Source organism: Macrosteles quadrilineatus, unplaced genomic scaffold, assembly GCF_028750875.1.
Source record: "Macrosteles quadrilineatus isolate MER2022 unplaced genomic scaffold, UCM_ALF_1.0 Scaffold_6__1_contigs__length_79288215, whole genome shotgun sequence".
NCBI classification, from domain to species: domain Eukaryota; kingdom Metazoa; phylum Arthropoda; class Insecta; order Hemiptera; family Cicadellidae; genus Macrosteles; species Macrosteles quadrilineatus.
Window position 1 is genome coordinate 251,622 of NW_026542599.1, and position 72,089 is coordinate 323,710.

At 40.0% G+C, this 72,089-nt stretch overlaps 2 protein-coding genes across 2 annotated transcripts; one reads left to right on the forward strand and one right to left on the reverse strand.

Moving 5' to 3' along the window:
- Positions 1-203: 203 nt before the first annotated feature.
- LOC128997331 (tetratricopeptide repeat protein 37-like) lies at positions 204-24,274 on the forward strand. The gene is made up of 21 exons (XM_054422963.1): positions 204-448; positions 2,004-2,236; positions 3,934-4,129; positions 5,174-5,519; positions 6,009-6,220; positions 8,834-9,109; positions 9,526-9,705; positions 10,253-10,404; positions 11,153-11,288; positions 13,091-13,275; positions 13,807-13,974; positions 14,296-14,380; positions 14,649-14,787; positions 15,332-15,519; positions 16,424-16,640; positions 17,087-17,217; positions 18,235-18,361; positions 18,958-19,111; positions 21,922-22,096; positions 23,233-23,433; positions 23,944-24,274. The coding sequence occupies exons 1-21, from the start codon at positions 359-361 to the stop codon at positions 24,202-24,204; spliced, it is 3,852 nt and encodes a 1,283-aa protein (XP_054278938.1). The 5' UTR covers positions 204-358; the 3' UTR covers positions 24,205-24,274.
- Positions 24,275-27,620: 3,346 nt separating this feature from the next.
- LOC128996470 (trimeric intracellular cation channel type 1B.1-like) lies at positions 27,621-46,570 on the reverse strand. The gene is made up of 8 exons (XM_054421826.1): positions 46,343-46,570; positions 35,174-35,330; positions 34,438-34,533; positions 33,995-34,083; positions 32,467-32,554; positions 31,995-32,115; positions 31,448-31,615; positions 27,621-27,995 (listed from the first exon to the last, which is right to left on the reverse strand). Exons 1-7 carry the CDS (start codon positions 46,461-46,463, stop codon positions 31,460-31,462), a joined length of 828 nt encoding a protein of 275 aa, XP_054277801.1. The 5' UTR covers positions 46,464-46,570; the 3' UTR covers positions 27,621-27,995; positions 31,448-31,459.
- Positions 46,571-72,089: the final 25,519 nt, after the last annotated feature.

The window sequence follows — 72,089 nt, forward strand, 5'->3', positions numbered from 1 at the left end:
GTAAACAAACACGTAACACTAGAACAGCTGGCTATGAAGAGAATCAGCTGTGTCTTCTATTATTGAGTGTGTGTCTGCTTTTACTTTCTTCCGCTTCGCTTTCTTCTGAACAAAATAATACCGTAAATTGTTAGGGTATAGTTGAAACATCATGTTTTTGATAAATATTTTTAACAAATAAGTTACGATTAAAATAGTTATAATTGTGTGTGATTAGTTATAATTAATTTGAATCATATAGGCCTAATTCATTGTTATTTACTTTGCGAGATTTGCCAACAATAAAGCTTTGAGGTTAATGAGGTTAGGGTTCTCTGAGCTAACTTCATTGAATTAATAACAATAATTCTCTTTTGAAATGGACTCTAAAGCCATAAAAAGTTCTTTGAAACAAGCTAAGGAAGCTATTAGAAGCAATGAGATAGAAACAGCTTTAAAACTATGCAAGGTAGGCTACTAAATTTAAGGTTATAAGTTGGGCCTACTTAATTCAACTTGTTATCCCAAACAGTATGAGACTTGGGAAGATAGACAATCACTTAAATAATTTAACTGCTCATTTCGTTAAACATCTTATGTGTTTCAGCAAAGGGCAATTTTAGATCAAGTAGGTAGCCTAATTTATTTTATTACTGGTAACTTGGGCCTTACATTCTAATAATGCTTCAAAACAACACATGAGCTGTCCACAAATTAAGGCCTCTAATGAGCTCCAGTCGCAAGCTAGTTAAATCTGAGACCAATGTCGTGCCCTTTGCTTCATCAAGGCCTACCACTAGCCTAATTCTAGCCAGTTCCCAACGTTACATAGACATAACTTAAACACGACTAAACTTAGTCTTGTTGTAGCCGAAAATATGTGAGGGTAAATAGATGCTTCCGCCAAGTATAAATCACGTTATAGGATTAGGTTGGAGCCAACCATTTTCAAAATTCCTTAGCCAGTTGACAGATTAGTATGCCAGAAAGTGTTCAGCCAAAACATAGAAATTTAGCTTGTAGATATACGTAGTTTTTAAAAGGTCGTAAGTTTAACATTTGCTCAACGAGACTGACAGCGCATGTTCATCAGTTTCCATCAAGATAGCGAATAAAGTTGTGCTTATGTTGATCAGTGTTTTTATCTTGATGAGTTTACTGTTGTCTTTAGTAGACTTTGAGACGTCCCCTTCCAAATATAGACAGCATAGCCTATCCAAATTCGTTGCCACCGCGATCCACGTCAAAAATGTCACTAAATTTGATCACTAGGCCTTAAACGTGAATGATGAACTGTCAAAGCCGGCATCACATTGTGCAAACTATAACCTCCGAACATTCATATCTCCATCAATTATTTGTAGTAACTTAGTTGAATGTTAGTTAAGTGAGGATTGCTCAGTACTAAATGTTAAATGCAGGAGGCTAGGTCTATCTCAAGCTCGCCGTATGTTATAATTCTTAGTTTGTAATTACCGGTACTTAGGGCCACTATATTATTCTAAAATTATATGCATTTCAAATTAAGTTGTATTTACTTACTACATATACTTTTATATTGTAAGCACTCTGCAGCTGGCTACAAGTATAATAAATGTTATAGATCTTGACCAATATCTTCTGAAACCTTTCCAAACCATTCCTTGAAATTTGCTCCTACATTACCTTACCTATGATAATTTGTAAATAAACATAACTTTTTGGTTATAACGTGTTTTTACACTGATTAAATATATCTCAGCACCCAAAAGTCACACAAAAGTACCAAGATGTGTCACCTAAAGTTAATTGATTTGATTTAAAGCCTTTCAATAAACTGCTATTATAGCCTACTGTACTTCTGAATCATAAATCTAAAGGTTGACTACTACTGTACATAACATGTATTTGATTGAAAATATATCTCAATTTATTTACTGAACATTTTAATTACCGGTACCTAACAAATAATCCCATTATAATTTACCTTGGATCGGATTAAGTTTTTTTGTACTATAGCTTACTGATCTTAATCTATGTTTTAGGCAGTGCTGAAGGAAGATAGAAATAATTATCTGGGCTTGGTTCTATTTGGTGCGGCACTTCAAGAATCGGAGCAGAAGGACCAGGCGCCTAATGCCTACCGTAAAGCCGTTGAACTCTCCCCAGAGCAGCCTTTGGCTTGGCAAGGATTGGCAAACTTTTACGAGAAAGACGACAGCAATAAAAATGCAGAATATTTAGCGCCCGTATACAAGCAATTGCTACAATTGGAGAGGTAAAACTTGTAAACAGTTGTTAACTTAAATAGGCGCGGGAACATAGGCCTAGTTGTTTTATTTCATGTAAAGTTGTGCTATAGAATAGGTTTTTTTTTAGGAATAGGCTGTTTAAGACTGTTTTATTTTTTTTAAAGAAGATGTTTTTAGCAATAAATTTAAATAATTTGAGTAAGCTAATCTTTCCTTTAAATAGCCTTAACCCATTGGTACTGACTTACGAGCGGTCTGGCCATTGCAGGCCCAAAATACGACTTAAGAGCCCAGCTGGTTTTTTTTATTGTTTAAATTTTTTTACTTTTACGATGTTTATAAGTATCCTGCTTATTGTTTTGCATATTTTTAATAATTTATTTTTGTGAACAACAAAGGTTGTGTTTCTACAGAACCATAGACAAAAAGAATTAAATATAGACCGTCAGCTGTGCTGCGGTTACCATAGCTTCTGGCGATTACCGCTGGGAGCGCCATGTAGTTACGGCCTACGCGCTACATAACTTCACGGCGCTCCTAGCGCCAGAACTTATAGTAACCATGGTAACCACTGCATGGCTGACAGTCTATATTTAATTCTTTTTGTCTATGATAGAACACAGATACCCCCCAAAATCAGCTGTGGTAAGGTAAAACAAACAATAACGTTATTGCTTATAAAAGCAAACAACTGTTTGTTTTTCCTACATAGGGAATCAATTGAACTTTATGATAACTAGCTGTTACCAACGGGCTTCACTCCGTTTGACTTCATAAGTAGCCTATTAATAAAACTATGGAATGGTTAAGTTAAGCTGAAATAAACAAAACAGAATACAGTAATACAAACAAATAATCACATCTGATTTAAAAGGTAACTAATTGAAAGAATAACAAACAAATAATAAGTACAGCTGAGGTATTTTTAACATTAGGTATATGGAAAGTTCCCTTTAGAAAGGAATTACGATCTTAAAGTGCAATTTATGAAATAATGGATTGCGTAAGGTTTCTCGTCATGACCAACATTTTAAGTATAAGGTGTATGGGGGTGTGACTTAGTTTTCTCAAAAGTTCATGGGTACTTTGGGATTTATATATGGATAGTGTCATTTGGTGTCTGGATTAATCTTGGAATATTTGGAATAAATTTCAATTTAAATAACTTTTTTTAATTTTTATTTTTTATAATTTAAATTTTTTATAGCCTAATTTTTATTTTTATTTTTTTTTTTTATTTTACACTTTAATTATCCAATTAAAATTATTTGGTAGACAATTTTATTCTGAACAAAATGGCAAAATAATGATTTAATTATTACCTAAGGTTGTCTTTCTATATCAATTGAGAGTGAAGGTCTACAAATTCGGTAAAATTAATCGCTGACCGAGGGCACTGCAGGAAGCACATTAATTCCTTCCCCCAATGGGTTCATGGATTGTGCTGCCTATGTGTTTCTGAATTATGTTTTCCAACCTGAACAAAATTTTAGTTTTTAAAAATTCTGGATTGTTTTGTTTGTAGTTAGAAAAATAAATATGGGTTATTTAGTTGTTGTTACAGTTCAGTCAGAACGTAGTCCATCACAGCCTTTGTGATCACGTTACCACCTATATTAAAATAGATTCAAAAAATCCACAGAGTTTACATATTTGTTTTGCATTTAGTCCTCAAAACAAATTGTCTATACTAGTTTTGTACTAATTTGTAAATTTATTTCAGCGATTCTGCCAAATGGTTTGACATCGTTAACAAACTGCAAGGTATTGTTAACAAATTTTCTAGTGATGATTTCATGGTAGAAATGGTAGCGGAGTACAAAAAGATTGAAGATAACAACAAGTCTGAAGCTATTCGTAAAGTTATTTTACAATATTTGTCATATGTTTATGACATACCGGAAAAATATAGCAGTTTGGTAAGTTAAACTCAGATAAATTTGGGTTTTAACTAGGCCTAACCTTGACTTGATCTAGCTCCAAAGCATTATAGCAATCAAATTATGATTTTAGTCCTAAGGAGAGTGTTTTACTAATAGTTGTCACATAAAAGTAACTGAAGATTTAAAACAGGGTTTTAACACGATCATTGCCAAGGACGGAGGTATACAATTTAATCTTACACATATACTGGCTGTCACTTGGTCAGCAGTACACGCAGACCACGGGCGAAAATTTGAAACAGTGATCATTTACTTTGTAATACTCTGCAATCTTGTTTGTTAATAATATATTCCATTTTTTAAATATTTTTGATAACCTTTTGTAATGTCGGATATTTGAGACACCCAGTCTATAGCAAAGACAATAGCCTAGTGAAAGTTATTATATTTTTCTTGAAATAGCCCAAGCGTCGCATATATGCGGCAGTTCAGTTTTGTTTATGTTTTTGGTGAAAGTAAGTAAAAAAAACAGATTTTTTAAGAACAGTTTATAATTGAACAAATATAAAAGCTACATGGGATAATTTAGCATACATACCGTAGCCGTCGCATATATGTGTCGCCAGTCTATGGCTGGAAACCAGCGGTTGCATATGTGCGTCGCTGGTCCATATGAATGACAAATTTTGTACTATTGTGATAGCGAACTTGTTAACTATGGTGCAGGTAGTTTTTGCCATATGCAATGCTAGTGGCGGTTCCAAGGGGGGGGGGAAGCTAAAGCGGGGGAGATTAATGTTAGGGGTTGGGGTAATGGACACTGGAAAAATAAATGTAAACATACATTTTGTTCTGAAACGTAACTGAGGTTTTTTGATACAGTTTTAGACTAAAAATGGCTTTGTAAAGTCACCAAACGGCTTTAAAAATACTGAATCTTTCAGGGAAGGACCCCTCTGTACCAACCTCTCTTTCTTGGGAAGTGTGTGACACCCCATGTTAGCCAGAACGGATCTACCATGATAGCTAAGTTTTCATTCGGATTTACCTCAAGTTTAACTCAATCAAATGATTTTTCAGTACGAAGAATTCTTCACCCAGTCACCATCAGAATTAGACAGCAATCAACGTCAATTGTATATTAAACTGTTGTACAACCAAAACAAATACCAAGAGCTTTTAGCATTCGCTGAGAATATATCCAATACTTGTGACGATGCGAGAGTCATAGAATTGATTTGTAGAGTTTGCTCAGAACAATTTGTTGAAAACCGAAGCGATGTTGTTGAGTGGTGCAAAACATTGCTTCAGTATGTTACCAAGCTCGTAGAACTTGAGAAGGACAATGTCTATGCGCTTATGGCTCAAGGAACCTACCATATGGCCCAGAATGCTTTTCTAGAAGCGAGGGATTGTCTTCAACAATGTAAGAAATATTTCACCATTTATATTTGTCTAAAACCAAATGTTAAACCTAAATGTTTTTTACTGATTGCTGCATAAATCATGATGAGTAGTAATAAAGTGTTGACAAGTCTGTTTGTTAGATGTAGGGCCTATTAGAAATCACAGATACCCTTATTAGGTTTTACTCTTAATTTGAACAAAGTGTTAAAAGTAAAGTCTGGGTAGCCGAGTGGTTGTTGTGCTCACCTTCAAATCTGAAGGTTGCTGGGTTCGATTCCAAGCGAGATCGTTTTGAGACCCACATGCCATTTGTCATTGGTGTATGGATCACAATTATAATTGTTGATAATTCCTCACTGTTTGGTCGTTAGTTTTTTTTCATTTCATTAAATTAAAAATATTAATTTAGTCATTCGTAAACAAAGGAAAATAATTTAATAATTTACTTCATTTTACACAGCTGATCAATGTTCCTAACGTGTGAAATGATTTAGTACCTTTTTCTCAGATGTGTCTGCTAACCCAAGCGCGTACCACGCAGTAGTCCTACTTGCAGAGGCCTACACACAGCTGTTGTGTAGAGACAAAGCAATGCAATATGTGAAAATGTCCGTAGAACTACGGCCTGAACACCCTGCGGCTCTGGGGGTCCTGGCCAAGGTCCTGTCTACGTCCGAGAGAGAGAAAGACTGGCCTAGAGCTGTCACTCTTGCATCACAGGTAATCGTTTTTGGTCGATGCTGTTTTTGTTGTGTTGGTCATTGTTGTTGTCGTTATGATCTTTGTTTGCTCACAGAGTCAATCAATCAATCAATCAATCAATCTTTATTTGCCATAAGGATACATTTACATATCATTGACAAAGTCTATTTGCAGTTTTCAAACCAAGTCTTAACATAAACAACAAAATACTCTTACAGGCCAAATATTACAAGACTACAAGAGTGTCAAGACTATACGGAGATTGTTTCTTGGTGTGAAACATTACCAAACATATCCTTGGAACCACTAAGGAGTATAGCCCATTTGACTGTGGATAAAAGTATACATCTTTAATACTTTAAAAACTTTACTTTAAAAAGGCGACCAGACCATAGGAATGTAGGTATTTTAAGCCAAGTATGAATGGAAATGAGTGTAGGATGAGAATCGCGATCTTGTAGTCTTGTTAGTGACTAAGTCTCCCCCCTTAGTGTAAGGGAAGTATTTGGTCTGAGTGACGAGTCCAAGTGAGTCCAGTGTCTGTCTTGACTTTAAACATAACATTTCCTGTTCTTAAAATTATTTTCCCTTCCTTCCACTTTACTTTTGAGGAATAATTTCTTACCAGTACTCTCTGTCCCACCTGAAAATTTCTTTTCAGCTTGTGTTCCGACATAGTCTTTTTATTCCATTCAACTTTATCTGCCATCACGTTAAGTTTCGTTCTTATGTCTCTGCCAAACATTAACACATAAGCGGAGAGTCCTGTAGAGTTTGGAGCTTTGCGTAACTGAGTTACGAGAAGATCTATTTTATGCTGCAAGTCTCCCTTGTCTTCACTCATGGCAGCCAATGATTTCTTAACAGTTTGGACAAATCGTTCAGCTTGGCCATTGCTTGATGGGTGAAAAGGTGCACAAGTCCTATGGCAAATTCCATTATTGCTTAGAAACCTTTGAAAAAGTGCACTCGTAAATTGGGAGCCGTTGTCTGTTACTATCATAACTGGCAGTCCAAAAGTTGAAAATAAGTGACTTAAATTTCGAATGCACCAGTCTGAAGAAGTGTTTTTTGTATGTATAACCTCCAACCATTTTGTATGGGCGTCAATAATTATGAAGAAATAATTTCCATTTACGGGTCCACAAAAATCCAAATGTAAGCGATGCCAGGGAGCTGTAGGTTCTTCCCAAGGGTGATGGTTTAATTTAGATGGTTCATTTCTTTTCTGTTTGCATTTGTCACAGTTATTAACCAAGTTTTCAATATCATTATCCAAGTTTTTCCAATATACATAACTTCGCGCCATGGCCTTCATTTTCGACATGCCTAAATGCCCAATGTGTAGTTCCTTGAGAACTTCTTTCTGCAATGTGTTAGGTATTACAACTCGACTACCTCTAAAGATGCAACCTTTATGTAAACTTAAATCATTATTTCGGAAACCAACCTTTTCCAGATTTTCTCCATTTTCTAGTGCTGTAACTATTGTAGCTAGTACAGGGTCTTTCTTTGTATGCTCTGCAAGTGTACATTGTGTGAGAGGAAGAATTGCTATTTGATTCATTTGGAACTTGGAATACAAGTCTTCATCATCTTGAGTTTGTTCAACTGGAAAACGAGACAAGAAATCTGCGTTACAGTGGTCTGAAGTTCTTCTATACTCAATTGTATAATCAAACCCAGCAAGGAAAAGTGAGTAGTTCAATAAACGAGTAGCTGACATTGCCGGTAAGCATTTTGATGGATGGAATATGGAAACAAGAGGTTTGTGGTCCGTCTGAAGAACAAACTTTCGTCCATAGCAATAAGCAAAGAATTTCTTTACCCCCCAGTAAATTGCTGTAGCTTCTTTGTCTATTTGACTGTACTGTTTTTCACTTTTTGATAAAGATCGGGAAGCAAAAGCTATGGGTTGTTCCGACCCATCAGGAAACTTATGGGAAATTACTGCTCCCAATCCATAAGGAGATGCGTCAGTTGAGAGTATTAGAGGAAGTTTTGGATTGTAGTGTGCTAGAGTGTTGTCATTGGCTATGTGCTTTTTAACATGGATAAAGCTGTTTTCACATTCTTGTGACCATTCAAATCGCTGTCCTTTCTGTAGTAACTTATTCAATGGATATAGCTTTTCGGCCAGTCTTGGTATGAATTTGTTGTAGTAATTGGCCATGCCAATGAAAGATTGTATTAAAACTATACATCACTAAGGCTGACATATTCCTTGATTAATAGCCCATACAGCCAATGGTAACTAAGGCACCTACAGTTTATAGTGGAATCCGAACCACATTTTTGCCTTGTAATTAACAATATGGTCTATTTTTTTCAGTTGTTCTGTGGACAGTGGCCACTCTGAACATTAAACTGACAAAGTAATAGAGGCAATAGACAAAAAAAGAATGTATTAATGTTTAAAAATAGAAAGTAGAGTCATAACCTTTTGTACATCTATGTAGTTTGACAAACTCGTGCTTAAAGATTTGCTGTCATTTGCTAATCCTACCAAACAGTGAATTCTGCAAAAGAATACTTCACAAAACATTAAGCCACTCCCAGCTATTTTTAACGAGCATGTATGATCTTTATCTAACTGTACACAAAATTATGAAAAGTTTCACTTGTCTCAAGGTGCTGAAGAACCACCAATCACCTCTAGCAGCTGAAGCACTGTGTGAGGCTCATCTGAGACTGAAGCAGTGGTCTGATCTGTCGTCTGCTGTGACACACCTGTCACACACACCTGGGTTGGCAGCACTGTACCAGCTGGAGACCCAGGTGGAGGGGGGTGATCTGCTACCCTTACTGTTAGACAACACTCCAGACTGTCCCGAGGCTTGGTACCGCCTGGGCTGTCTACACCAGAACAAGGGAGACTTGCAACTGGCTTGCACCGCGTTTCTCAAGGTGAATTGAAAACCAAGACTGATATTTGTTTAAGCCATGAATTGTTTGAATTTAAAAAGAAAAGTGGAACCTCAATGAAAAGGGGGGACATTTTAATCACCACCTCAAAAAATGTTTTACACTATTCTTACTGATGATTTTTGGCACACTAAATGCTTAAAATAAAATACCATATTATACTCCGTTCACAAAATTATTATTAACATAGGCCTATAGATATTGACAAATAAAGAAAAAAATCAAGTCAGCTTGAAAAAAATCAGTTGTTGACAAATCAAGGACTAAATTAAATAATAACAGGTTACGCACCTTGAAGACATAAACATGAATAAACTAAATTAAAAGTAACTTTGTTCCAATATTCGAAAAATCCATTACTACCTGGTATTACCAATAACAGCTGTTGGATGTTTCAGTGTGCCAAGCTCGCACCCCATTGGTACACCGCATATCTGCAGCTGGGCCATATATATGCTCAAGACACTACGATGATGGACAAGGCGAGGCGATGCTATCAACGTGCGCTTGTGCTCAACCCTGCTCATGTAGCGACTCAACGAGCCCTCAGTGATGCCTACAGGGCACTTGGGGATGCGGTGAGTTACACCACTTTGGATTATCCTTACACAAACTTTATACTTTATTATTTAGTGAAGCTAAAAAGACAAACAGACGACACAACAAACAAAATTAAATAATCTAAGGACAGTAAGAGTGATTTTTTTTTTTTAGAGGTTGGCGGCCTCTTTTATCCTTGCATTTGCCCGTCCACATAGACTAACTGCCCTGCGTGGAACGTATCCAGCAAAGCAAGGGGTGAGCCGGTACAGTACAAAGGTGAACTGGACTGATAAAATGTTTTTGGCAGTGACCAGGATCCGAACCCACGACATCGCTGACTTGGGCCTGAAGTCTGTGATACTACCGACTGAGCCACCGACTCACCCATTCAAAGAAATAAAACTATGGTCAGACTGGAAGAAAACATACTGGGGGCAATAACAGAATACAAGATTACAAATAGTGCCCATTAAAATAACAACTTGAGTGGTCCAATGTTGGCCATGAAATGAAAATAGTAAAGTAATATTATTCATAAAAAATTGTATTATTTCTGTGTTCAGTAGAGTGTGTTGGTTACAGAAGAGCAACCTAGAGCTGCTACAGAGTGTGTGTCAGACAGGAGACGGTCGCTGGGCTTGGCCTAGACTAGGACTGCAACATTCAGACCTTGGAGACACAACCGCTGCCATTAGCTGTCTGAGGACTGCTCTCAAGTCAGACCCTGACGACAGGTGAGTTACACTGTTGTTTCACAGGGTAATTGTGGTCTGCATGTGCCACACTTTTTTACTTTGGGTTAGGTCGAAAACGGCCAACTTGAGGTTTACTCACAAGTTACAGTTAAACCTCTATTAACCGTCACCCGCAGGACCGGGAGCGTAAAGGTTAAGTGAATAGACGGAAACAGAAATCCCGTTATTAACCTGTATAATAAGTTGATTTTAAATGGTTTGGAAGAAATTAAACCCTGGACAGTCATGTTTAATCACAATGGTACATACACTTTTCTGCTGTGCTGTACGCGGCGTCAATTACAACTCATCAAGTACTGTAGCAAGGTGTTAGATAACAGAGAATGACAGTTGAAAAGGTGACGGTTGATTGAGGTTCTACTGTACTTAGTGTTACGCTGAAGAATAAAATCAAAATACTCTCTCAAAAACAACTTGATCTTAGTTAAAAATTTACAAAAAAATGTTTAGTAGCCTATGCTAAAAAGTGTAATAACTATTTTTGACAAAAAACTCTTAGGCTACGGTACTTAAAAACTTATATCTGTAGCTCAAACTGTTTCTCCATCACAAAATTGGTACTAACCAACAGTTGTCAGCAATGAAGCAGTAACAATTAATTGATATACGGGGCAGTTCTTGTACGATTCCAATGTCCTTACCTCCACACTTGTTATAGCTAATAACTATTGTTTTACACAAACAAACATGCCTGTTAATGCCTTTTAATCTACATGCTCACTTACAGTCATCTGTGGGAGGCGCTGGCAGACGCATACCTAGCTAGAGGTGCCAACGGATCAGCCCTCAAGTCCTACCAAAGGGTCCTGGACTTACGACCAGGGGCGTTCTATCCTGCTTTGAAAATTGCCACCATCAAACAAGTAAGTGTAAACAAACTATCTTAAAGAGATGATGGTTCTAAAGTTGTGTTATTTCATGATGAAGCATTTATGGTTTGTGAAATATTTCTTGTGAAACAATTTATGTTTCTCCGTACGTTCAAGTCCTGCAAAGTCAGCACCTGAAAACCCGGTTGACCAGTCCAGATTTCTTGGCAAACGCTGAAAGAATTTTACGTCAGTTTCACAGAACCTTAAACCAGTGTTTTTATGACTTTTTAGACGAGGCTAATGGCGAACTACTACACCCTTAAGCTTGATTACAGTAGAACCTCGATTATCCAGTGTAATGGGGGGGAGGGAGACCACGGATAACTGAAACCACGTTAATCCAACATGACATAAAACACCCTTAAAATGCTGAAAACTATATATTAATGTCATAATTTGCATTTTATTACATCATGAAAATACAATTAGTAGGCTTTTGCGCAATCATGATATGTCAAGTTAATGACCTTGTAAAAAAAACCGGAACGTCTAAAATCACAGCTTACTCAAAATTTTACTCCAACAAAAAAATATTTAACACTGTACAGTAACCCAATAAATCATGTAAAGAACAGATTAATAGAAGTTCTAGTACTTACTATTAATTACTGCTACATGCTGTTTTAAGACAGGAGAATAACGTTATGTCGATAAAAACATTATATAACTCATAAACGAGTATAAAACCATAGTACTTAACGATAATAATAACAGTCGTAAAATTAGATTAAAATAACAATGACATAAAAACATCGCTTACTCTTTCTCTTTGTTATTCTATTCTTTCATGGGTTTCTTTTCATAACACACATTCAACAACTTGTCATGGTAACCAAAGGCTACAAAAGTTGCCATGGTTACCAAACACCCAACCACAAACTGTTGTGACATAGCAAACACACAGCAGACGTTTAAGGAAAGGAGTAGACTTTTAGATAATTGTCAGTGCAAGTGGGTATCTTGACCTTGAAGCTATTGACGGCTATTTCTTTGTTTTGCTTCAATTTATTTTTGTCATGAATGAACTGTTGCTTCAAAAGCAATAAAACTGTATATAAAATGGTTGGAAATAGTTATATTGAGCATTTCAACATATTAGACTAAAGAAACACAATTTATAACATTTTCTTGGTATTTTTGAGGTTATGTAACGAATTAAAGAGGTCTATATTGACCACGGTTGATCCGCCGCCCGGTTAATCCGCCCCCCGTTAATCGAGGTTCTACTGTAGTTACATAGTATGTTGTCTGCAATTTGGCCCTAGTACTATTAGCGAAAAAAATACTAAAGAACGTTTCACCACCAGAGAACCTGATGACCGAAGTACCACTCAATAGCCTGGCAAGTCAATTAGCACAGTAACAATTTTTTTCAGCAATGGATTTTCTTCTTTAACAACTTGAATTTATGTTAATGGTATTGTAAATGTATTATCTATACGCGGTAAATGGAAGGAAAATGTACTATACAATGTTTCAACTTTTGATGTGATGTCTTTTCCCAACAACCTGGCACCTGGAGTTACATGGAAAATATTGATGGAAAATTTGTTCTTCATACGTGCAACCAGAAGAGAAAAGTTCTGGAAGTAAAATGGTTGAAAAAATTTAAAATTATAACCAAAATGAGGTCAATAGTAGTTATTGGTGGTTTTGTATGGCTTTGAAGAAGGCTTTTTAAATAAACAAATGGACTGTGTTTGTAGTGATTGTTGAATTGTGTTCAAAATTAATTGACTTAACCAACAAACTAATATACATGAGAGTATTTATTTTGTCTTAACTATTTTCAGATAACAGATCTACCGCATGAAAGTCTACTAGAGTTCCGAGAGTTGGTGAGGGAGAGACCCACCTCTATCTTGGCGTTGAAGGGTCTCTGTGACACGTGTTTGTGTTTAGCCAAGGACTTCTTGCGTCAGAGACTGCTAGGATTGGCTAGAGATAGGCTGCAAGAAGGGCTGGGCGCCATGGGAAGGTAATAGGAATAGTGTTGGGACATGTAACGGCATTTCAGATATAATTTGTTTAAAAAAAGTCAAATTGTGTGATTGATAAGTAATGCAAATTAAATTAATTCTACAAAAATGATTTTTGATAGTTGGAAAATAAATTTGGTTGGTACTATGACTTGAACTAATACTAATAAGATAGCCTATGTAAGAGGGAGCTGCCTCTTACACCTTCTATGTGATATGAACTATTGATGCCAACTGCATGATACCGTCCTCGCCCTGCCGTCCAAGTTTGGATGAGAAATTTCCATGGATAGTAGAGTCTAGTAGAGTGAAGTAGAGTCTGTTTATTGGCACATTGGCCTTACACGGAGGGAATTTGTAGAATGAATCGACTCAGAAGATAAAAACGTTGCTCTATTTGATGTAAAAACCCTAGGATTTATGTATAATATGACAACGATAAATTATTTACATTCAAATCAAAGTATTGATTCGAAATATATGTAACAAACACTATAATTAATTACACTAAACGACGGTGTTATTTCCAGTGCCATCCAAGAGAGACCAGACATAGCTTGTCTATGGCAGCTGGCAGCCGAGTGTATGACTACGACAGCCATCTTGCCTGGGACTTGGAACTCTCTCTCGCTGCCGGAAGTTCTCTCTCCTAAAGTCAAGACTCTCCATGGGTTGCAACTGTTGGAGTTGGGGGCTCGGTGAGTAGATATACCTGAGTTACCAAGTTTTAACTGAACAAATATAGAAAAATCAAGCTGGATAGCTGAGCAGAGATGTTGTTCTCGTAATGACAAGTCTGCCAGTTCAATACTGGGGGAAGTCATAAATAAACAGGTGGTAGTAGTCAGTGACAAAAATACATGAAGCAACCACAATATTCCTCACCACAGTATGTTGTAGATCCCGAACTAAGCTGGAAAGGGATGTGACAGAGAAAACCCTTACTGTATGTAAATTGATTTGATTGTTTATGATAGTTTGTGTTAGTCTAACGATTGAAGGTTTTTCTTTTATTTCAGATTCTTTTGTCGCAGTCTAAAGCTGATCAAAAACGCTAACACAGCCAGAGTTTGGCATTGTCTTGCTCTTAACTATCGTTATCAGGTATATATTGAAATCATTCTTTGACATTGACACTAGTGTAGAAATAATACCCTTAGACCGATGTTGGATCTTCAAATTTTTGATTGCCAGGTTATTCTATACAGTATTTGAAAGGATGTGTTTTAACCTTTTTACACGATATCTAGGGTTTAAAAGAGATCACATGTATTTAAACTGCTAATATCACTCTCTTTGTAGTTTGTTTTATAATTCCACAAGTTCACTTATATTATTTTGTACTGAATGAAAATATGTTTTTTTTCCTCAGGCTATGTTAACTCCGGTCGGAACAGACGACAGGAAGACTTTGTGTCAGAAAGCGTCAGCAGCAGTGAGAGAAGCGGTAAAGTGCAATCCGCGTGGTTGGGAACACTGGAACCTTCTTGGAGTCATTGCAGCGTTGCCAGGTAAATTGTGATTGTTTTTTTTTATGTGGTCGAGTTATTTTTTTGTATGTATATGTGAACAGTGGTTTGCCGAACAGGTAAGATCGGGTCTTAGGAAGAGGCTGTTATGTTGTTTTAAAGTTTTTCAAAAATTGTTTTTTATCAAATTTTTACCCTTATAACATGTAAATGCATAATTTTCATTCGTCTTGTATAGCATTGAAAAAATGTTGTACAACCAAAGGTTACAAAGAAAATTTCAAAAAAACTACACTACATTCAAAATTCCCATGTAATTTCTTATGGAGAAGTACTCATTAAAATATAATGCTATTTAAATTGGGAATAAATATGTCTTGTTAATGAGAATAGTTTTGTTATCAGACAAATTGAAGTTTGCTTAGTTAGCAGGTTTGATGCAGCGGGGGTATTTTATTACTGTCTATGCTATTTGACTTTATGGGGCGCGTTTTAAGTCAGATAATCAGGCCCTATTTTAATATTTTATAGATAGAATACATTGTTGCCCACTGACTACTTCACTTTATATGATTGCGTTTTGTAGAGGTGAAGAACTACCGCTTGGCTCAGCATGCATTCATCAAAGCTACGATGGCCGATGAGTCCGTGGCAGTTCCGTGGGCCAACCTGGGCGCCTTGTATCTCACGCTGGGCCGGGCTCAGCTGGCCAACATGGCGTTTGGAGCTGGCCAGCGGACCGACCCTGAGTACTGCCCTAGCTGGCTGGGACAGGTAACAAAGCTAGACATAAATACAATTGTACATTACCTTACCTATGTGACCACTCAAACCTCAATAGCTTTTTGGCCTCACCAACAACAAGTCGCCACCTCTCTCTGTCTTTCATTCTGTCTATGCTCTTACTTTCCCTATGTCTCTTCACACCTGGTCCTGCCATCTTAGCCGAGGTCGTCCTAGTGGATATCTTCCTAGAGGGAGATTTTCAGACACCATTCTTAGCGTAGAACCATTGACTGCAGAACCCTCTTCTCTTCTCTTCACTTGACAAGCCCATCTCAGTCTCCTACTTTTTATTTGTGCTATTATGTCTGAGTCTGTATAGACCGTTCTTTGATTCTCTGTTTGTTCTGATCCTCCACACCCAATTTTTGTTGATGGGACCGTAGATTGTTCTTAGTATTTTATTTTCAAAAACAATTACAGTATTTTCTTTTTGTTATTCTTTGCCAATGCCCAGGTTTCAGATCCGTACAGTGCTATTGGCTGTATTATAGTTTTATATAGAGTTTTGATTTGGTTCCTCCTTGTATTGACAAATAAAAGTCTATTTTTTAGCAGTGGTTTAAGGTCCCAATAGCATTTATTCCCCAGTAATTATCTGGCGTTTATCTCTACTTCTTCTTTATTTCCTTGGTCTATGGTCACTACTAAGTACTTAAAACTCTGCAGTCCTTTTGAATTTATAGTCTCCAACTTGTAAGGAGTGTTCCACGTCAAAATCTTCCACATACAATTCTACAATATAAAATACAAGTTAATCAGCCACTGTAGTTATTAACACCTGATCCGTCATGTTACCAACTGAGCCATCTACTCACCTTGGTCTTTATGCTTAGGTATTTTCCAAGCAGTCTCGGTGATCATGACAGACATTTATTTGCATTGTTGTTTAAAGGCGCTGATAGCAGAAGATGTGAAGCACCAAGAGACGAACGAGCTGTTTCGCCACACTACGCAGCTCGGATTCAACGCAGAGTCTTGTGTGGGCTACGCAGAACATGTGTGTCGTATTCTGCAGAACAGGGAGTACAAGAAGGATCGTAACTCTATGTACTTCATTGAGAAGATGCACGCCGTGCCTCTTGCTGTTGACGTTCTCACGTGGGCTACAGGTAAGTAGTTTATATCTGACAAATGGTATACTCCAGGCCAAGATTGTGAACTTAAGTGGTTAGCAGCTAGCTTGCTTTAGAACAAGTACATGTAGGCTATAGGACACACAGAAAACACAATATTTTGTCCCTTGTCAAGTGTAGACAAAGTCCCCCAGGGGAAGAAATATTGCGTGTATTCTGTGTGCTATGGCCTACTTTGACTTTCCTAAGTTAAGCCAGCTGCCTTTATTCGGATTTCTGTGAAAATTATTTTTAAATTAGTTCATAATAAATGGGTAAAATATAATCTTAAAGTATTTCAATTAGAGATTTGATATTTAGTTTCAAATTTCAAAATTGCAGGAGGTACTGATAACTGTACGGTGTCTTTAAAACCCGACCCTAACTCTCAGTTCACAATATTGAGGTGAGGCTTATATCTAAGATTGCAATAATGATTGCAGATGAAGTAGAGAACGATGCCTGCGGACTAAACATGCTAGGCTGTCTGTTGGAGAGGCAAGGCTTGTATGGTCCTGCTGTCCAAGCACTCAGTAGAGCTGTGAAACATGTCTCGGCTGACCACAAGGATAAGGTAATGTATACATAGTTTGATTTTGTTAGTGTAAATTCAGACTTCCTAGACATGTTTTGTAAAGTTAAGCTTGTTTTTTCAATATTTTTTGTGGGGTGGATTGGGTCGAATTTTCACATGTTGTAGCACCACTTATCTCAGTTAATCATAGGGTACACCCTGTTTGGGTTACTTCAGAAAAATTGGGTGAATAATCAAACATTTTACTTTTATGACGGTTAATGGTCTTGTATTTTCCCCACAATCATTGCAACATGGTGATCTTTTTTCGTCATCACAGCGACCCTATGAGCATCTCTCATGATCACATTTATCTAACTACACTACAAACTTAAAGTAAACAATGGAACACTGTTCACTAAAAGACTGTCGTCCACAGGCTATTAGCAATTATCGCCGGTTCCACAATTCAATTACATTGTACAGACTCTCATCTAAATTCTTGTAAAGTCCTTGGGTTTCCCCATTAATATGTCAGTTGGATACCCTTGTTAGTATCTCAGATCACAAAATTTATTTGAAATTCTAATACCTCTAGTGAAGTTTTTACCCAAAAAGTTGTTTGGAATAGCTGGACATTCAGGTGAACAGGATTCTGGTATACAGTATTTCCTTTGGCCTCATGGTATCCTATCCTCTCCCGGGAATTTATACCCTTACTTACGTGATACTTGGAAGTCTTTGATGGGTCTTCATTTTTCTTGTTGCCCTAATAATTGAATAATTCTTTATCAGAATAGTAAGGCCTCTTGTGAAGGAAATCTTTTAATTTTGTTTTCAAGGTGTCGTTAATACTTCTTACTTTTATTGAAATATTTTGGAATGCTTTTATAAACATGAATCTGGTCCACTTTTTGCAAGGCTTGGTATGACTGCCTACGCAGACGCTTGCACCTTTGAGACAAAGTAGTGGGGCATGTCCAGATTTTTTTGTGTCAAAATAGTATGGCTTTTTTCTTCCCTCATTAATTAATAATTTGTATCAATCACCCTATCTGGTCCCTGTTTGTTCTTTAGGTGATGGCTAACTTTGCCCGAGTACTACTCAAGGCTGGCAAGACGGAAGATGCAGTGCAGGTTTACCGAGGAATTGGCAAGTTCGACATTCATTCTCAGTGCGGCCTTTCCCTAGCTCTTTACAAAGGTAGGTGTCAAGCCCTCAGTTGCTGGGTAGCCGAGTGGCTGCGGTACTCCCTTAGTAATCTGAATGTTGCCGATTCATCCTGAGAAAAAGTAGCAATTTGGTTAAAAACTGAACCTACTAGTGATGGTTGAAACCAGAAATTTTGAATCTTAAAAATAAAACCGAACCTCTAGGTATTAGTAATTTTGTATGTGGTGTGGGTTGATTTTCAGGAATTTTGCAGCAATGTTTATTAAAAATCAATAATAATTACACTGGGGAAGGGGATTAAAAAAATAAAATTCCATATCTCAAAACCTAAACAATTAAACATGATTGAAATTGCCTGGTTAGGTTAACAATAAAATAAGGAAATAATAAAATGTTAATTTTGCAATCCAAACTGAAAGAAATTTTATCTAATTAAGGACTTTTTCTTGTTCTGATTACTAATTACTATACTGTTCTTTGTGTTGTAATCTTGTTATTTTATATACTTTTCCACCTGAGAGCGAAATCAGATTTTTGAATCCAAAACGTTGAACTTTTTTTACCAATACAATGTCTGCAATAATCCCTTAAACAACGTAAATATATCCAGCTGTGTGTTTGTCCAGGCAAGCAATACCAGGAGGCTTATGAGGCGTACGAAGCTGCACTGAACTGGTGGGCTGCGGACGACGAGACCAAGGCACATTTACATGTCGCGCTGGCGGCTGTCGTCTACAAACTGGCCGGGCCTGACAAGGCTAAAGCTTTGCTGCTTCAAGGGTAAGCAAGCTTTGATGCTCCCTAATTCCTTTATTACTCCTAGGCTAGTTGCAGTAAAAAGACATATTGTAACTATGATCGGAGAATTGTGGTGTAATAAAAACAGGCACTGTGAGGTGGATGAAGTTAAAAGAAATCTGGGGGTAATGTGCAGTATACTTTTAGATCTGATAACCTAGATTTGTTGACCATAAATTGAGGGGAAAACTTTATCAAAATAGGTACAGTAGAACCTCGATAGTTCAACACTTTGTGGACTTAAGGGGTGTCTAACTATTGAAATGTCGAACTATAGGGAGTAAATGGAGTTTAATATACAGGAAAGTAAAAATACAAGTTTTATATAGAAATCACCCAAATTTATTAAACACTAAAAACTAAAAACCTTAACAATTTCACTGTTCATTAGTCTCAAGTCAACAATAAATGACAAATTAATGTTCAAGACAACTTACATCACAATACCATTAAATTTCACTTGACAAAATATTTTGTGATCTTTGATTGTTTTTCGCTCTGATATCTGGAAAGAACTGGTCCTGGCCATTGACCAGCGGACGTGTCAAAACAAAATATTGATCGCTTATGTTTAGACGGGTAGCCTCAGCCCGTGTCGAACTATTGAAGGTTTACTGTATAATGAAATTATTGAATCACTGGTATATAGAGTTCACAGGGTTAGCAATCACAAAATGATTATTTAGTTGTACTCTAATAAAAAACTACCACTAGAAAAAATTATTGGTTTGAGCTCCAGCAAGTGGATTAGGTATCTATTATTTTAATATTTAACAAAACAATGGGGTTGTAATTTATTAGTTTCAGGGTGTCTAGTAGTCGGGAAAATCGGGAAAGTCGGGAATTAGTCTTGAATTTCAAAATGGTCTTGAAAATCGGGATTTAGTCTTAAATTTGATTTCAAAGTCGGGAATTTTCGTGATTTTGCCGCGATCGTTGTCTTGCGTTTACGTGACTGCAAAAAGCCAATGATGATGTCTACACGGCCTCGGGAAATGTTCACGATTTTGCCGCAATAGTTGACGACGACGATGACGTTTCCGTGACCGCGGGAGATGATGATGACGTTTCCGTGACCACGGGAGATGACGATGACGTTTCCGTGACCGCGGGAGACGACGATGACGTTTCCGTGACCGCTGGAGACGACGATGATTTCTGCTCGGCCGCGGGAAATGTTCATGATTTTGTCACGATCGCGGACGACGAAGATGACGTTTCCGTGACCGCGGGAGACGACGATAATGTCTACACGGCCTCGGGAAATGTTCATGATTTTGCCGCGATCGCGGACGACAACGATGACGTTTCCGTGACCGCGGGAGACGACGATGATATCTGCTCGGCCGCGGGAAATGTTCATGATTTTGCCGTGATCGCGGACGATGACGATAACATTTCCGTGACCGCTGGAGATGACGGTGATGTCTAAACAGCCGCGGGAAATGTTCATGATTTTGTCACGATCGCGGACGACGACGATGACGTTTCCGTGACCGCGGGAGATAACGATGACGTTTCCGTGACCGCGGGAGACGACGATGATGTCTACACGGCCGCGGGAAATGTTCATGATTTTGCCGCGATCGTGGACGACGACGATGACGTTTCCGTGACCGCGGGAGTACGATGATGTTTCCGTGACCGCGGGAGACGACGATGATATCTGCTCGGCCGCGGGAAATGTTCATGAGTTTGTCGCGATCGCGGACGACGACGATGACGTTTCCGTGACCGCGGGAGATGACAATGACGTTTCCGTGACCGCGGGAGATAACGATGACGTTTCTGTGACCGCGGGAGACGACGATGACGTTTCCGTGACCGCTGGAGACGACGATGATATCTGCTCGGCCGCGGGAAATGTTCATGAGTTTGTCGCGATCGCGGACGACGACGATGACGTTTACGTGACCGCGGGAGATGACAATGACGTTTCCGTGACCGCGGGAGATGACAATGACGTTTCCGTGACCGCGGGAGATAACGATGACGTTTCCGTGACCGCGGGAGACGACGATGACGATTCCGTGACCGCGGTAGACGACGATGATATCTGCTCGGCCGCGGGAAATGTTCATGATTTTGTCGCGATCGCGGGAGACGACGATGACGATTCCGTGACCGTGGGAGACGACTATGATATATGCTCGGCCGCGGGAAATGTTCATGAGTTTGTCGCGATCGCGGACGACGACGATGACGTTTCCGTGACCGCGGGAGATGACGATGACGTTTCCGTGACAGCGGGAGATGACGATGACGTTTCTGTGACCGCGGGAGACGACGATGACGTTTCCGTGATCGCTGACGACGACGATCACGTTGCTGTAACCGCTGCAGTCAATGATGATGTCTAAACGTACGGTACATAGAAGATTTCATGAAAAAAAAACAAATTTGCTAGTTTGAATTTTTTATTGCTGCATTATTTCTTTACTTGAAAACACCACATTATCATAATACTACTTTATGACAAAGACAGGGGTTGGTGTAGTATTATTCAGAAAATTTGGTTAAGCTATAAAAATTGGTATCAGTATCAAGAATCGAGAATCGATACATTTTGGTATCAACACGCACTAATTGTTGAAAAAACTAGTCTTGAAAAATCTGGAATCAGTCTTGAAAAGTCTGGAATTAGTCTTGAATTTTATAATGGAAATAAACTAGACACCCTGTAGTTTTCTCATTAAAATTAATCTTTTATATTTAATAAAATATACAAAAACTATTTTTATTACCTTGGGTACATAGACAAATTCAACTAATGTATGCCCTATCTTTTCCAGTAATCAATTGAAGCCACAATCTGTTTACGGATTGTTTGCCGCTTGTTCCCTGGGAATGCTCAAAGGAGACATGGAATTAAGCAAGTTGATGTTGAAGGAAATGCTCAAATACCAGAACGAAGAGCATTATATCTCACATGTTGCTCTATTTCAAGCTTACATCAAGTTTATCCAGGTAATATGTTTGAGAAGCTTGTGTTTGTGTAAATGATTGAGAATCAGAATAGTGACAAAAAAGTAGGAATTTTGTTTTTCTACTACAGTGCAATCCAAAAAATTGTGTAGTACAGACTGATAAGGTGCAGAGTTTGAGATATCAAATTATTGAAACTACTGAGTACTATTGTTTGCCTTCATAGTGGCTTGCTTGGTTAATGTTCTATGCAACTTATGCACAAATTATTTGCTGGTTAGCGAAAAGAATCTTGACTGCAGATTATTGGCTGCCTTGTTTGTAGATTTTACTGGATTTAATGTGACAATTGACAATTTTGTTAGTGTGAACTCTCTTTAAATATTCTGTTCTTGTTCCATTAACAGAAGAAAATTATGAACACTGTATTACAAGATGAGTCGACTGTAAAAGCAATAAATCCAGTTGCGAGAAAGGGGCTAAACAATACATTATTGGATATAAATAGTCGTGTTCATTACTTTTTGATGATTTTTAAAAATGTTTCTATACTTTTTTGTTTTTTGTAAGAGAAACTGTCCACTATCTATCGTCAACTTTTTGTTAGATAACATACAGTAGACTCCCTTTTATCCGGACTCCTTGGGACCAAGGCCAGTCCGGATAACGGGTTTTCCGGTTAAACCAACGTCCCCAAAAACTTGTTAAAACGGACTGTTTACTGTGATATTCAACTTAAATTTTAGGAGAGCATTGTATTTAGACACGTGATCACTGGTTTCAAATCTTTCCACGAGAACAGTCGTTTCAGTACTGCCCACTTCCTGCCGATGTAGTCTGGTTAAAGCAATGTGCTGATGAAAATTGTCTGGTTAAAGAGATGTCATTTCTGCCGAGTGTAGTCCAGTTAAACCGATGTCCGGTTAAAAGGTGTCCGGATAAGAGGGAGTCTACTGTAGAGTTTTGATTTGGTTCTCCTTGATAATTCTCATCTGGCATCTGGGTCTGGTACCAATCTTGCCTGGAATTGAACAAGCGACCTTGAGATTTGAAGGCAAGCACTAAAACCAGTTACCCAGACATATTGTTATGAAACTGTCGTCCAATATTTTTGTTTTGGATATTTTTTTGTCCCTATGAGCAACGGAAAATGTTCAAACTCAACTCTTGGTTCGCAGGGCGACGTTGCTGGCTCGGTGAGCAGTATGAGTAAGGCACTCCACCAGCAGCCTCAGCAACCTGCGTTGTGGCTGCATCTGACTCTTCTGATACTTCAGAAGCACAGTGTTAGTGCTGACCCTCCGCGCAGGTTGAGTGGCGCCGCACGGTGCGCTCAAACCGCCATCACACTCGGTCACTCCTACATGGACGTGTCCAAGGTAAGATACAACTGTGGACCCAGCTGTGTCTGATCATTGGGCTTTTAATACATGATGACTAATGAAACAGCTGATCTTAGTCAGTTACATCGCTACACAGATTATCAGACTCCATTTTACACTCAACTTGCTTTCCTATTCAGCTTAAAATACGGACACAATTGTGCATTGCTGTTTTAGAGAATTGATATTGATAATTCTGGAAGTAGTAAGAGTTAAGGGTGACGAGATCAGAAGAGGGATAGTTAGGGTTTAAAGGGTAGAGTAGAAAAGCTAGACTGAGTTGGTTAGGACATTTGGAAGGAGAGAATTCCTTTGAAAATTGAGTTGATGGGAGTTTGTAAAGGAAATTGTGATACCATGGTGTTTTTTTTAAAGGGCCTGTTTAAGGCTGACAAAACAGTTCCGGACTATAGTCTAGTGCCCCAGGATGTGAAGGTAGGACATAATAGAACAGATAAGAGAAGATGAAGAGGTTCATTTGACTACAAAATTTAATACCTTTTGTAGGTGATGGCGTTGGTCAGTTTGAGCTATCTGCAAGGAGGGGACGTTCCTAGAGCTCTTGTCGCAAGTAAGCGAGCCGTCCACTTATACCCTCACATTGGCGAGGCCTGGGCTGTCTTGGCTGCGTCGTGCTGCGCTGCACGACTCGACACTCCGCTACGACCAATCATCTCACACGCAAGACAAAACACCGAGCTTGAACGTCCACTCGCTAAGTGGATGAGCAACTTTGAACGGAAACTCGCAATTTCTGCTTCAAGTTAAAATCCAAATATGTTTTTGGTATAAGATTTTTTAAACTTTTTTTATTAATCTTAATTTAATGTAACTTGTTCCTGAGGATTGTTTAAAGTATTTTTATTATTTATCAGTTTTCAATGTCTTGTGCTATGTGATCAAGTTAAATTTTTATCTTTTTTATTAAAATTCAAATCAATTTTATCCAACTTGAATATATTCTATTCAGTGTGTTTTAAATTATTACAATACATTTTTATTGAATTTTTGATTCCAAGCGAGATTGTTTCTAGATTCAGATATTTGTTTATTATTTTGTTAAAGTTAGTGTGCTTTTAGCGAATTTCCCTAAAGAGAAGTAGCTATTAACGTAGGTGTCACGATAAGACCTAGGTCCGGGACCGATTTACTTTTTCATTTTGATGTCCCAAGAGGCAAAAATAACTTGAGTAATTTTTGTCCGATTTTGATGAAATTTGGTTTAAAGGTGTAAGTAGGCGGAATAAACTTGAATGAGTTTGCCATGATCGGACCATGGGAATGGGGTTTTATGGGGTAAAAATTGGTTTTTCTCATTTTTTACTCCCAAAACACAAAATTTCCCAATTTTTCTATGGACTTTTTTAAGAGATAAAAAACAAATAATTTAGTATATCAAAGTGTTTTTGTACAATTATTCGTAACGGAAAAATTTAAAATTCCCTTGTTATTCTTATAGAGAATATTGTAAAATGTTTGTTTAGCCTATGCATATTTTTGATCAAACTTGGCAAATTTATCTATCTTACACTAAGCTATTAATATTTTAGTAAAAAAAATATGCTTATTAATTAGTTTCCTTGTAGCAGCAAACCTAGGTACTCGTTAAACTTAATGTTATTTAAATAATTGAAAATCAATTTAGGCAAATGGCAATTTCCATTCGGCAGGTTTGCTGCGGTGGGGGTATTTTTACTCTGGACTATCAATCAATTATGTAAAAATGCCATTAATGCTGCTAATTACCAAAACGTCAACATTACATAGTAATTAAACCATTCTCAATATCGTTCTCTTTTAACAACAAAAATAAATACACCAAAAATAAAACAAATAAATAAATATGACATTTGCAATTTTCAAAAGTTACAAAATAAATTAACTTAATAAATAACTTTTTACCGTCATCCTCATCAGTCACTTTTATTTTTCCGATGACTTTCAATGGCGAACATTTGTTATTGTCATAAATAAAATAAATGCACACACAAACAGTAAATAAACATTATTGATTGAAAATGAATCGTTGTTCATGGACTGAAATGTTGTGTGGATAATGATTTATTTTAAGCCTTTTAAACTATTCAGACTTTTTCAAAGTTTTTAATTAATGAGGATGATAGTCCTTTTGTCCTTTATTTATTTATTTATTTATTTTAGATAAAATGCTATTATTCTGTTAATACAGCCAAACACACAAAGGCCTGAATATGAACCGTCTCCACTCAGTATTATTTTTTTGTCTTGCTCTCCATTTTCAGATGCAATTTAATGCAGAGGTTCAATATCTTATATGAAATTAATAGGTTATAGTTAGTAATAAACTTATCAAATAATTGTAAATAATCTCCTTCTGCATGTGTGTATCATTCATGAAATAGTTGCAAATACAATTTGGTACTTATACAAATATATTTTTTAACTTTTGAGATTATATAGCTGGCTTAATATATTTTTAACTAAGATATTTAAAATAGCTAGGAGATGTGATATTTAAAATACTATTGTCTTAAAAAGTTCTAAATATTTTTAAGCTCATGACTTTTGAAAAGGCTGAATTCCAATGTTGGATACAAATTATGATTATTTTATTTACTTATGATTCTTTAAGATACATAAACTATTTTTTAATTAATTTTATGTATGTTTATTTCAAAATAAAATATTTGTGAAAGAATTTAAAATCTTGAAGTAACTGCGGTAGTTATTTATTAACTCCCATATCCCTGGCAATTTAGTTTATTTTGTCTTCATTTAACAATGTATAGTTCTTTCTACCCTTGCCAGAAATAAGGAATTATTTACTCCGATTATCCTATCCTATAATCTAAAACATCGTGTACAGGCAAACTTTTATTTTCTTCCGAGGATTTTATGAGTATGGGGTATTTGGCCACGAGAAATCAATTGGAGTTGGTCACAATGCTGGGATAAGTCCGGTTTCCGTCCTACAGCCCTTGAAATTGCCCATGTTATCAGCAACACCTTTTTGTAGCTGCAGTTAACAAAAACAGCTGTTACAGGTTATTTTATTGTCATTGATTTGATGTGTAAACCAAAATGGCTGCATTGGTTAGTGACTAAACATTTTAAAGAATAGTTGTATTTAGTAAGTTAATTAGGTACATATTAATGTTTAATGTTTTCAAGGTTAATTTTCAAGATTAAAAATTAAACACGTAAGACCTCCAAAGAGCAAATATTTACATAATCTGCAAGGGAGAGAAGCTACAATCGATCGTTGAGAAACATATTTTACCACTTCGTTTAACACCGAAACCAGACCCAACCAGCTTGCACATCTCATGTCTCAGAACCTCGGCCAAGTGGCATATCAAATAATGAAAGTGGGGAAATAATTTGAGATCTTATGGCCGAGCAATATGATCAACAGGCTCATTAATTTGAGCAGGAGGGTCGACGAATCGCAGCTATACGTTTGGAAGAACAAAAGTGTGGTGATGTCTGAAATTCCTCAAACCTATAAAGTCGCCATCGTGGCGGATGAGAGATATGCACCCACGTTGAAAGTGGACATTAGAAAATTTGAAATATGATGCTATCCTTGCTACACTTAATGCTGGGCAATGAGAGGGTTTGCAAAAGTGTTGATTCAATAACTTATTTAGTAAATGTTCTATTGAATCCGAGCAAATCTCGGTTTCCCAGTCCTAATAAATAAAAATAACGAAACTCACAATACTTCTGCTAATTAGACTAATTGATACCTGATTATAAATCTACCTGAATAAAATGATTGGGCAGAAATTAGTAGTTATTATATTTTAAATAGTTTTGTCTCTTAAAACATCTACCTAGTTTTTGCTGACAAACATATATTAAACATTTACAAGTCTTTATTAACTCCAAATAAAATGTTGTTTTGTATTTGGGCAGAGCTCCCAATAAAAACAGCTAGATATCCCTGTAGCTAAAAGGAAAATAATAACTGATATTGTGTCCAGTAAGTAGACACCTTGGTCAAAACAAATAGAAAATCAAGTATGACTTTTAATTTTTTTTACACTTTGTTAACAAATCGGATATATGCCATTTTAACTAAAGAATTTATATGCTATCATGTGATCCATAAAACCATTTTGTGGAGTTTTGATTATTTACTTGAAGGCTTGAAGGATACCCTGTATAAGGTTTAATAGGGTAAAAATTAAACAAAACACAAGTTAAAACTAAAGGTAAAACTTTATAACACATAAGAATACAAATATCATGGTTGGCAATAAATAAAATATCTTACATCGTTTTGTCATATAAAATGTTAAAATTAGTCATATACATTAATATACAATTCAAAACAGCGCTGAAGTGTTTTCCGTCTGCACCCACTGAGAGGATATTCACTTCAAACGCTGTCGTGATAAACTAACGTAAATCTTTGGTTTGTGTACTAAATTTAATTTTAAAACTTGAGAATCATTTTGATAAAATAACACCGAGATACTTGTTGAGGCACTGAATTGTTTTCACAGATATTTTCAGTCTGTGTCGGTTTCGTTTCGAAGTTCGACTGGGAGTGGCCTGCCTGGTGATACAAGGGTCTGAAAAAAATTTAAAATTATGTTAGCTAAACTACCTTGGTAAATAAAAATATTTTGAAAACAGCACAAAACTATGTAATATGAATGCTAGAGTGGACTATTTCCCATCCAAATAAACCTGCAATCAGGGCCGATTTACCGAATAGCATAGTTGGGAAAGTTAGTAAAAAATTGTAACTAGTTAGAAGTTATAAGTTAGTCCCGTAAAAAGTAACTGATAGAAGTTATAAGTTAGTTAGTTTTAAAAGTAACTGATAGAAGTTATTAGTTAGTTGAAAAACTAACTGATAGAAAATAAAGTTAGTTTTAGTAGAAATTAGTTGTTTACTGGGCAGTTGTTTTAAAGTATTTTTTAATGTGACATCTTGGTTACTAATATATACTATAATATGAGTAAAGATTGTGCAAGATATGATTTAAAAAATGGCTCCTACGATTTCCGCCAATTTCAATGCTATTGAAAATTGCTTGTGTATAATACATTTGCATTGTATGATGTCTTGCTAACCAAAGGGATAATTACGACTGTTCAAAAACATTAAGTGTTTTACTGCAAAACAATATACACTGACATTGAACTAAAAATCTAAAGGAAAGGCCAAGGAGATTTGTATTTTTCGACGATGCACCGCACGAATTGATGCGTTATTACACCATCCCGTAATTATAGTTGCAACGTTCCACGATCCCAGTGACTTAATGCAATAACGGTCGTCAGATAACAGATGTTATGTATCATGAGTTTTATATTGATTGAAGCTTATTGTGGACATTTTATAGATTGATCGTCCAAATTAAAAAGTTTTGTAGACTAAATTGAGGATAAGTGGATGTCTAACAAAAACGAATTGACTTTACTACTTAATTAATCGTAGTAAGACTGAAAATATTTATAGGCTTATAAGCTCTATTTTTTACCTCTTGAACAAATCAAACACCTCGAGCAAGATCTGTCCCCTGGTACTTGTGTTTTAATCAAACATTGTCACATTTATTTACATTACTACAACATAAACAAATGACATAAAACTTGTCAGATAATGAACATCAACTAAGACAATGTTTTGACACTTGAGATGAAATATCAATCACCAAACAAACATTTCCCCTTCCCACCCATCAGTGGTTGGGGTGTTGATAATGGCCGTCACTACCCTTCCACAGGCCCACTGCATTCCAAAGCAACTGGACTTTGACTTTCTCTTTCCCCATACCCCCGCGTTGTTTGTCTACAAGGGCACTGACCTCTCACGGCCGCACGCAACCCTCACTGATCACGTGAAATAAATAACCAGTATTTGAGATGCTTCCGCATAATTGGGAAAGTTAGTTGAAAATTCTAACTAGTTAGAAGTTATTAGTTAGTCCGTAAAAAGTAACTGATAGAAGTTATTAGTTAGTTAATTTTAAAACAAACGAATAAAATAGAAGTTAGCCAAAAAAACTAATGAATAGTGCTATTCGATAGAATTTCTATTCGTTATTCCTAAGTATGCCGAATAGGCACGGTAGGCACGTGCCTAGGGCGCGAGGAAATTGGTTTTTTTTTGGGGGCGCCAACAAATTGGAAAAATAAAAAAGTTGTGGTTGTATTTGCATGCGATCGCGGTAAACTTCTGATGATCTCTCGCGGCCGTGTAGACATCGTAATCGTCTCCCGTTATTGCGGCAAAATTCTGACTATTTTCTGCGGTCGTGTCGAAATAATTATCATCTTCCATGAACGCGGCAATGTATGAACATATTCCGCGGTCGTGAGGAGATTATCATCGTCTACCGTGAATGAGGCAACATTCTTATCTTTTACCGTGGTCGTGTAGACATTATTATCGCCTTGCGCGATCGTGGGCAAATTCTGATCAACACTCGCGGCCGTAAAGACATCATTATGTTGTCACCCGCGGTCATTTAGACATAGTAATCGCCTCCCGCGATTTCAGCAAAATAGTATAAATCTCCCACGCTCTTTTGGAGATCATTACCGTCTTCCGTAAATGAGGCAAAATTTTGATATTTTCCTGCGATCGAGTGGACGGACATTACATATTCTTGCGCGATCGCAATAAAATTCTGATCACCCCTCACGGCCGTGAAGACATCTTTATATCGTTCCCAGTGATCGTTTGAACATAGTAATCGCCTCCCTTGATTGGGGGAAAATGGTAATCATCTCCCGCAACCATGAGGAGATCATCGTCTTCCGTCAATAGAAAAATTCTGATTTTTTTGCCGTGGTCATGTGGACATTATCATCATCTTGCACGATCGTGGCATAATTCTGACATCCCTCTCGTAGGCCTATTGTTGTTGTATCTCCCGCAGTCCTGTAACCATCCTAATCGTCTTCAGCGGTCGTGAAAACATCGTAATCGCCTCCCGCGATTGCGGCAAAATATTAATCATTTCCCGCAGTCGTGTGGAGATTATTATCGTCTTCCGCGATCGTGGCCAAATTCTTGCTGTTTCCCGCGGTCGCGTGGGCATTATCATGGTTTTCCGTGATCGCGGCAATATTCTGATCATCCCTCGTGACTTTGATATCATCATGGTGGTCTGTTGTCATGCGCGATGACGGAAAAATGAAAATTCCAGGTAGAAATATAAATTTAATGCATAATTCCCGGTTTAAAACTCACTCATAATTCACGGATTTCCCAGTTTTCCCCGATTTGTGGACACCCTGTAAAGGAGCGCTACTATTAGTTGTGCCTAGGGCGCCTAACAGGGTCAAAAACGGGACTGCCTGCAATCCTTAAACCAACGGGGCGAGTTTACAGGCTTATTTACACGAAGCTAGTAAAATAGCTCAGTGTGAACGACGTACTCGCTCAAAAGGTGCTTGTAAAAAAGCTGTGGGAAAAGTTGACTCTGCGGCTACTTTACACGACAACTTGCCATCTTTTGAGGGAGTAGGCATGTAAAGTAGCCCAATGTGAACACAGTTGCTTTTGCTTGTGCGCATTTTATTCAAAGATGTCAGAGGATTTGGTTCAAGTCAGCTACTGAGCGAGTGGAAAAAGCATCATGTGAATGACTACAAGCGCACTCACCCGACGTCTTTCTACATGTTGGCGAGTGGACAAGCTCACTCGCCAACTCGCCGGCTTCTTACATGCTAGTAAGTAGCTTGTAAACTCGCCCCGTGTGAACGAGGCTTACAAAGTGACTTAAAAACCTAGGCAACTTGTGCTCTTAGTTACATACTTCACATCAAAAAAGAATTCAAGACAGTTGAAAGCAACTTAAACACTTTTTTAGTATAAGTTGTTTGCGGGTCGGTCTCTTTTCCATTCAGTTAAGCATGCTATCCCAAAAAAATCCCTATATAAAAGCAATAAAGGTATAATAAAGCCCATAAAAAAGTCATGTTTTAGAACCAATTAATTATCTTATGAAATTTGTTGCTCACTAGGAAAAAGTTTCATGTGTAAAATAATAAATGGGTGACTTACGAGGTTGTCGGTTTAGTCTTTCTTTTTAGCGTCGGCCTTCTCCTCTTTGGCTCCGCCACGGCCGAGCACCTTGGCCAGTGAATCCCAGATGCCACCCATGAACAGAGCGCAGAAGAGGTTTTCGAACGGCACAAACGGATCATGGATCCCCAGTAGTATGGAGGATAACTGCAACAAATCATAGAGCAAGAAGAATAAACACTGCTGAATGAATGAGGCAGTTCAAACTTCCTGTTCAACATGGTCGTATCGTTCAGATTTTTATGTCTTCTTCGTTTTTAAGTAAGTATTTGGTTAATGATGTATCTGTTTTGTGTGTGCTTCTTTTTAAACTTTGTTCTTGTTAACAACTTTTAGGTGAAGTGATGTTAAATCTATTCCTTGTATGAAGATGGTTGAATTGAACCAAAAGCACTAAAGTTGAACCAAATTTGTCATCAAACTAAGGTTCTACTTTATGTGTAAATAATAATCAGCCACCCAATAAGCATTTTAAAACAAGTAGGCAAGCAAGTAGTTAATTATGCTAGTGAAGTGGGAGGATTACCTTAAAGTAAACGAAGAAGATAACGATACCGAAGTACACGAGGGCGTGAGGCGCAGAGATAAAGTCTGTTTTCTTGTCCAACACAAAGATTATGGACGCTACAATACAGGCCTTAGTGGGGCTGGAACAAACAACAATAACAGAAATATCATGGATATTTAATATGTGAAGCAATGCTCTCAAAAACACTAATCAGTGATAGAACACTACTGTTGACCATAATATAACAGGTTTCATGTGGTGTCAACCCTTTTTAAAAAGGTGACCATCTGTCACGTTCACTGTGCTGGTCTCAACAAAAACATCGGTAACCTACTGTCGCAGCTAAAACGTAGAGCATCAATAGAAAAACACCAATGTTTTGAAAGCACCGGCTATCATTGCTCATCCCTACTGCCAAGTATAAAAGACTTGGAAATAGGTTATAATTTTGAAAGATTTTGGTTTTCAGGATTTTAATTGTTTTACTTACAAGCTTGGTTGCATGAACTCCATTGCTGTAGGAGTCCAAACTCCACGAATGAGCCTTTCGATGAGTTTTGTAAAACCAGCCCCGTTGCCTGAAAAAATCACACATAATAACAATTTAGGTACGGTACATAAAATTTGGTAAAAATAAATAAGGACAATGGCCATAACAAGCAGAATGTAAAACCATTGAATCACATATCTTAGTTGCTTTCTTGATAGTTTTCTCAAAATTCATTGAAGGAACAAAGTGTTTGACTACAATTGCTCAATATATTTTGTTTAGCTTTTTAAATTAATACTCTTTTTACTTCATTTTAAATGTTATTTTAAGATAAACAAAAGTACATAGGAAGGTTGTACTGAAGATTTTTTACAACTGAATGATTTTAGGTAGGCTGAAGATATACGATACAGGCTAGTCTATAAAATATTATTAAGTTGCACAATGCACCACGTAAATATGTTAGGGTACAACTACTTAATAAAGTTTCAAATGTTCTGGTTGAATATATACAGGGTGTTTTTAAAAGAATGCCGGGATTTTAAATAATGATTGATTGAGTACTGTTCAAGGTAACTAAATACTTTATACATCAAATTGAAGTTAAAACAACTAAGTTTTGTTTCCCGTGTAGCAAGGGAGGAAATTTTGACCTTGGCATGCGCAAAACAGGTGCGCGGTGGTAGGCCACTATTGTGACTCATACGCTTGACGCCAGTCGCCAGTATGACGTTTACGGCGCAACAGAAGGCACAGATTGTAATCTGTGGTTCGCAGAGTTTATATCATTTACTAAATGAAAATATATTTAAATCTACTTGATGATAAAGAAACTTGAAGCTGGTTTAATGAGTTTTGTAGCACCGTAGTGTTTTGAAAAGACATTCACCTGGCCGGCTAAAAAAAGCAATGCCATAGTCGAAGAAATCCGACAATTCTGCATCAGAAGCCCAAAAAATCGATTGCCTGACAAAGTCTTCAGTCGAACAAAGCTAAATTGGTCACTCTATGATGTTTTCTGTAAAAGATAGAGTCTTTGTGCCTAAAAGGATTCGTTTAAGACATCAGATAAACCTGCCGATCACCCTAATCGTACAGACTTTGCCAGTTTTACGCTCATATAAGATTGATGAAAATCTGAATGTTATTAAATCATTCCAAATTGTATCAAAGAATGAGGAAAAAACTTTGTTCTTTTTCCTTCAATTTGACGTTTAAATCGTTTAATTATCTTGAATAGTCCCCGAGCAACGATCGTTTAAAATCCCGGCATTCTTTTAAAAACACCCTGTATTTAACAGAGTTTCCAAATTGTATCTCCTAAACTCAAAAGTAACTGGATTTTAAGGTAATTCTTTAAAGTGATCAACGGCAATAATCCATATGCACCTTACTTTACTCTATCAAGAAAGTGTTCCAGCACTGTGTGTATTCGTCCTGAGGATGAGTCATCATGAATTTTAAAACAGCAAAATAAAAAAATGCTAAATAATAAAAAGCTATATGAATATATTAATCAAAGATGTACCTTTCAATGTTCCAATGAGGATCATGATTATGTAAGCGTTTGGGTACAGCTTGGCTGCGTGTGTTACTCCGTCGTAAACTTTTTTACACCTGAAAAATACATAAATGACACTTCAGAAATGCAATATGACTTGAACAATATACAAGATTTAAACCAGACAAAAAATCCTTAAATCTCAAGTTAATTATGCATACCGATACTACCATACAAATACTGTATAGTATCTATTGAAACTAATATTTAAAAAATTTCAAATAATGTAACTAGTTGGTAAGAATTCTGTTAATTCTTTTAGTCAAGTATAAAGTTATCAAATTTAAAACAACTGTGTTATTAGTCAATTGGGAATAAATGGAATAAAGAGAAAGTATTAACAGAGAATTTTTACTTTTAAGTCTAAACATGTGTTTTATCAGCTTTGTCTAAAAATATGTAACACCCACCTGTAAATTTCTTTCATTGCAGAAAATGCAAGTTTTAGAGGTAAAAACTTTGCTGCTTTGTAGCCAATGTCGAAAGGCGTGTAAAACACCACATACCTAGAAAAATTTAAAATTGTAATTATAATTTTGTTTAATTAGCAGGTATACTATTAATATACAGGGTGTATATAAAGACCCACACGGGATTAATATTTTCTAAACGACAACAGATAAATCAATAAGATTCGATACATCAACACCACACCTAAAAATCTACTTTTTCAAAGAACTATCAATTTTCTGTCATATCATGGGAACGTCCCGCAAGGAGTCAGAAGGAAATCTTAAATAGAAGCATAGGTTGGCATGTACATCAAATTAAAGGTCTTTACTAGCAGAATATAAACAACTGCGAAGATAAACATGTAATAAAAGTAAAATACTACAACTCTACCATGTTTGATATCACAAACAAGCTTGATTACAAGGTGACACTTTAAAAATAACTATAACTAGGATGGATACTAGGATTAATTAATAATAATAATACCTAATAAAACGTAAACATCAGCAACAAAACCTGGGTTAATTGATTGTTCTCTTACAAATAACATTGAAATTGCTAATAGCACGGATGATCAAAACAACAGATATCATTGGCTTAGAACAAGAATTAACTGAAGTTAGCATACATGAATATAAGATGAGTAAGCTAATGAAGTAAAAAAACATAGGTTTGAAAAAAAATTTTACCAACCAGACAACAGTGGCGACCATGAGTTGTTGTGTGTTTTTCAAAGGCGCAAGAATGGGTTCACCGAGCAATCCATTGCACAACATTCCCCCAGCGAACACCACCAGCATCGTGGACAGCCAGCATGATAACGGGTGTTTGCGGGAAAACTGCTGTGCTCCTGAAACAAACAAAATGAATGGGTACCGTAAAAACACACTTGTGCAAAATTGGCATTTGTAATATATACAAAACTAACAAATATAACGATGGTGTCTGTATGTATCAAACCACTGGGCGAACAACTTTCAACTTGTTTGGTTACAAACTATGAACAAAACTGTGTGTGCCATAACAATATCTACAGTTTAAACCAAATTGATTTATACAAGGAGGAGGATTTACTGTAGTTGAATAAGAAAAATATAACATTGTGCTGCGATCCTGTAGTGAAACATTGCAATTGAAACTGAACTTTAAACTTTATTATTGATTAGAGGGGTTTTATAAATGACTAGCTGTTGTACCCGTGCTTTGCAACGATCTTGGACACAAAATTCTAAAAAGTTAATAGTTCTGCACCCTGTCGGTAAACCTTATAACTTTTGAATGCTACTTAATATCATAGAACCAACTTGTGTAGTTGAAACAGCTGACAAAATTCGTTTATTCCTTTTAAATATGATTACTCATAAGGTTAACATGGGAAACTCCAGAGCCACTGGGGCGGAGCCCGAAAGGACTTTTGAGATAAGAATGCGTCTATATGTTAATCGGGAACGTGAGCTATCATCACACAAAATTTCAGCCCAATCCAACCAGTATTTTTCGTGTTTATTTGTCACAAACATACGTACATCCAAACTTTCTCATTTATAATATTAGTAGGATATACAGTATACTGTATATATATTAAGTAGGAAGTAGGATAAGCATATCAACTAACCCATGTAAGACTTATGGTATTTATTGACACATTTAAATTTAGATGTTTTGGTTTCAACACCTTAAGCCACGGTTACACCATGTAAACATATGTATACAACTTCCTTGTGGGAAATAACATATGGTTTATTGAAACCATCTTTCCTCCCTCTAAAAAATACCAACGGTGTGGACAAGACTAAAAAACAACAATTCCTGTTACAACACTGAAAAACTGTTGAAAATTCTAAATCACTAGTGTTCTTTGAATTGTTGTAAACTTTTTTTTTTAAACTTCTAAATTCTGTGGAAATGTTGCTTTAGGAAATAAATGTCTTATGGAAAAACTGAGACATGTATGGTTATGTTTTGCCATTGGCACCTTTCCTAATAGCAGCTACAAGAGAGTTCTTATCTACTTTTATCTATTATCTAAAGGTATAATCCAATATATTTTGCAGCAGTATTTTTACTTTTTGCAAAATAATAAATATATAAACTTTACGTATAAGTGCAATTTAACAAGAATCTGAAGCACTGTATAAAAATAATGATCTAAAAAAGAAGTTGCTGTCAGTCAATCACCTGTCCAGCAAATTTGTTTGGAGGGATGATTGTAAATAAATAAATGAAATAAATAAACAAATAAAAAGAATCTCTAAGGGAATCATCTCATGAGTGTTCAGAGAGCTTCTACGAGATATAAACGAGATGAAAATGAAGATGCAGAATCCCTTAAACTAAAAATAAGAGACCCTAGAAAACCGTCACCTCAGTCTATTATCCCCAATAGCCCTTTAGGTTTGGAAATTCTTCTTGACCTAGACAAACTCTTTATCCACCACGAATCCGAGTCATTTGAAGCTGGAATGATTGGATTTGAGACTCGAAATAAGTATGAAATCTTCAACAACCAGGAGCAGAAAGTGTTCATCGCTCGAGAGTACTCAAACTGCTGCACCCAAAACTGCTGCCGACAGATCCGACCATTTGTAATATCTATCACAGACACTTCTGGAATCGAAGTTATCCGCTTTCAGCGCTCACTAGCTTGTGATATGTGCTGCTTCCCTTGGTGTTTACAGAAATTGCAGGTTTACGCTCCACCAGGATATCTAGCGGGAACCGTGGTTCAACAATGGTCTCTTTGGAAGCCGCATTTCGTCATAAGGAATTCTGTTGGGGAAACTGTGATGCTCATCAAAGGTCCTATCTGTACAATAGGATGCTGCAGACGACATGTCACGTTCACTGTGCTGGACAGAGATGGGATGACAGAAGTAGGGGAAGTCACCAAAGAGAGGGATGGTAATCTGAGGGAAATTTTCATTGACTCAGATTTTACTGGAATTTATTTCCCAGTGGATTTGGACGTAAGAATGAAAGCCGTAATGTTAGGAGCTTGTTTCCTCATAGATTTTGTGTATTTTGAAAACGCCCCAGGTATGATGATGCATTAAATAGGAATGACTCCTCATTCGTGTTGTTACAATATTTAATTTTTCTTTAAAGGAAGTAGTATAGTTTACTTTTAATAATTTTTTGTTTCTAGCTTGATGCCAGTTGTGGTCCTAAGAAGGGGACCAAGGTGTCATTTGATGGGGTTTTAATTTGAGTCACCAATCACTAAATTCCAAAAGAAGTTGAGGGAGTTTCTATTGGCTAACCCACTTTACTCAATCCATGAGTTTTTTGAACTTACTGAAAACCTGTAGGCTATGTTTTTTTTGTTTTTTATTAGTTCTGCAAGTAATGGTTTTTTTTCTTTTCTATGCATGGAGTGTTGAACAAACAAATTATGTAATTGTTGCAATTTTTTGTACTCTTACTTTAGTATTAGTTTATTTGACTTTTTCCATACGTATGTGTCATGTTCACGGAAATAAAGCATTTCATTTGAAAAATAATTATATTGTAAAATCTAGAAATTTTCTATCCAAATCTTAAAAAAATTGAATACCTGATCTCGAATATAAACTAAATTTTCTAAAAAATTTACTGTATCATATTATTTAAATTAATTATAGAACTAATTATTTTATTTTTGAATTCACTTGCCAGTATAGCAATAACTTTTTTGATCATCTCCAGCGATCGTGGCAACATTTTGTCATTGGCAATCGCAGCAACAATGTGATATTCATAATCGTAATTTCAGTCCAAAAATTGTATTTTGTTAAACGTCCCTGAAAAATGACAGTGTATTTTGGACTTGAAATACTTAGAGTTTATTCCGTTTGATAAACGGTGATAGTAACTATATAGGAACAAAGTGGTAATAGGGGTCGAGCGCAGGGCTTCAGTCCTGAGGTCTCGGGTTCAAATCCCACCAATCACTTTTTCACTTTTAGCTATCATTTACACCAGACTTGATCTAAAGTATGCCTAGGCCTAGTGTTCAAAACAATTCTGGGCTAAAGCCTAACCTCCTCGTGAAGGTAGACCATAAAATAGGGGGAGTGCATGATTGGATTTAGAACACAAAGGGTTAATCTGGCTTAGTCTAAGTGAGGTCTCACACAGGGAGTGTAGTAAGACTCCCGCCGTGATTATTTTTAACTCGCTCACCCGGGGAAGACTGATTTGAACGCTCCAGCCAGCTTTACTATCTCAACAACATAGCTTTTGTAGGCTTTTGTTTAGTGGGTATCAGATAATTCCTTTTACAATGTCGTAAAGACTTGTGAGTTTACAAGTGAAAAAATGTTGTCTAGAGTTGACTTCAGGAAACGTGTTTATCTTTCAGTATTTATATGCAAAAACATGATTTTTTCACCCCTTTTAGCGTTTAAGACCTCCATGTGTTATAACTCTCTCCACAAAACAAAAGTGGATAAACCCTATTGTTGTTACTGTTAAGTGACTAAAATGCAAAGTAAAACTGTCAAACTATAAATAGGCCCTACAATTAGTATAAATTAAAAGGTAGTTATAGTTAGCTTTTTATTTGTAGGCCTAAGTTATTGCTAAAGAACGTTGAGTGTTAAATTAGTAGAAACCCCATTTATTTAAGATATTGATTTTATATATCACGATATCACTAAAGAGGTCCTTTATGAAGCAAATTGTAAATGTTTTTAATCGAACATTCAATGAGGAATTCCTTGCATGCGTGATTGATTCCACAACTAATCGGTGGAAAACCCATGGTTACCTACCGTTGCTATAGTAACTGGAATTAAATAGTAAAATCCATAGATATAAAATGATAAAACCAGCGAGGAGACATGCGATTCTGACATGACAAATTAAATGTTTACTGTACTATATATAATGAGAAATATATTCTCCCTTATTAATCTCAATATCTTTGCTAACATATAACATAGGCCTATCTGCCGAACATATAAATAAAACAACATTTTGTAAGATTGAAAGTGATGATTGTATTATTGTTGTATCAATGTTAATCTCAGTCACTACCTATTTAGTTCTTTGTACCTATGTATTTTTATTTAATATTTACAAGTTACTTTCGTCTGATTATAATTAATGGTTTACTCTTACTACAAATCATTTGTCATCATAATTGTTTATTTGTTTATGTGTATGTCTATATCACCGTTGCACCACTGTTATTCGCTTTCGATCATTAAGATAAACCAAAATAGCAATATATATTTAGACACACTTCTGATTACGGCATAATTTCAGTTACAAATTGTTGCGTAGCATAGCACATCTATTTTGGGTAAAACATTTATAGATCTTATGTGTATATGCCTACTGTATTGGAAAATAGCGTTGCCATGGGAATTGTGAAATCAATTTTATTGAATAACGTTAAAGTGGAAGCAGAGCAACTACTGAACCGACTGATAAGCCGAAATATTAACGCGAATGTAGATCGTGAACCCGAGACCCAACAAAACATGGGTTTTATGGTTTTATCATAGACAAAAAGAATTGAATATAGACTGTCAGCCGTGCTTCGGTTACCATGGTGACCACAGGTTCTGGCGCACACCGCTGGGAGCGTACGCCGTAACTACGTGGCGCTCCCAGCTGTGTGCGCCAGAAGCTATGATAACCGCAGCACAGCTGACGGTCTATATTTAATTCTTTTTGTCTATGGTTTTATACACGAATATAAACTGTATGGATCATAAAAATTTTGGTCACTGCCCCAAATGTCTAGCCTATAATAATTAATTGTTGCCGTATGCCGTAACATCTGTTTTTGACGTTTTTGACAGTTCCGTGAAAACTTGTTTACTTTCGGGTCAGTGACGTCATTTGTTTATGTTTATCTATACCGTTTCTGTTCTAATATTCGTAGGTTTATATCCTTTGCCAAACATTTTAACATTGTAATGGATGTAACAATTCTAAATTGCAATCAGCTGTGGATACTTAAATTTCATAGCATTGACCTTAAGAACACAAGCAAGAACAGCTGTTTAATTTGATTTCACGTCACAAATGGACTAGAACGGAAAAATTGTATTATTAATTAAGGTTTCTGTATTATTACAAATCCGCTTTTTGAAAATGTTTATTATTTAAATAAACATAAAACAATTAATTGCTTTCAATTAAATATTGTTGGTAAGTTATTTAATCAGAATCAGAATGTTTTATTGCCATAATAATACATAAATGTGCAGGGCAAAAGTCACTAAAACTAAACAAGTAAAATTAAATATAAGTTTATATTAAGTGTGCAGAATATGAATGCAATATGGTAGAATGGAATGCCATGAGTTTATTCTTGTATTTGATATTAATTGGTTTCCCTGTGCTAAATCCTATGTTATTTACAATATTTAGAATAATTAGTTAGCAAAAATATAAAATAAGAAGTGAAGTTAAGCTTTTGCTACATCAATAGACGGGTTCTGGGTTCAAAGGTTATGTTCAGCAATAAACAGCAGTCAGACATGTTATTTTCAGTCACGCCCAGGTCGCGTAAACAAACAAAGCCGACGTCGAAATGTTAGCGATCATAACCATATGTTGCCATTGTTGATGCAGATACTAAACTCGACTATGTTGTGGCATTGGAGTTTGCCGTGCAAGTATACTTTTCTCGTCGAAGATGTGGCATTTTTTGCGCCGATTTTGATTAATTTGTACTTGCACTACTTTATTTGCCGTACTTTTTGATCAACTGAAGACTTAAGGTTTGTAGAAAAGGCTTGTTGTTGTTGTTTACTAACTGTCCACTGTTGTTATTTCGTCTTATTTCACCTACCAAACGTTTGTTTTTTTTATAATTTTAATTATAGGCCTAACCATGATAAAATGGTTATATAAAAATATTTATCAACTATTGGCTGTTCCGTGGTATTTTGACCTAAAACAGTAAAATCTATAATTTTAAAAGGAAGAAACTATTTCGTGAACAATAGAGGGTTCATACAGATCCAACCAACCTAACCCACATGTTAAATGCTTCAAATTAATATGAAATGATTTTTTTTTTATTTGGTTACATGGAAAAACATGCATTGCAACCAATGTAAATAAAGTAGCTTATCGTACAAAGCAAACCATATAAAGCTAACGATTTTCGTACAAAAACCATGCTTTATACTCTACAACAGGGTGCGGTAGCATTTTTAGCATTTTGCTATACACAACTTAAAAATTCTACATTGTTTTTTCAGGCTATTATTTATGTTGCCTGTTTGTGATGTTTATGTTCTAACATGTAATATTGCTGCCAAATTTTCGAAAAATGCTTAAAGAATACTATTTTTGCTTCAGTTGTATGAAAGTTTGTAGCATTTTTGCTAAAACAAATTTAATATCAGCCTACCCTTTATTTTTCTCTAGCTTTTTTTGTTTGCTCTACAAACTAACAAAATTTTTCTGCAAACAAATCATTAATCTATTTATTATTGTCCAACTCAACCTGTACTATTAAAAATTAATAGTAATGGTTACTCTTTATTCTGATGATTTTAGGTATCAAACTAGACTACATTTCTACAATAAAAGTGACTGGTGCAATGAAGCAACTTGGTCTGATGTCCATAAAAAGAAATCGATCAAAGCAGACAAGCGGACTGGTAATCCTTGCTCTTGTTAACTAAATACTTCAACGTTACGAGCAGTTAACGACCGATGTAAGTGCATCAACGACAAAAATCCATAAAAAACGTTTTAAAAAGTCATACAAGTTCAGGGCCGGATCTAGGAACCGCGAAACCCCGCAATGCGGGGGGGCCCAAAGAGGTCGTAAAAATTAAAATTATTTTAATGCATATAAACATAATTGAATAGGACGGCAAGTTTAGTTTTTACAGACAAATAAATAAATATTGTCAACATCAAAACTAAAGTTAGAATTATTAAGTAAATTTAGACTTGTGATTTTACTCGTCGACAACTCGGGACCTTGCCCTAGCTACAGTTCAATCTCGCCACTTTCAGTCAGTCCATACTCAGTCAGGTCAGCTCAGTCCAGTCAGCACGTCAGCTGCATAGCGAGCTTCACAGATCCACTACAGCCCGATCGGACCGAGCGACGTGGACGACGAAGTGTCAACTAGCACTAGCACTCACTCTCACATCAGTTGAGCAAGTCATAAGTCTGTCGTGGTACAGGAGGGACTTACTTGTACCTCAGAGTAAATAAAACAAAATTTTGTTTTATTTACTCTGAGCTTGTACTAATCTTTGTAGCGTTATCTAATTACCTAATTCGAAGGCGTTTGGGACTCCGTCCAAACAGTAGTTTAAACTATTGCCACGACAAGCGCTGGGTGCAGAGAGCGATCTCAATTTTCTCAATCTGTCAACGCAATTATTTAGAGATCAGTCAAAATAGTGAATACTACTGTAGTTTTGTGAGGTTATGTTTATCGTGCCGTGCCGCCGGTATTCTATAGTTGTTAAATTAAATAATTAATTAATATACATAGTTGTACCTGTACCTCTGTTTCTTTTCGTTATAAGTGTAGTTTTAAAAGTGCGAATTAATGAACAATGAATTAGGTAAAAAACATTTCTACGAAGTATGCCAGTGGTGAGGTTGTAAGTTTTGAACAGAGAGTTGAGTTAAAGCTGCTAGCTAGGCCCGCCAAAACCTGATTTAGTTTATAACCCAATCTCAAAAGTCATGCAAGAGTAGAAAAGGATTTTCTAGAAATTAGATTAAAACTAAAAATTAAAACTAGGTTTAAAAAGTGCAAGTTAAATTATGAAATAGAAACTACAATAGAGGATTAGTTGTTATGTTTTGCAATAGCTATTCATATTTTAATATAGGCCTAGTTCTATTAGGATAATAAATCTGATCTTTTAAATAAATTGGTAAAAACTATTTTAAAAATATACTTTACTCTACTCTACTTATGTCTACTTGCTCGTGACAAACGACAGGTGAAATGGGAGTTTTTGGACTATTATTGGACACAGCTTTAGGCGTTAAAAATTGCTTTAGAAAGTCACCAAACGGCTATAAAAATGTGAAATTTTTCCGGGGGAGGGCCCCCGAACCCCCCTTTTCTCTTGGGGGGTTCTCCACACCCCCCAAAACCCCCCGGAGCCCCGTACGCAGCTGTAGGGGCCCTTGGAGGACTTTTGCAGGGGGGCCCATATTTTGTAGATCCGGCCCTGTACAAGTTATTTAGTACAACCCACTTGTCACTTATGGGACCGGGACCACAGTCCCAACAGTGAAAAGGAAGAATGATCCGAGGAGCATACTAAATGACCAAATTAATTGCTCAACTGACATTTATGAATCGTGCACTTATATGGAGAAAATATAAAAAATATAGGTTTCACAATGTAGAACACATAAAAGGAAATAGTTTGATAGAGAAACGAACTGATAATCCTCTATCCACAGTAGTCAACTATACACAACTCGTTTTCTTTACATCGTTGACATTAGTTAACTACTAACAGTAGAAATATACTTAAACGTAAACTACTAAATTACGTGCATCCACGACAAAAACCCATAAAAACGTCTTAAAAATTCAAAAGTTAAAACCATCGGAAAAATAATATAAAACTACAGGTTTTACGAGAAGATACTAAATAAAATGTATAGTAAACAACACGAATACTAGAAAAATACCGGTATGGATCATAAACATAAACAAATGAAGTTGTTGGCCCGAATCCTATACTAATTGCATTGAACATATGTTTTGACAGTTCCATTTAAGCAATGTTAAATCATGTTTATTTTCGGGCCAAAAACGTAATTTGTTTAAATGTTTATGATCCATATCAGTATTTTTCTAGTAATCGTGGTAAACAATATATAATTCAACCTCTCGTCCAAGGCCACACTAAAAACATTACGGCCTGTTTTATTAGTGTGGCCTTGGCTCATCTGCAGTTATTCAAAGTCTACGAAATAATAAATTCCAAATGCAACACATTTCGACAACCCTTTCACAATTAATTATTTCTAAAATGCATCTCGAGCCAAGGTTGCAAGTTGATTACACTATGTTGATGGTAGAAGGGGTGTAGAGGGGTAATAAGTGGCTAGACTAGGCTTAGGGAGGAAGCCTTCCCCCTGCTAAACCTTTGCATGCAAATTCCTTCTTTATACGTAACACAGTGCACTTTTGTCGGGACGGACGTCACAGAACAAAACAATTAATAGTACTTTTTAAGTTAGTTTTAGCCGTGATTTTCAAATGTTTGAGAGCGCAGAAGAGAAGAATTTGGTTCTTTCATGCTACTGCAATAAGCTGCGCACCCACTATGTAGGCAACTATACTCAATTATTGTACAATTCCGTTTTATACATTTATTTTTTATTCAACCCAATCTGCTATGAAGGACATTCAATTAAAAATTTTACGAGGTGTAAACCTAAATGTAACTTATTATATTACTTTTGATTATTTCGCTGTGACCGGCTCAAACCGTTGGTTTATACGCACCGAAGGCCTTTGAACCCATGCGGACGGACAAATATGACGGGTAACTTCTTTTAAAAATTAAAATAAAATACCAAATACCTTTTAATGTCACAGGGTTAAATAGACTTTTAAATACTGCCATTGACTATTGGATAATCAAAGATACTGCATACTTAAAAAAAAATCAAAGTCGTCTTTAAGTCGAGAAAATAAACGCACGAATAAGGTGAATTGTAGTTACACAACAACTAAGTTATTAGTTTAAACTTTTTAATTTTCTACTAAACTTATTTTCGACATAATAATAATTTGTTTAAACTATAATATTTCACAATTGTTTTGTTTGGCCTTATGATAAATCGTTGTAAAGATTGTCCAACCCCGGTTTGATATTCTTTCACAATCAAGAAATTACGAAGTCGTGCCTTATTGTAACAATTAAGCCTATTCATTGCCGGCAAAAGAGGCTATTTCGGGACTTCGCTACTGCCTAAGATATTTTTGATTGATGACAAATAATATTTCTGTTGTTCCTTTGAACTTGTTAAACAAAATAAAGTTTGTTTTACATGGTTTTGCCGATCATAATCGTGACGTGTCGGTTCCCCATTGCGAAACGAGATTTGCAAATGGTGACGCATACACAATGGGCTATGTTTTCCAGTAATAAAACGCAAGCCGCATTGAAGATTTCCAGAGATTTGTATCCATGCATTACCCGAAGAATTTCAAACACTTTAAATTAGGGTATATTGATATCAACCGTTTACCGCTGAAAACAAATTTTATCACAATAAAAATTGTAAATTAAAGTCATCAATAATTAGTTATTTCGCACGAATATAAATTTATTTACATTTAGGAGTACTATGCAAATCAATTATGTAGTTTTTGAAATTAATCTATACTAGAAATTAATCGTACGACTGTCAACAGACAAAACTGTCCACTAGCGATAAACCACGTTTCGTTTCGCTCCGTCGCGCTGCGATTGTCATAGACGTCAGAAATAGTATCAAATTGAAATTTAACGCCTACGGAATAATGATGCAACCATGCAACACAATCTCATTGAGATTGGCGGGAGTTTTCAAACGCATCCTTTTATGGAAACCATAACTTATCGATTCTCTGTACTTCCAAAGCTACAGTTTGGACAAAATCTTGACAGAAAATATGAGGTGTCTTGTAATTATTGTAATTTAAATTTACAAACTAATTTACTCGAGATTATTCGAAGCAATTACGATAGTTTCGTCAAGTAGGTCAAGTGTTATGTCAACCGTAATAAGTAATATCATTGGACATAATTGATTCGCAGGGGTTATTGACATAGTTTTTTAATATTTATTTAATAAAATGGGCTGTTAAAATAATCTGTAGAGGAGATAAGAGTAAAACAAAAGCGATCTATTTTAAGAACTTCACTTACCTGGTCCCAGATCTTCTCGTACGTGGAGAGCACATAACACACTGTGGGCAATGTCAAAATAAGGGAACATTTTCAGTTTTGTGACCTGGTTGGCCAGATCTAAGAAGGCCTCGGGATCCATGGCGATTTTGTGTCAAAATCACGTGCTGTCCGAACCCCGATACCGCCCTACTTTTGTCCTTCCCTGCTTCAACGTCAACCGACTCGGCCCGACTCCGCTGCTGCGGCTTCGGTAATCGGTCGGGCTGCGGTTGAGAAGAGGAAGAAGAAATGTGATTATTCCGAGCGCGTTGCCAACGTGTGAAAAGAGAAATTCCCTTTTGACGGGTTTGTTGCTGGTTTAGATGTGTATTCAAAGTTCAAATAAAATGTTAGATATTTACTTTAACAGATCACGCAATGGAAAATCTCATCGATTAAAACAAGATGACGTATTTTCGGCTTTTTACTATCACTTGATAAAATTAATTAATTTTAAATATAATTATTAATTAATGAGGTTAATTAATTAACCTATTCACGAGTCCTCTTTGCAGAGGGGAAGACCCAAAAATAATGTTTATCGATCACATGACCTTTTTACAATAATAATGAACAACTGGAAAGTTATAGGAAAGATTTTTAGAGAATATATTGTTTTTATATCTGAACGTGTTAAATGTGTTATCTGCTGCACTCTTGATCTGCATTTTTAATCTGTGACATGGCTTAAAGATTATTACTTAATAATATATTTAACTAGTTGCAGTTACAGTACAAAAGTACAGCAGCGGCAGCAGCAGTGTAGTTACAGTTAGTTGCAGTTACAGTTGTGGGTTACAGTACAAATTACAATTAATTGCTGATTGCTGTGAATCAAACACTCAAAACCCGATAAATGGATAGTTAGTTACCGGTGCCCTTCGCACGAATTCCACATAGGAAATGATGTCAAACTCTAGTCAACGGTCAAGACATTATTTTCCCTTAATTTTCGTTTTCTAACGCTGATGGTTACTCAAACGAATAAATTCTTTCTTTTAGAATTTGTTCTTTTTTCTCAAAGGAGTATTTGATCTTTTTTATAGTAAATTTTTGTGAAAAGCACCGTTTTCCCGGAAAATCGGGGAAAGCCTTCTTAAAAAACCCTAAAAAGACCTTGGCAAAATTACTACTAATAACCTTGTTAAAGGTCGCCAAATGCTTGATAATCGGAAAACTAGTTAACCTAATAGTTGACCTAATCTAACAAAGCGTTGGGTTTGATTAGGTAAAGTTAAGTTTTTCTTATAACCTAACCAAACCTAACAACACGATGGGTTTGGTCAGGTTTTGTTAAAAAGTTAGGTTGGGTTAGATTACTAGTTTTCCTAACCTAACCAAATCAACCTCAATGCTTTTGTTAGTTTAGGTCATCATTATCAGGTTCATCAGTTTTCCGATTATCAGAAATTTGGCGGGCTTTACGCGAGGTTATTACCGTTGGATCGTAATGAAAAGATACACAGTTGAACCACGTTAAACTCATCGTGAAATTCCACACAATTTGAGAACTCACAACATGGCCTTTGTGAAAAAAGTGTTTTTCCGCGTTACAAACATTTGGCGGGATTTTTCAACGTTATTATAGTTTTTGGGTCGTAATAAAAGAATATACCAATAATTCGTCGTGAAACTCCGTATACTTTGAGTACCGGTACCCACAACATGAACTTTTTGCTGTGAAGTGTTTTTCCGCTTTTCCCGGAACTTTCATTTTGAAATCAGTGCTAAAAAACACGGACATTTAGAAGAAAAAATAATTTGTAGAGCATTGACTGGAGGGTGGAGGTCGACATAATGAATTACCTCAACCTTATTACAGAATTAATAGTTGTACCATCTTCCCTTCATTAATCATTGATTAATCTAACCATTGAGTAGGTATTAACGTCAGTACCACGGCCGCCTTTAACTACAGGCCGCGGCCATCGAACTGGCAACGTCGCAAGTGGTGCTGTGTCACGTGACTGTGTTGTTTACATTTTGTTTGGATTGGAAGCAGCCGACGCCGACATCCGACACGCACTTTTAATCAGTTTTAATACACTTTGCACTTGCAGAATGCAGAGTGCAGAAGTTAAGTACTGTTGTGTAATGTGTAATCAAGTAGTCTGTTGTTCCACTTGTACAGTAGACACAAAATATGCTAAGTTAATTATTATTTCTGTAAATCATTTGAAGAATCGAGTTTTATCAGAAACAATACGTAAGTTTGATTTTGGTAACAAAAACTAAAAACTACAGATTAAAGAACCAGCTCAGATTTCCGTTCTAATCTTATTGTCAAATTGCCCAGCACGTATTTATTAACTTATTAAGTAAGCCTATTTTGTAGTTTGATCTAGGCATTGTCTTTATAAATTTAGCCAACATAGATCTGAAAGTAACAGACATAAAGATTGCGTCATTTAATCCCTTCATAAAGTTGAACACAGATAAATTTAAATGTATTTTTTAAAGTAATAATTGAACAACAAAATGACCCTCACGAAAGTATTCGTGCTACTGGCCTATTGTCTTAACTTAACAGCATTATCATAGACATTAAGTTTATGATCCATATCGTGTCTGTTCGTTTAAAGCCTACCATTGGCCTGTTCCTGTTCTAAGTTAACCCTAGCAGTGGCCAATGTTAGAAGTGGGGAATGGCCAACCCATTTTGGCGATTTTGCAGACCTTTTTTTAAAAATCTGTCAAAATTACAAATATGGACTCAACCTATCAATGTTTGTATTCATTTTATTCAGAAAAAGCAGGAAAATCTGAATATATAAATAAAAATTGAATCTGAGTTGGTAACTTTTTTGAAAAATAAAAAAAATTCAAAAAATTTGATTGAAATTTCAAAAGTAAAGTCTTGTTATTACTACAGTATAATTTTCAGACCAAAACCATTATATACATTTTGTAGTAAATTCAATTCCCTACATAGAAATGTATAACACATGGGAGAAATATTTTTTTTTACAAAATGTTATGTAAGAAAATGAAGAAAATTCAAATTTTGTCGCATAAGACGAATAATTAGTAACTCGGAGATAACTCATGTAAGGTAATTAGTGATAATAATATAGTACACATATTCTTGTAGGTTATAAACTAAGGAATACAAATATGTCACATTGTAGGCAGTAAAAAAATTTTGATTACCCGTTTATGATACAAAAAACTAAAAATTTACAGTTTACATAGAAAAAAATTCAAAGACATTTTTGTAAAAAATTTTTGTACAGATTTTTGTAGGCCAAACATATTATAAAAATGTTATAGTACATTCAATTCTCTTTATAGAAATGTATAACACATGGGGAAAGTATTTTTATTTACATGTGTTATGTAAGAAAATACGAAAAATCGCAAGGTTTGTCACGTAAGACGAATAATTAGTAACTCGGAGATAGCTCATGTAAGGTAATTAGTGATAGTAATATAGTACACATATTCTTGTAAGTTATAAACTAAGGAATACAAATATGTCACATTGTAGGCAGTAAAAAATTTTTGATTACCCGTTTATGATACAAAAAAACTAAAGATTTGCCGTTTATGTAAAAAGAAATTCAGATATTAGACTTTCCAGTAGGCTTATACTCATGCATAAAGATTACTGTTAGTCCTAAAACACAAAAACATTACTAACAAAAAACACTACATAACTACAAAATCCGAAATTAGAATGATTCCCAAGATATTCGCTGAACAATATTTACTTTCAAAACGTAAGTCAGCTGATCCGCACAAAACAAGCAGAGTACTGTAACTTGGTCAGATGGCAATTTTCTTTTGTTGCTGACAGAACACAGAAATTATACAGTGATCAGGGCTGCCATTTCTCAACACTAAATTATTCTACGTTTCCTACACTACAAAAGGATATTATATTTGAATAGTTATAAATATTCCATTATATATATATTTCGACTTTAGAAATGGTCCTGGCGGGACCATTGGCCATTTGTTAATTTTTGTAAAATTACGTGTTTTCTAAAAATCATATGTTCTTTGCTATCAATGTATTGATAAAATAATCTATGCCAAAATATTCAGCAACTCTACTGCTATCTAGTGGTATAACTCGCATCCAGATAGGGAAAAAACTAACCTCGCTATGATTTTCTAAACTTTATGTGTTTAGCGGTTACGCAACCCTACAAGTGGAAGTAGATTCGCGCGGAAATTTTCATTCAAATTTAAATTGCAATTACGTTGACATATTGACGCTAGAAGGTTCGTTTATATAATAAAATGAAAGTTTAGAATGTCATCTTTCGAATGGTATATGAATTATCCACTTTAAAGATAATTATCAATTAGTTTTTAACGTTAAAAACGTTTGGACATAAATGGTCCCGGCGGGACCATGGCCATTCTAAGGGTGCACGGTGAAATGGTCCCGCCGGGACCATTGGCCACTGCTAGGGTTAAGTTAGTACTGTGTATTCGTGGGTTAGACATAGCCTATAGAAGCATTACATAGTTAGTTTCTCTAAATTTTTGTCCAGACAAGGTAGTATCAGAGAGGGCCTAGGCTAGGCTTCACTGTGGACATCTAACTGATAACCTATTTAGTCTACCATGATCATTTAATGCTTAGGGAATTAAGTTAACAGGCATGTAGGCTATTGGTTAGTAGTGGATCTTAAATAACTTACGTATAACTAAAATGGCTATTTGCAAGACTAAATTAAGACTCACTTGTGAAGCCTAAATTGTATTTCTTCGACTCTCTGGTAGGTTATAAGTTAGCAAATATTTTAGTAAGTTATAGTCTAATGTAACTAGGCTACCATCTTAATACCATCTCTTCGTTTTTGACCAGGTTTACTGGATTAACTGCGTCAGTTTTCTTAATATTATATCAAATAGCAAATAAAATGTTCTTGTCATTTTCAAAAGAAAAAAAATAATATTATGTACAAATATGTCAACTCACAAACTTGGTGGTTGAAGTAGGGTTTTGAGTCAGTTACTCGCTAGATTATCCTCAAGGAAATCCTTGATGGAGAAATAGGCCGACTGAATAAGTTGGTCTTTCATTTTTCTTTCAAACTTCTTGGTCTCAAGGTTTCTCAAGTTCTCCGGCAGCTTGTTGAACAGCTTCATTGCCATGGCAGGGAAACGGCGTTGTGTGCTTATTAGGCGTGTTCTCGGTATATCTAACTTAGTAGAGCCACGTGTGGCGTGGTAGTGGACATCGCCTCTGGTTGTAAGCGCGTTCAAGTTCTTCTTGACATGTACCAATGAGGATAAGATATACATCGAGTAGACTGTGGGCACGCCTAATCTCCTAAAGATGGGTTTGCTGTGCTCACGCCGGTCACTAGAAGTGATGACTCGGATGGCCGCCTTCTGCAACCTCAGCACTGCCTTACAGCTTGGGGAGTGGCCCCAGAGCAGTATGCCGTAACTCAAATGGCTGTGGAAAAGGCCGTAGTAGATGGTCAAGAGATAGGATTCAGTCAGGCTGTTCTTCAATTTGCGAAGTAGAGATACTACCCTTGAGAGGTTTTTTGACATCTCTTCCGTATGACTCTGCCAGTTAAGCCGTGTATCAATAAAAAATCCAAGAAGTTTTACTTGAGGTACGATGTTCGCAGGCGGAGTTCTGCCCAAGGTGCAGATGAGTGTTTGGGTCTTGTTGACATTTAGCTGAAGTCTATTGGTCTTGAACCATTTCTCGGCGGAGGTCAGCTCCAAGGCCATCTTTCTCTCAATTTCCGTCACCGAGCATCCACCTAATACAAGGGTGGTATAGTCCGCATACATGAGAGCCTCGTCACCACACTTAAAGTCGTTCACCATTAGCAGGAACAGGAGAGGTCCAAGTAGCGAGCCCTGCGGGACACCGTGTTCCACCCTGCGTTCTCCCGAAAGAGCCCCATCAATTGCAACCACCTGTCTTCGATTCCTAAGGTAAGAAGAAAATGTAGCAAGCACAGTACCTTCCACTCCATAGGCTTCAAGTTTGGCAGAAGAACTTCGTGAGACACCACATCAAACGCTTTGCTCAGGTCTAGTAGGACTAGTTGGCCTGTTCACGATCCCCTTTTTTATACACAGGGACAACCCTGGCAACCTTCAGCCTATCCGGAAAACAACCCTGATCAAGACAAGAATTTATCACATGAGTCAGCGGACCTACGAAATCCTTAATCGTATTTTTGACTATGTTTACACTGATACCAAATACATCTTTGCTTGCTTTAGGGTGAAATTTAGCAACAAGTGATAATACTTCTGCCGGAGTAACGTTTTTCCACCTTGTCAAGCGGGTTTTAATTGTCACATTGGGCTTTGGATCTAATACAAAATGGCCATCTGCAGGAGTTAGCTCACTCGCAATATTACCCTGCCAGGTCAGTTGCAAGGGAAAGACTTGATCATAAAAAATGTTAAAATGTAACATGTAAATATGTAAAATGTAAAAATGTAGACGACGACGACGACGACGACGACGACGACGACGACGACGACGACGACGACGACGACGACGACGACGACGACGACGACGACGACGACGACGACGACGACGACGACGACGACGACGACGACGACGACGACGACGACGACGACGACGACGACGACGACGACGACGACGACGACGACGACGACGACGACGACGACGACGACGACGACGACGACGACGACGACGACGACGACGACGACGACGACGACGACGACGACGACGACGACGACGACGACGACGACGACGACGACGACGACGACGACGACGACGACGACGACGACGACGACGACGACGACGACGACGACGACGACGACGACGACGACGACGACGACGACGACGACGACGACGACGACGACGACGACGACGACGACGACGACGACGACGACGACGACGACGACGACGACGACGACGACGACGACGACGACGACGACGACGACGACGACGACGACGACGACGACGACGACGACGACGACGACGACGACGACGACGACGACGACGACGACGACGACGACGACGACGACGACGACGACGACGACGACGACGACGACGACGACGACGACGACGACGACGACGACGACGACGACGACGACGACGACGACGACGACGACGACGACGACGACGACGACGACGACGACGACGACGACGACGACGACGACGACGACGACGACGACGACGACGACGACGACGACGACGACGACGACGACGACGACGACGACGACGACGACGACGACGACGACGACGACGACGACGACGACGACGACGACGACGACGACGACGACGACGACGACGACGACGACGACGACGACGACGACGACGACGACGACGACGACGACGACGACGACGACGACGACGACGACGACGACGACGACGACGACGACGACGACGACGACGACGACGACGACGACGACGACGACGACGACGACGACGACGACGACGACGACGACGACGACGACGACGACGACGACGACGACGACGACGACGACGACGACGACGACGACGACGACGACGACGACGACGACGACGACGACGACGACGACGACGACGACGACGACGACGACGACGACGACGACGACGACGACGACGACGACGACGACGACGACGACGACGACGACGACGACGACGACGACGACGACGACGACGACGACGACGACGACGACGACGACGACGACGACGACGACGACGACGACGACGACGACGACGACGACGACGACGACGACGACGACGACGACGACGACGACGACGACGACGACGACGACGACGACGACGACGACGACGACGACGACGACGACGACGACGACGACGACGACGACGACGACGACGACGACGACGACGACGACGACGACGACGACGACGACGACGACGACGACGACGACGACGACGACGACGACGGTTTTTATGTCAGCTTGGTGGTTGAGTGATTATAGTACTGCTGTACTCGCCTTGTAATCAGAAGGTAGCTGGTTTGATTCTATGTTACTTTGTTTGTATTACCTGTCACTAGTTTGGTATTACTAATTTAATTAATCTTTGTCACAGGTGTACGAGGCTGCTGGGCTGGCCAATGCTGACAGTTTTATCCGACAGTTCCCTGATGGCTACAGTACCATTCTGGGGGAGAGAGGAGTTACCGTGTCTGGGGGCCAGAAACAGAGGATAGCTATCGCCGCTACAAGCGCTCTTAGCGCTCTACTGAAAATCCCATCCATCCTCATACTAGACGAGGCTACCAGGTCAGTTGCAAGGGAATGACTTGATCGTAAAACATGTTAAAATGTAACATGTAAAAATGTAACATGTGGAAATATAAGAAGTTAAAATGTAACATGTTAAAATGTAACGTGTTAAAATGTAACATTTTAAAATGTAACATGCTTAAATGTAACGTGTTAAAATGTAACATATTAAAATGTAACATGTAAAAATGTAACATGTAAAATTGTAACCTTTTAAAATGTAACATGCTTAAAGGTAACTTGTTAAAATGTAACACATTAAAAACGTTATGAGTACTGGTATGAGTAAAAGTTTTTATGTCAGCTTGGTGGTTGAGTGATTATAGTACTGCTGTAATCAGAAGGTAGCTGGTTTGATTCTATGTTACTTTGTTTGTATTACCCGTCACTAGTTTGGTATTACTAATTTAATTAATCTTTGTCACAGGTGTACGAGGCTGCTGGGCTGGCCAATGCTGACAGTTTTATCCGACAGTTCCCTGATGGCTACAGTACCATTCTGGGGGAGAGAGGAGTTACCGTGTCTGGGGGCCAGAAACAGAGGATAGCTATCGCCCGCGCTCTACTGAAAATCCCATCCATCCTCATACTAGACGAGGCTACCAGGTCAGTTGCAAGGGAAAGACTTGATCATAAAAAATGTTAAAATGTAACATGTAAATATGTAAAATGTAAAAATGTAGACGACGACGACGACGACGACGACGACGACGACGACGACGACGACGACGACGACGACGACGACGACGACGACGACGACGACGACGACGACGACGACGACGACGACGACGACGACGACGACGACGACGACGACGACGACGACGACGACGACGACGACGACGACGACGACGACGACGACGACGACGACGACGACGACGACGACGACGACGACGACGACGACGACGACGACGACGACGACGACGACGACGACGACGACGACGACGACGACGACGACGACGACGACGACGACGACGACGACGACGACGACGACGACGACGACGACGACGACGACGACGACGACGACGACGACGACGACGACGACGACGACGACGACGACGACGACGACGACGACGACGACGACGACGACGACGACGACGACGACGACGACGACGACGACGACGACGACGACGACGACGACGACGACGACGACGACGACGACGACGACGACGACGACGACGACGACGACGACGACGACGACGACGACGACGACGACGACGACGACGACGACGACGACGACGACGACGACGACGACGACGACGACGACGACGACGACGACGACGACGACGACGACGACGACGACGACGACGACGACGACGACGACGACGACGACGACGACGACGACGACGACGACGACGACGACGACGACGACGACGACGACGACGACGACGACGACGACGACGACGACGACGACGACGACGACGACGACGACGACGACGACGACGACGACGACGACGACGACGACGACGACGACGACGACGACGACGACGACGACGACGACGACGACGACGACGACGACGACGACGACGACGACGACGACGACGACGACGACGACGACGACGACGACGACGACGACGACGACGACGACGACGACGACGACGACGACGACGACGACGACGACGACGACGACGACGACGACGACGGTTTTTATGTCAGCTTGGTGGTTGAGTGATTATAGTACTGCTGTACTCGCCTTGTAATCAGAAGGTAGCTGGTTTGATTCTATGTTACTTTGTTTGTATTACCTGTCACTAGTTTGGTATTACTAATTTAATTAATCTTTGTCACAGGTGTACGAGGCTGCTGGGCTGGCCAATGCTGACAGTTTTATCCGACAGTTCCCTGATGGCTACAGTACCATTCTGGGGGAGAGAGGAGTTACCGTGTCTGGGGGCCAGAAACAGAGGATAGCTATCGCCGCTACAAGCGCTCTTAGCGCTCTACTGAAAATCCCATCCATCCTCATACTAGACGAGGCTACCAGGTCAGTTGCAAGGGAATGACTTGATCGTAAAACATGTTAAAATGTAACATGTAAAAATGTAACATGTGGAAATATAAGAAGTTAAAATGTAACATGTTAAAATGTAACGTGTTAAAATGTAACATTTTAAAATGTAACATGCTTAAATGTAACGTGTTAAAATGTAACATATTAAAATGTAACATGTAAAAATGTAACATGTAAAATTGTAACCTTTTAAAATGTAACATGCTTAAAGGTAACTTGTTAAAATGTAACACATTAAAAACGTTATGAGTACTGGTATGAGTAAAAGTTTTTATGTCAGCTTGGTGGTTGAGTGATTATAGTACTGCTGTAATCAGAAGGTAGCTGGTTTGATTCTATGTTACTTTGTTTGTATTACCCGTCACTAGTTTGGTATTACTAATTTAATTAATCTTTGTCACAGGTGTACGAGGCTGCTGGGCTGGCCAATGCTGACAGTTTTATCCGACAGTTCCCTGATGGCTACAGTACCATTCTGGGGGACAGAGGAGTTACCGTGTCTGGGGGCCAGAAACAGAGGATAGCTATCGCCCGCGCTCTACTGAAAATCCCGTCCGAGACGAGGCTACCAGGTCAGTTGCAAGGGAAAGACTTGATCATAAAAAATGTTAAAATGTAACATGTAAATATGTAAAATGTAAAAATGTAGACGACGACGACGACGACGACGACGACGACGACGACGACGACGACGACGACGACGACGACGACGACGACGACGACGACGACGACGACGACGACGACGACGACGACGACGACGACGACGACGACGACGACGACGACGACGGTTTTTATGTCAGCTTGGTGGTTGAGTGATTATAGTACTGCTGTACTCGCCTTGTAATCAGAAGGTAGCTGGTTTGATTCTATGTTACTTTGTTTGTATTACCTGTCACTAGTTTGGTATTACTAATTTAATTAATCTTTGTCACAGGTGTACGAGGCTGCTGGGCTGGCCAATGCTGACAGTTTTATCCGACAGTTCCCTGATGGCTACAGTACCATTCTGGGGGAGAGAGGAGTTACCGTGTCTGGGGGCCAGAAACAGAGGATAGCTATCGCCGCTACAAGCGCTCTTAGCGCTCTACTGAAAATCCCATCCATCCTCATACTAGACGAGGCTACCAGGTCAGTTGCAAGGGAATGACTTGATCGTAAAACATGTTAAAATGTAACATGTAAAAATGTAACATGTGGAAATATAAGAAGTTAAAATGTAACATGTTAAAATGTAACGTGTTAAAATGTAACATTTTAAAATGTAACATGCTTAAATGTAACGTGTTAAAATGTAACATATTAAAATGTAACATGTAAAAATGTAACATGTAAAATTGTAACCTTTTAAAATGTAACATGCTTAAAGGTAACTTGTTAAAATGTAACACATTAAAAACGTTATGAGTACTGGTATGAGTAAAAGTTTTTATGTCAGCTTGGTGGTTGAGTGATTATAGTACTGCTGTAATCAGAAGGTAGCTGGTTTGATTCTATGTTACTTTGTTTGTATTACCCGTCACTAGTTTGGTATTACTAATTTAATTAATCTTTGTCACAGGTGTACGAGGCTGCTGGGCTGGCCAATGCTGACAGTTTTATCCGACAGTTCCCTGATGGCTACAGTACCATTCTGGGGGAGAGAGGAGTTACCGTGTCTGGGGGCCAGAAACAGAGGATAGCTATCGCCCGCGCTCTACTGAAAATCCCATCCATCCTCATACTAGACGAGGCTACCAGGTCAGTTGCAAGGGAAAGACTTGATCATAAAAAATGTTAAAATGTAACATGTAAATATGTAAAATGTAAAAATGTAGACGACGACGACGACGACGACGACGACGACGACGACGACGACGACGACGACGACGACGACGACGACGACGACGACGACGACGACGACGACGACGACGACGACGACGACGACGACGACGACGACGACGACGACGACGACGACGACGACGACGACGACGACGACGACGACGACGACGACGACGACGACGACGACGACGACGACGACGACGACGACGACGACGACGACGACGACGACGACGACGACGACGACGACGACGACGACGACGACGACGACGACGACGACGACGACGACGACGACGACGACGACGACGACGACGACGACGACGACGACGACGACGACGACGACGACGACGACGACGACGACGACGACGACGACGACGACGACGACGACGACGACGACGACGACGACGACGACGACGACGACGACGACGACGACGACGACGACGACGACGACGACGACGACGACGACGACGACGACGACGACGACGACGACGACGACGACGACGACGACGACGACGACGACGACGACGACGACGACGACGACGACGACGACGACGACGACGACGACGACGACGACGACGACGACGACGACGACGACGACGACGACGACGACGACGACGACGACGACGACGACGACGACGACGACGACGACGACGACGACGACGACGACGACGACGACGACGACGACGACGACGACGACGACGACGACGACGACGACGACGACGACGACGACGACGACGACGACGACGACGACGACGACGACGACGACGACGACGACGACGACGACGACGACGACGACGACGACGACGACGACGACGACGACGACGACGACGACGACGACGACGACGACGACGACGACGACGACGACGACGACGACGACGACGACGACGACGACGACGACGACGACGACGACGACGACGACGACGACGACGACGACGACGACGACGACGACGACGACGACGACGACGACGACGACGACGACGACGACGACGACGACGACGACGACGACGACGACGACGACGACGACGACGACGACGACGACGACGACGACGACGACGACGACGACGACGACGACGACGGTTTTTATGTCAGCTTGGTGGTTGAGTGATTATAGTACTGCTGTACTCGCCTCAGAAGGTAGCTGGTTTGATTCTATGTTACTTTGTTTGTATTACCTGTCACTAGTTTGGTATTACTAATTTAATTAATCTTTGTCACAGGTGTACGAGGCTGCTGGGCTGGCCAATGCTGACAGTTTTATCCGACAGTTCCCTGATGGCTACAGTACCATTCTGGGGGGGAGAGGAGTTACCGTGTCTGGGGGCCAGAAACAGAGGATAGCTATCGCCGCTACAAGCGCTCTTAGCGCTCTACTGAAAATCCCATCCATCCTCATACTAGACGAGGCTACCAGGTCAGTTGCAAGGGAATGACTTGATCGTAAAAATCGTAAAACATGTTAAAATGTAACATGTAAAAATGTAACATGTGGAAATATAAGAAGTTAAAATGTAACATGTTAAAATGTAACGTGTTAAAATGTAACATTTTAAAATGTAACATGCTTAAATGTAACGTGTTAAAATGTAACATATTAAAATGTAACATGTAAAAATGTAACATGTAAAATTGTAACCTTTTAAAATGTAACATGCTTAAAGGTAACTTGTTAAAATGTAACACATTAAAAACGTTATGAGTACTGGTATGAGTAAAAGTTTTTATGTCAGCTTGGTGGTTGAGTGATTATAGTACTGCTGTAATCAGAAGGTAGCTGGTTTGATTCTATGTTACTTTGTTTGTATTACCCGTCACTAGTTTGGTATTACTAATTTAATTAATCTTTGTCACAGGTGTACGAGGCTGCTGGGCTGGCCAATGCTGACAGTTTTATCCGACAGTTCCCTGATGGCTACAGTACCATTCTGGGGGAGAGAGGAGTTACCGTGTCTGGGGGCCAGAAACAGAGGATAGCTATCGCCCGCGCTCTACTGAAAATCCCATCCATCCTCATACTAGACGAGGCTACCAGGTCAGTTGCAAGGGAAAGACTTGATCATAAAAAATGTTAAAATGTAACATGTAAATATGTAAAATGTAAAAATGTAGACGACGACGACGACGACGACGACGACGACGACGACGACGACGACGACGACGACGACGACGACGACGACGACGACGACGACGACGACGACGACGACGACGACGACGACGACGACGACGACGACGACGACGACGACGACGACGACGACGACGACGACGACGACGACGACGACGACGACGACGACGACGACGACGACGACGACGACGACGACGACGACGACGACGACGACGACGACGACGACGACGACGACGACGACGACGACGACGACGACGACGACGACGACGACGACGACGACGACGACGACGACGACGACGACGACGACGACGACGACGACGACGACGACGACGACGACGACGACGACGACGACGACGACGACGACGACGACGACGACGACGACGACGACGACGGTTTTTATGTCAGCTTGGTGGTTGAGTGATTATAGTACTGCTGTACTCGCCTTGTAATCAGAAGGTAGCTGGTTTGATTCTATGTTACTTTGTTTGTATTACCTGTCACTAGTTTGGTATTACTAATTTAATTAATCTTTGTCACAGGTGTACGAGGCTGCTGGGCTGGCCAATGCTGACAGTTTTATCCGACAGTTCCCTGATGGCTACAGTACCATTCTGGGGGAGAGAGGAGTTACCGTGTCTGGGGGCCAGAAACAGAGGATAGCTATCGCCGCTACAAGCGCTCTTAGCGCTCTACTGAACCCATCCATCCTCATACTAGACGAGGCTACCAGGTCAGTTGCAAGGGAATGACTTGATCGTAAAACATGTTAAAATGTAACATGTAAAAATGTAACATGTGGAAATATAAGAAGTTAAAATGTAACGTGTTAAAATGTAACATTTTAAAATGTAACATGCTTAAATGTAACGTGTTAAAATGTAACATATTAAAATGTAACATGTAAAAATGTAACATGTAAAATTGTAACCTTTTAAAATGTAACATGCTTAAAGGTAACTTGTTAAAATGTAACACATTAAAAACGTTATGAGTACTGGTATGAGTAAAAGTTTTTATGTCAGCTTGGTGGTTGAGTGATTATAGTACTGCTGTAATCAGAAGGTAGCTGGTTTGATTCTATGTTACTTTGTTTGTATTACCCGTCACTAGTTTGGTATTACTAATTTAATTAATCTTTGTCACAGGTGTACGAGGCTGCTGGGCTGGCCAATGCTGACAGTTTTATCCGACAGTTCCCTGATGGCTACAGTACCATTCTGGGGGAGAGAGGAGTTACCGTGTCTGGGGGCCAGAAACAGAGGATAGCTATCGCCCGCGCTCTACTGAAAATCCCATCCATCCTCATACTAGACGAGGCTACCAGGTCAGTTGCAAGGGAAAGACTTGATCATAAAAAATGTTAAAATGTAACATGTAAATATGTAAAATGTAAAAATGTAGACGACGACGACGACGACGACGACGACGACGACGACGACGACGACGACGACGACGACGACGACGACGACGACGACGACGACGACGACGACGACGACGACGACGACGACGACGACGACGACGACGACGACGACGACGACGACGACGACGACGACGACGACGACGACGACGACGACGACGACGACGACGACGACGACGACGACGACGACGACGACGACGACGACGACGACGACGACGACGACGACGACGACGACGACGACGACGACGACGACGACGACGACGACGACGACGACGACGACGACGACGACGACGACGACGACGACGACGACGACGACGACGACGACGACGACGACGACGACGACGACGACGACGACGACGACGACGACGACGACGACGACGACGACGACGACGACGACGACGACGACGACGACGACGACGACGACGACGACGACGACGACGACGACGACGACGACGACGACGACGACGACGACGACGACGACGACGACGACGACGACGACGACGACGACGACGACGACGACGACGACGACGACGACGACGACGACGACGACGACGACGACGACGACGACGACGACGACGACGACGACGACGACGACGACGACGACGACGACGACGACGACGACGACGACGACGACGACGACGACGACGACGACGACGACGACGACGACGACGACGACGACGACGACGACGACGACGACGACGACGACGACGACGACGACGACGACGACGACGACGACGACGACGACGACGACGACGACGACGACGACGACGACGACGACGACGACGACGACGGTTTTTATGTCAGCTTGGTGGTTGAGTGATTATAGTACTGCTGTACTCGCCTTGTAATCAGAAGGTAGCTGGTTTGATTCTATGTTACTTTGTTTGTATTACCTGTCACTAGTTTGGTATTACTAATTTAATTAATCTTTGTCACAGGTGTACGAGGCTGCTGGGCTGGCCAATGCTGACAGTTTTATCCGACAGTTCCCTGATGGCTACAGTACCATTCTGGGGGAGAGAGGAGTTACCGTGTCTGGGGGCCAGAAACAGAGGATAGCTATCGCCGCTACAAGCGCTCTTAGCGCTCTACTGAAAATCCCATCCATCCTCATACTAGACGAGGCTACCAGGTCAGTTGCAAGGGAATGACTTGATCGTAAAACATGTTAAAATGTAACATGTAAAAATGTAACATGTGGAAATATAAGAAGTTAAAATGTAACATGTTAAAATGTAACGTGTTAAAATGTAACATTTTAAAATGTAACATGCTTAAATGTAACGTGTTAAAATGTAACATATTAAAATGTAACATGTAAAAATGTAACATGTAAAATTGTAACCTTTTAAAATGTAACATGCTTAAAGGTAACTTGTTAAAATGTAACACATTAAAAACGTTATGAGTACTGGTATGAGTAAAAGTTTTTATGTCAGCTTGGTGGTTGAGTGATTATAGTACTGCTGTAATCAGAAGGTAGCTGGTTTGATTCTATGTTACTTTGTTTGTATTACCCGTCACTAGTTTGGTATTACTACTAATTTAATTAATCTTTGTCACAGGTGTACGAGGCTGCTGGGCTGGCCAATGCTGACAGTTTTATCCGACAGTTCCCTGATGGCTACAGTACCATTCTGGGGGAGAGAGGAGTTACCGTGTCTGGGGGCCAGAAACAGAGGATAGCTATCGCCCGCGCTCTACTGAAAATCCCATCCATCCTCATACTAGACGAGGCTACCAGGTCAGTTGCAAGGGAAAGACTTGATCATAAAAAATGTTAAAATGTAACATGTAAATATGTAAAATGTAAAAATGTAGACGACGACGACGACGACGACGACGACGACGACGACGACGACGACGACGACGACGACGACGACGACGACGACGACGACGACGACGACGACGACGACGACGACGACGACGACGACGACGACGACGACGACGACGACGACGACGACGACGACGACGACGACGACGACGACGACGACGACGACGACGACGACGACGACGACGACGACGACGACGACGACGACGACGACGACGACGACGACGACGACGACGACGACGACGACGACGACGACGACGACGACGACGACGACGACGACGACGACGACGACGACGACGACGACGACGACGACGACGACGACGACGACGACGACGACGACGACGACGACGACGACGACGACGACGACGACGACGACGACGACGACGACGACGACGACGACGACGACGACGACGACGACGACGACGACGACGACGACGACGACGACGACGACGACGACGACGACGACGACGACGACGACGACGACGACGACGACGACGACGACGACGACGACGACGACGACGACGACGGTTTTTATGTCAGCTTGGTGGTTGAGTGATTATAGTACTGCTGTACTCGCCTTGTAATCAGAAGGTAGCTGGTTTGATTCTATGTTACTTTGTTTGTATTACCTGTCACTAGTTTGGTATTACTAATTTAATTAATCTTTGTCACAGGTGTACGAGGCTGCTGGGCTGGCCAATGCTGACAGTTTTATCCGACAGTTCCCTGATGGCTACAGTACCATTCTGGGGGGGAGAGGAGTTACCGTGTCTGGGGGCCAGAAACAGAGGATAGCTATCGCCGCTACAAGCGCTCTTAGCGCTCTACTGAAAATCCCATCCATCCTCATACTAGACGAGGCTACCAGGTCAGTTGCAAGGGAATGACTTGATCGTAAAACATGTTAAAATGTAACATGTAAAAATGTAACATGATGAAATATAAGAAGTTAAAATGTAACATGTTAAAATGTAACATTTTAAAATGTAACATGCTTAAATGTAACGTGTTAAAATGTAACATATTAAAATGTAACATGTAAAAATGTAACATGTAAAATTGTAACCTTTTAAAATGTAACATGCTTAAAGGTAACTTGTTAAAATGTAACACATTAAAAACGTTATGAGTACTGGTATGAGTAAAAGTTTTTATGTCAGCTTGGTGGTTGAGTGATTATAGTACTGCTGTACTCGCCTTGTAATCAGAAGGTAGCTGGTTTGATTCTATGTTACTTTGTTTGTATTACCTGTCACTAGTTTGGTATTACTAATTTAATTAATCTTTGTCACAGGTGTACGAGGCTGCTGGGCTGGCCAATGCTGACAGTTTTATCCGACAGTTCCCTGATGGCTACAGTACCATTCTGGGGGAGAGAGGAGTTACCGTGTCTGGGGGCCAGAAACAGAGGATAGCTATCGCCCGCGCTCTACTGAAAATCCCATCCATCCTCATACTAGACGAGGCTACCAGGTCAGTTGCAAGGGAAAGACTTGATCATAAAAAATGTTAAAATGTAACATGTAAATATGTAAAATGTAAAAATGTAGACGACGACGACGACGACGACGACGATGACGACGACGACGACGACGACGACGACGACGACGACGACGACGACGACGACGACGACGACGACGACGACGACGACGACGACGACGACGACGACGACGACGACGACGACGACGACGACGACGACGACGACGACGACGACGACGACGACGACGACGACGACGACGACGGCGACGGCGGCGGCGGCGACGGCGGCGGCGGTGACGACGACGACGACGACGACGACGACGACGACGACGACGACGACGACGACGACGACGACGACGACGACGACGACGACGACGACGACGACGACGACGACGACGACGACGACGACGACGACGACGACGACGACGACGACGACGACGACGACGACGACGACGACGACGACGACGACGACGACGACGACGACGACGACGACGACGACGACGACGACGACGACGACGACGACGACGACGACGACGACGACGACGACGACGACGACGACGACGACGACGACGACGACGACGACGACGACGACGACGACGACGACGACGACGACGACGACGACGACGACGACGACGACGACGACGACGACGACGACGACGACGACGACGACGACGACGACGACGACGACGACGACGACGACGACGACGACGACGACGACGACGACGACGACGACGACGACGACGACGACGACGACGACGACGACGACGACGACGACGACGACGACGACGACGACGACGACGACGACGACGACGACGACGACGACGACGACGACGACGACGACGACGACGACGACGACGACGACGACGACGACGACGACGACGACGACGACGACGACGACGACGACGACGACGACGACGACGACGACGACGACGACGACGACGACGACGACGACGACGACGACGACGACGACGACGACGACGACGACGACGACGACGACGACGACGACGACGACGACGACGACGACGACGACGACGACGACGACGACGACGACGACGACGACGACGACGACGACGACGACGACGACGACGACGACGACGACGACGACGACGACGACGACGACGACGACGACGACGACGACGACGACGACGACGACGACGACGACGACGACGACGACGACGACGACGACGACGACGACGACGACGACGACGACGACGACGACGACGACGACGACGACGACGACGACGACGACGACGACGACGACGACGACGACGACGACGACGACGACGACGACGACGACGACGACGACGACGACGACGACGACGACGACGACGACTACGACGACGACGACGACGACGACGACGACGACGACGACGACGACGACGACGACGACGACGACGACGACGACGACGACGACGACGACGACGGTTTTTATGTCAGCTTGGTGGTTGAGTGATTATAGTACTGCTGTACTCGCCTTGTAATCAGAAGGTAGCTGGTTTGATTCTATGTTACTTTGTTTGTATTACCTGTCACTAGTTTGGTATTATTACTAATTTAATTAATCTTTGTCACAGGTGTACGAGGCTGCTGGGCTGGCCAATGCTGACAGTTTTATCCGACAGTTCCCTGATGGCTACAGTACCATTCTGGGGGAGAGAGGAGTTACCGTGTCTGGGGGCCAGAAACAGAGGATAGCTATCGCCGCTACAAGCGCTCTTAGCGCTCTACTGAAAATCCCATCCATCCTCATACTAGACGAGGCTACCAGGTCAGTTGCAAGGGAATGACTTGATCGTAAAACATGTTAAAATGTAACATGTAAAAATGTAACATGTGGAAATATAAGAAGTTAAAATGTAACATGTTAAAATGTAACGTGTTAAAATGTAACATTTTAAAATGTAACATGCTTAAATGTAACGTGTTAAAATGTAACATATTAAAATGTAACATGTAAAAATGTAACATGTAAAATTGTAACCTTTTAAAATGTAACATGCTTAAAGGTAACTTGTTAAAATGTAACACATTAAAAACGTTATGAGTACTGGTATGAGTAAAAGTTTTTATGTCAGCTTGGTGGTTGAGTGATTATAGTACTGCTGTAATCAGAAGGTAGCTGGTTTGATTCTATGTTACTTTGTTTGTATTACCCGTCACTAGTTTGGTATTACTAATTTAATTAATCTTTGTCACAGGTGTACGAGGCTGCTGGGCTGGCCAATGCTGACAGTTTTATCCGACAGTTCCCTGATGGCTACAGTACCATTCTGGGGGAGAGAGGAGTTACCGTGTCTGGGGGCCAGAAACAGAGGATAGCTATCGCCCGCGCTCTACTGAAAATCCCATCCATCCTCATACTAGACGAGGCTACCAGGTCAGTTGCAAGGGAAAGACTTGATCATAAAAAATGTTAAAATGTAACATGTAAATATGTAAAATGTAAAAATGTAGACGACGACGACGACGACGACGACGACGACGACGACGACGACGACGACGACGACGACGACGACGACGACGACGACGACGACGACGACGACGACGACGACGACGACGACGACGACGACGACGACGACGACGACGACGACGACGACGACGACGACGACGACGACGACGACGACGACGACGACGACGACGACGACGACGACGACGACGACGACGACGACGACGACGACGACGACGACGACGACGACGACGACGACGACGACGACGACGACGACGACGACGACGACGACGACGACGACGACGACGACGACGACGACGACGACGACGACGACGACGACGACGACGACGACGACGACGACGACGACGACGACGACGACGACGACGACGACGACGACGACGACGACGACGACGACGACGACGACGACGACGACGACGACGACGACGACGACGACGACGACGACGACGACGACGACGACGACGACGACGACGACGACGACGACGACGACGACGACGACGACGACGACGACGACGACGACGGTTTTTATGTCAGCTTGGTGGTTGAGTGATTATAGTACTGCTGTACTCGCCTTGTAATCAGAAGGTAGCTGGTTTGATTCTATGTTACTTTGTTTGTATTACCTGTCACTAGTTTGGTATTACTAATTTAATTAATCTTTGTCACAGGTGTACGAGGCTGCTGGGCTGGCCAATGCTGACAGTTTTATCCGACAGTTCCCTGATGGCTACAGTACCATTCTGGGGGGGAGAGGAGTTACCGTGTCTGGGGGCCAGAAACAGAGGATAGCTATCGCCGCTACAAGCGCTCTTAGCGCTCTACTGAAAATCCCATCCATCCTCATACTAGACGAGGCTACCAGGTCAGTTGCAAGGGAATGACTTGATCGTAAAACATGTTAAAATGTAACATGTAAAAATGTAACATGATGAAATATAAGAAGTTAAAATGTAACATGTTAAAATGTAACATTTTAAAATGTAACATGCTTAAATGTAACGTGTTAAAATGTAACATATTAAAATGTAACATGTAAAAATGTAACATGTAAAATTGTAACCTTTTAAAATGTAACATGCTTAAAGGTAACTTGTTAAAATGTAACACATTAAAAACGTTATGAGTACTGGTATGAGTAAAAGTTTTTATGTCAGCTTGGTGGTTGAGTGATTATAGTACTGCTGTACTCGCCTTGTAATCAGAAGGTAGCTGGTTTGATTCTATGTTACTTTGTTTGTATTACCTGTCACTAGTTTGGTATTACTAATTTAATTAATCTTTGTCACAGGTGTACGAGGCTGCTGGGCTGGCCAATGCTGACAGTTTTATCCGACAGTTCCCTGATGGCTACAGTACCATTCTGGGGGAGAGAGGAGTTACCGTGTCTGGGGGCCAGAAACAGAGGATAGCTATCGCCCGCGCTCTACTGAAAATCCCATCCATCCTCATACTAGACGAGGCTACCAGGTCAGTTGCAAGGGAAAGACTTGATCATAAAAAATGTTAAAATGTAACATGTAAATATGTAAAATGTAAAAATGTAGACGACGACGACGACGACGACGACGACGACGACGACGACGACGACGACGACGACGACGACGACGACGACGACGACGACGACGACGACGACGACGACGACGACGACGACGACGACGACGACGACGACGACGACGACGACGACGACGACGACGACGACGACGACGACGACGACGACGACGACGACGACGACGACGACGACGACGACGACGACGACGACGACGACGGTTTTTATGTCAGCTTGGTGGTTGAGTGATTATAGTACTGCTGTACTCGCCTTGTAATCAGAAGGTAGCTGGTTTGATTCTATGTTACTTTGTTTGTATTACCTGTCACTAGTTTGGTATTACTAATTTAATTAATCTTTGTCACAGGTGTACGAGGCTGCTGGGCTGGCCAATGCTGACAGTTTTATCCGACAGTTCCCTGATGGCTACAGTACCATTCTGGGGGAGAGAGGAGTTACCGTGTCTGGGGGCCAGAAACAGAGGATAGCTATCGCCGCTACAAGCGCTCTTAGCGCTCTACTGAAAATCCCATCCATCCTCATACTAGACGAGGCTACCAGGTCAGTTGCAAGGGAATGACTTGATCGTAAAACATGTTAAAATGTAACATGTAAAAATGTAACATGTGGAAATATAAGAAGTTAAAATGTAACATGTTAAAATGTAACGTGTTAAAATGTAACATTTTAAAATGTAACATGCTTAAATGTAACGTGTTAAAATGTAACATATTAAAATGTAACATGTAAAAATGTAACATGTAAAATTGTAACCTTTTAAAATGTAACATGCTTAAAGGTAACTTGTTAAAATGTAACACATTAAAAACGTTATGAGTACTGGTATGAGTAAAAGTTTTTATGTCAGCTTGGTGGTTGAGTGATTATAGTACTGCTGTAATCAGAAGGTAGCTGGTTTGATTCTATGTTACTTTGTTTGTATTACCCGTCACTAGTTTGGTATTACTAATTTAATTAATCTTTGTCACAGGTGTACGAGGCTGCTGGGCTGGCCAATGCTGACAGTTTTATCCGACAGTTCCCTGATGGCTACAGTACCATTCTGGGGGAGAGAGGAGTTACCGTGTCTGGGGGCCAGAAACAGAGGATAGCTATCGCCCGCGCTCTACTGAAAATCCCATCCATCCTCATACTAGACGAGGCTACCAGGTCAGTTGCAAGGGAAAGACTTGATCATAAAAAATGTTAAAATGTAACATGTAAATATGTAAAATGTAAAAATGTAGACGACGACGACGACGACGACGACGACGACGACGACGACGACGACGACGACGACGACGACGACGACGACGACGACGACGACGACGACGACGACGACGACGACGACGACGACGACGACGACGACGACGACGACGACGACGACGACGACGACGACGACGACGACGACGACGACGACGACGACGACGACGACGACGACGACGACGACGACGACGACGACGACGACGACGACGACGACGACGACGACGACGACGACGACGACGACGACGACGACGACGACGACGACGACGACGACGACGACGACGACGACGACGACGACGACGACGACGACGACGACGACGACGACGACGACGACGACGACGACGACGACGACGACGACGACGACGACGACGACGACGACGACGACGACGACGACGACGACGACGACGACGACGACGACGACGACGACGACGACGACGACGACGACGACGACGACGACGACGACGACGACGACGACGACGACGACGACGACGACGGTTTTTATGTCAGCTTGGTGGTTGAGTGATTATAGTACTGCTGTACTCGCCTTGTAATCAGAAGGTAGCTGGTTTGATTCTATGTTACTTTGTTTGTATTACCTGTCACTAGTTTGGTATTACTAATTTAATTAATCTTTGTCACAGGTGTACGAGGCTGCTGGGCTGGCCAATGCTGACAGTTTTATCCGACAGTTCCCTGATGGCTACAGTACCATTCTGGGGGGGAGAGGAGTTACCGTGTCTGGGGGCCAGAAACAGAGGATAGCTATCGCCGCTACAAGCGCTCTTAGCGCTCTACTGAAAATCCCATCCATCCTCATACTAGACGAGGCTACCAGGTCAGTTGCAAGGGAATGACTTGATCGTAAAACATGTTAAAATGTAACATGTAAAAATGTAACATGATGAAATATAAGAAGTTAAAATGTAACATGTTAAAATGTAACATTTTAAAATGTAACATGCTTAAATGTAACGTGTTAAAATGTAACATATTAAAATGTAACATGTAAAAATGTAACATGTAAAATTGTAACCTTTTAAAATGTAACATGCTTAAAGGTAACTTGTTAAAATGTAACACATTAAAAACGTTATGAGTACTGGTATGAGTAAAAGTTTTTATGTCAGCTTGGTGGTTGAGTGATTATAGTACTGCTGTACTCGCCTTGTAATCAGAAGGTAGCTGGTTTGATTCTATGTTACTTTGTTTGTATTACCTGTCACTAGTTTGGTATTACTAATTTAATTAATCTTTGTCACAGGTGTACGAGGCTGCTGGGCTGGCCAATGCTGACAGTTTTATCCGACAGTTCCCTGATGGCTACAGTACCATTCTGGGGGAGAGAGGAGTTACCGTGTCTGGGGGCCAGAAACAGAGGATAGCTATCGCCCGCGCTCTACTGAAAATCCCATCCATCCTCATACTAGACGAGGCTACCAGGTCAGTTGCAAGGGAAAGACTTGATCATAAAAAATGTTAAAATGTAACATGTAAATATGTAAAATGTAAAAATGTAGACGACGACGACGACGACGACGACGACGACGACGACGACGACGACGACGACGACGACGACGACGACGAC

Coding starts and splice junctions, on each gene's coding strand:
- LOC128997331 (XM_054422963.1), top strand. CDS start 359: ATGGACTCTAAAGCCATAAAAAGTTCTTTGAAACAAGCTAAGGAAGCT. Junction 18,362..18,957: donor TTCCCTAGCTCTTTACAAAG/GTAGGTGTCAAG, acceptor GTGTTTGTCCAG/GCAAGCAATACCAGGAGGCT. Junction 19,112..21,921: donor AAAGCTTTGCTGCTTCAAGG/GTAAGCAAGCTT, acceptor TATCTTTTCCAG/TAATCAATTGAAGCCACAAT.
- LOC128996470 (XM_054421826.1), bottom strand. CDS start 46,463: ATGGATCCCGAGGCCTTCTTAGATCTGGCCAACCAGGTCACAAAACTG. Junction 32,555..33,994: donor CCTCATTGGAACATTGAAAG/GTACATCTTTGA, acceptor TGATTTTTTCAG/GCAACGGGGCTGGTTTTACA. Junction 32,116..32,466: donor GAGTTCATGCAACCAAGCTT/GTAAGTAAAACA, acceptor TGTTTGTTCCAG/CCCCACTAAGGCCTGTATTG.